This window comes from Leiobunum rupestre, chromosome 5 (assembly GCF_980474605.1).
Source record: "Leiobunum rupestre chromosome 5, qqLeiRupe1.1.hap1, whole genome shotgun sequence".
In the NCBI taxonomy this organism is placed as follows: Eukaryota; Metazoa; Arthropoda; class Arachnida; order Opiliones; family Sclerosomatidae; genus Leiobunum; species Leiobunum rupestre.
In genome coordinates, this window is record NC_143388.1 from 13597126 (window position 1) to 13669214 (window position 72089).

Here is a 72089-nt window from a genome sequence, read left to right on the forward strand (position 1 = left end):
TTGATTCCGACGTGTTGACTGCCACTACAGAAGGTGCGATAGGCTTAGTGCTACTTCCTAAACGAACCAAAGTTCTAAAATATAAATTTCACCACTTTTACTGTAAATAGAATTGCGTTAATTTTTTTTGGATAGAATAGAGTATGAAAATACGGTGGACTGTTTTGGCTAGAAATAGCACTAAGCCGCGTTCATACTATACACCCTGTAAACGTTTTAAAACGGTTTCGAAAGATCAAATTGTAAAATTTTGCCGTCGAACGTATTTATCGTAATCGTATTCATACAGTTGACACCGAAAATTTTCAATTTGATCTTTCGAAACCATTTTCAAACGTTTCCAAAGTGTCTAGTGTGAACGCGGCTTTAGAGAAATACGGCATTCTGTTTTGGCTAGAGATAGTGTCGGGAAAATACGCCATAATGTTTTGGCTAGAAATAGCGGCAGAAAAAAAGAGTAGCTGTTTTGGCTAAAAATAATGTCAGAAAAATACGAATAGCTTTTTTGTCTAGAAATAGCGTCAGAAAAAAAAGAGTAGCTGTTTTGGCTAAAAATAGTGTGAGAAAAATACTAGTAGCTCTTTTGTCTAGAAATAGTGTCAGAAAAAAAAGAGTAGCTGTTTTGGCTAAAAATAGTGTCAGGAAAATACGAATAGCTTTTTTGGCTAGAAATAGTGTCAGAAAAAAGAGTAGCTGTTTTGGCTAAAAATAGCAACATGAATATACTAATAGCTATGTTAGCTAGAAAAAGTGTCAGAAAAATACGAGTAGCTGTTTTGGCTAGAAATAGTGACAAGAATATACTAGTAGCTATTTTGCCTTGAAATAGGCACATGAATATACTAGTAGCTATTTTGGCTAGAAATAGTGTCAGAAAAATTCGGCGGACTGTTTTGGCTAGAAAAAACGTCAGAATCGATATTGTATCTTTTCAATATTTTGTCTCAATATTTGCCAACAGAAAAGCAAATACAAATGCGAGAACGAATGAAACGTCACGAGTTAATTAAGTGGAAACTACAAAAAGCCTTCACTAAAATGAAATATTAACAAACGCAAAACATTTGTTTTAGTAAAGCTGGCATTATAACAAAGCCTCGATCGTTGAATAACGAACGCTCATTGAAAGGCGGGTTCGTCCATCACAGAACCTTATCTAATATCAATCTCACGTATGTGTACTCCACGCGACGAAATAAAAAGAGCTTTCGTGACACCAACGAAGTTAGGCACCATTTGGAACCCGAGTCCTGAAACGACGCCAAAGTATAGGCGTTTTAACGAGCGCAAAGAGTACACGTTCGACCCTCAAACGCTCGGGCTTGAACTCGCGTTCGTTGCAAATAAACCTCTTTGGAAGTAAAATGTCCACGTCCAGCGAAACTCCACAACGTATTCGTTCTACACGTTTGTAAGTTTTATTATTAAGCGTCTCAATACTCTACGGACCGCTTATATGATACGTTGGCGAGTTTTATTGGGTGAAGAGAAAATAAAATTAATATTCATCCTTGGTGCACGGTATCGCGACTAGGTGCCATGGAAGGTCCCGAACGGTACAGTGTGTACTTGGCAATCGTTCTATCGCTTTTATCGAACCTTGACAGCGCATGCACTTGTCGGAAATTGTTTATTATAGGCAGACTTTGCTTCGCTCCTTTTGGGAATTTCGTATTCACGGTACGTTATTTTTCCACTAAAAGAACAAAGCTGCATTGGCCTAAAGTGTAAAACGCGGCAATAAAATTTTCACGTGTACACAGTCGGTTGGTAATTAACATAGTAACCTATTTGAACAACAGAATGGCATTTCTCTTCGTATGGTCAATACGGTTGCGGATTGTCGGCTATTTTGACGTTAAATTGCCATATTCATGTACTCACTTAATGAACTCTCAAGCTATAGACTCTTTTTGAAGTTGTACGTTGATCGGACAGAGCTTCCTTGACAAGTAGTTAAACATTATGGCGGTCACCACAATGAAAATTTATTGTAGTAGATTATGACGCTTATCAACTGACAAGGAAGCTTGCTTACATAATTTAATTCCAACCTGGACGTCAAGCACATTGGTAACATTAAAAGGTAAGTCTAAATATGTTCTAAAAATTTAGACGAGTTGCTTTGTGGGAATGGAGAAAACATTTGTTGGCTAAAGTCGAAAGTTTTCATGAACGAGTCTTAGTTTAAATCGAATAACTTACGTATACACATCCTTCTGATTGAACCAAAAGTAACTGAACACATTAATATTTTCCGGGTTTATTAATGTAAATCTGGAACCATATATTATGTAAGATGTTTTATATGTACTTTATAATGGCAAATTATTCACGAAGCTATATATAGGAGTTTTCAACTGCCGCTTACTCGTAGACGAACCAGTGTTGAAAGTCCCGCGAAACTAAAATTTCATTAAAACTTCATCCTTGATCATGGCGCTACCTGTCGTATTTTTACGAAAACTAAATAGTCAACCAATTAAAATTCATAAACATTTAGTTAGACACTAGTCGGACCCTTTATGAACCGGAACGTTATACATTTATATCACTAGTCGCAGAAGTATATAATATATATCTTAAGAGACAAGTATCCATCTACATACTGCTAATGTTATAGTCGCTTGAAGTATTACCTTCGCAGGTTCTCGCTGATATTTCAATATAAGTTTTGGAAGCAAAGAAAGTTTGAAAGAACTTCGTTATTATGGTGATTTTTTAAAACTATTTTATCGGGAAAATAAGATTAATAAGCCTGCCCTATAAATCGTGTAGAGGATACGTTTAGGAGTGTAAACGTAGCATTATTGCACACAATTTACACTCCTTGAAGTTCCCGCTACACGTTTTCCAGAAGTGGCTTAGTTTAACTATCAACTCAACATATCCACATGTGATAAAATACCCGAATAGGTAGAATAGTCCATAATGAAAATGGACAGAAAAGCTAAACCCTAAACAAATTTGAAGATATTAAAAAACTTACAAATATCTCGTACCATTAGATCTTCGAGTAAACATAAAGACGCGAATGTCGGACCATATAGATCTTCGAGTCAATAAACTAAATGAAACTAAATAAAATAGCCAGAAATGTGTTTAAAATTTTTTGCATTTTACATCGTCAGGCGGAGTAATACAAGTGTTAAATTATAAGCCACGATGCCTTTCAATATTCCCCAGCGGAAAATCGGTGAACTTGAAAACTGCCTGGAGGATACTTTTATATTATATCAGGTACAGGTTACAAATTGAGTGGGAAATTTTTGTAAATAATACGAAGAATTTCCTGACAAGGTATAACCAAAACTTGCAAACGAGCCCGCGTAAACACGTCGAGGAAGAAGCTTTTGGAAAATACCAATTGAGACAGGGTACACGCATCCCTTTTCAAATCCAAACAGATCAATTAATTTTCACCTAGTTACGCGGCCAATAAGCGAAATATGAAAATGCTCGTCGCCATTTTCTGTCAAGCGTGGAAAAGAATTCCTTTGTAAGAAACCGCTTACGTGCTCAAGCGTGGCAAAGCGATGAATCTTGCAACTATGACGTTTCGGAAAAAACCCGCGCACTATTTTAGTGTGGGGATAATACTAAGGACCGCTACTAAAGTATCAGATACTTACGGGAAGAATGTTCGAGGCACGAAAGAAAATTAATATTCTCAACGGAGCTTCGTAGCGAGGAGAGGTGATAGGGGCTTCGAACATGCTCGCAGTTTTGGATTCATATCAGACTTTTCCCATATACCAGAATCTATATAGACGCGAAGTTGTGGAAGGGAAAATATTACTCAATGTGCCCGACTGATTTACTAGTTGTAAGGTCGATGAATTTGAAAATCAACTAGTTACTTTTTCCCACAAACTATTCCCAATGTCCAGCTTCCACGTTGCTATGTATCGGAATTTTATAGCTAACGTAAATCTACTGTACAAATTACCAATTTATTACATTAAAATTACCAGCAAAATAGGCAGTTAGATTGACGTTAGAGCTAGATAATTAAGATGGTCGTTATACAGCTAAAGAATGAGAGTGTCGTTACAGCTAGAGAATGAAGATTGTCGTTACAGCTGGAGAATTAAGATTTTCGTTACAGCTAGAGAATGAAGATTGTCGTTACAGCTGGAGAATGAAGATTATCGTTATACAGCTAAAGAATGAAGAATGTCGTTACAGCTAGAGAATGAAGATTGTCGTTATACAGCTAGAGAATGAAGATTGTCGTTACAGCTAGAGAATGAAGATTGTCGTTATACAGCTAGAGAATGATGATTGTCGTTACAGCTAGAGAATGAAGATTGTCGTTATACAGCTAAAGAATGAAGATTGTCGTTACAGCTAGAGAATGAAGATTGTCGTTATACAGCTAGAGAATGAAGATTGTCGTTATATAGCTAGAGAATGAAGATTGTTGTTATACAGCTAGAGAATGAAGATTGTCGTTACAGCTAGAGAATGAAGATTGTCGTTACAGCTAGAGAATGAAGATTGTCGTTACAGCTAGAGAATGAAGATTGTCGTTACAGCTAGAGAATGAAGATTGTCGTTGCGGTTTGATAATGGAAGTCTGGATATAGCTAGATAATGGTATTATCGTTACAGTTAGATATGAGCAGAACAATGGTTCTGCAAATTTAACGAATTTTTTATCCTTCATAATCATTAATCGTACATTGGAAAAATCACCTAAGCCTTACCAATTAGATAGTAAGATTCAAAGTAGTTCGAGTTAAATCCATTGACCACCAATTACCTATAGGCTCATAAAATATAATATCAATCCCAAAATGGACGTCCTAGATGTGTCCAAGGTCGCTATCAAGGTCAGTTAAAATACACCGAAATACCCCTCAAATTGATTTCACTGCCCAATAATACTGATTCCATCCTACAATAATATTGTTGGTAGAACAAAAAAGATCTGCTAGACTCACGAAGGGGTGACATCACGGAGGAGTTATATCCCGCTAATATTAACGAGGCGAGGGTACAAGGTGGGATAAGGGGGGAGGGGTTAGGGGGTTGCAGATGGCAAAAACTATTCAGTTAGTACGTGAGCAGGAAAAAAGAGTGCGCGGTGTTACGGCGGCGCCTTTGTGAACACGCTCAACTTCCTTTTATTAGCCCGACCGCTCTCGGAAGGAAACGAGCGTACCCTTAACACGCTCAATAAGGAACCCTGAGAGGGGCTCTTTATAGATTCGACACTCCCCCCCCCCCCTGTCGTATTATTATTAGACGAAGCGTCGAAATTGCGGGTCGCGAATTCGAATTGGAACCGCCGTAATACTTATTAAGATTGCGATGAACGCGCGCGTTTATTTGTATTGCAATTTGTACCTTTTTACATAAGTGGTTTCTCTCTCTCGTCGATAGGGGGCGCTTCGGGTCTATTTCCCTCATTAAATACGCTCAGCAGAGAGAGAAGGGACACGAATCATTCATTCGAAAGCAATTGTAATGTACGCGAATGAAAAAGAAAGATCATTTGTCTAACTGTACTTGCGCGAGGACAATTACCGGCTGCGGCGAGGTTCCTTGTACGTGACGACTCGACGATATGTGTCTAGCGACTAACCGTCCATTACTTTATTTTTTTTTTATTGTAATATTAATTTTTTTATTACTATATATCCATATATTGATTACTTTTTCTTATTTTATTTCGTTTGGATTTTTGGCGATGATCGATTGTAGTTTTCGCCGTGATCGATTACGCTTATAAATTATGCAATAGGATGTGGGCCCCTTCAAAGAAAAGAAATAAATGTCTCTCTGTTCCGTCTTACTTGAGACAACATTTTCAATAATGGCCGTGAGATCGGACACGCTTATATATTTCTCCCAAAAAAAGAAATATTACAGCAAATTGTTTTAATATGTTTAAAACAGTTTAAAATTGTTCTTTCATTACGCTATCAGATTATAAATTAAAAGCCTAGGTTTTTTTCTGCCTGTACCCCTTTAAATTAACTTAGTGGAGCACAAATACCCTGGTGGTAGGCCAACCGCTGAACATGTTGGCCTAATTTAAAGGGGGACAGCCTGACAAGCAGAAGAAAACCTAGACCTTAAACTAAATAAAAACACGAATTATTGCGTAAGTTCAAAAAGACTTTTTTATTACATAATTAAAGTATTTATGTAATAAAATTAGTCGACTAGTTTCTTTTTAAACTTACGCAATAATTCGTGTTTTTATTTAGTTATTTTATAATGTTTTAATATGGTTTTATTTAATTTGCAACCCTATATAATTTTTTAAACCTAGATTCTGGTCTATTTAAATCGGCATACAGGAAAATGGAATCCTTAATTATCCTACAAATAGGATAAGTAGGTTTAACACTAGAAGCACGAGATAAAATACAAAATTGAGGGGCCCGAGACGAGATTAGAGGAAGGTCATAAGAGGGGCCCTAAACTAAAGCTTATGGGCCAGAGTTGAAACTAATCCGTCACTGTTCTCTTTGGGCACGCCAATTATGGTCTTATCATGGCCCAGGCCCGCTCTTGGCTAGCCGGTGATGTTATTAAATAGTGCGCATTCATTGGTTAATTCAGGTTAAATATATTTAATCACTTAATCTAAATTTGGTTGTGTTAGGTTAGTTTGGCTTGAATTCGAATAAGACCCGTTGAAACTTATAAAACTTGATTATGAAGCTCACATTTCCGCCGCTATAGAATTCGGCGCTGCGCGTAACTTTCACGCAACGGTGATGATAATTTTTATCGTGGTAATTGCTTGATAAGAAGACCAATTGAAAGTTGAAACGACTATTTTAAATAGAGACTTTGTTCTAGAGTTCCTTATGTTGAAATTTGAGACCCAACATGCATTTTAACTGGTATTTATCGCTATCAACATAAACAGGTAGTCATTCTGCCCACCAATCGTGAAGTAGTTGAATTACATGTGGTTTATTTAGGTTTCCAAAATTAGAACCGTTTGGTTAATTCAATTTAATTTACCTAATTTAGTGAATTACTACTGGTATTAAAATAAATGTAAATAAAAATATAAATCTGTTGTTATATAGGGTGTTTCAAAAGTATGCAAAAAGTTTAAGGAGTTTCAAGGGGTGAGTTGAGAAGTATGTCTGTTTCATACCCATTTTCCTACGATGAATTAAAAGAGCGCCAGAGAGATTCAAAGTGTGACCTACTAGCCCCTGGAAGTAGGCTGCAACAAGCGCAAGACCAAGCAGCAGGGACTTTAAATACTTTTTAAGTTTACTCTTTTTACGCTGGTTACCTCGATTTGTTTACAAAGTCATTTTTTACCTATCACAGGAACCCAAACCTTAATGTTCGCGTTTCCCCACTGCTTGGTTTTGCGATAGTTGCGGCCTACTTCCAGGGTCTAGTAGGCAACACTTTGAAGCTCTCTGGCGCTCTTTTAACGCATCGTAGGAAAATGGGGAAAAAACAGGCATAACCTTTTAAAACACCCTATATAATGACGTATTTAACACCGTGGGTTAGACATATATTCCCCAGTTCAAAGGTGTTTTAACAGTAACACCTTGACCAAAATATAGCAGCTCCAACAAAATTTATTTTCGCACGGTACAAAAAAACAATGTATAATTTGGCATTAAAACGCAAAGAAAAGGGGAGCGTTGAAGTACGGTGCATTATAAACAGCCTCAACACAAGGCGTCTCACTGGTAACTGAATAACATAGTAGCCAACAAATCTACATCAAATCTCTAACGCCAGGTCGTTAATCTGACCAGTCAAAAAAATACTCCAGACACGGATGGCTGGGAGCCTGCGCTAAAGAAAACAAAATGGACCGAAGCCCGGGAGGTCGGCACTGCCCACCGCTAAACCCGACTATAGTCGGTGCAGCCGGAAAGAGCGTCAGTCAACGGCACCGTCGACGTCGGGCGAACGCGCAAGGACGCAATAGATCTCATTTCGTGCCGCCATTCGAAGGCACGGTTTTATTTATATCTCAAGCTTTCCAAGTCGCCGCAGTCTGTATCGAAATATCGCGATGGAAAAAGTGAGCGGCGAAGCTAGGGCGTCGGGGAGCAGCGTCCTAAACTCCGCCCTGATCCCCGCGACCATTCCCAGACTGGCGAGCCAACCCAACTAGAAAGATCGAGGAGCGCGGGGTCGGAACTATAATATTCTAAAGAGAGGAGCTGCAAATACTCCCGCCGAAACTGGTATCCCCGCTACTAGCGTTGACGCGAAACTACGGTGGGGAAAAGCAGAAGGGAAAGGCTCTCTCCTCGGCTCCGCTACGAAGAGCAACGATCCCGTGCTGCCACCTATTGCGCGCCTGGACGCGAATCGAGACAGGCGCGCGAAGGTGGGCACACTGCGTAACTTCACCGACTATCGCGCCGAACAGCGGCACGTTTAAAAAAATACGCCCGTCGTATTTACATCATCGAAATATACCCGTACCTTCCGCGCTAAGCCTCGGCGAAACGCGTCTATTATAATTAATACTATTAACGCGTCTCCGAGGACATTAAGCCGGCGGACGCGGCTAATTTTATCCCTACGCGGGGTCGGAAGAAAAGAGTTTTTAGATTTTTACGGGAAAACAGATTGGGAAGACTAAATTTTATGGTTCGCGTAGAAGGCTAAGGAAAGAAATTGCTTTACTTCGCCGTTCTCATCCGGCGAAAGACAACTGACTATCGCGGACACACCATCGCAGCCGAGAGGAATCGATGCGCGCCGATCCGCGCTCTCCCATGCTGGTCTCGGTGTCAGGAGAATTGCTGCAAGAGGTCGGCATGAGCGGCCGATCCCCCGAAAGCCCGCCGACCGCCACCACCAATACCGTCTTGCGCCGCCCGCAGACCAGGGCCACCCATGGGACACCCAACAGGGCCACCGATTTCTCCATCGCCGCTATCATGTCCAAGGCGGGACCTCCGCTCAACCAAGACACCGTTCAACAAGCCGGAACCTCTCCGCCGTCCCAGACCGCCCTGGACGAACCTCCTTGTCCACCCTACAAACGCAATCCAGGTAGGAAGACCATTTTTTGCCGTTTTAAAGCGAGTTCATTTTGAGATTAGTTTCGCTTAATTTGTATAATTTAAAGTAGAGTTTGAAATCCATACGGTATAAAATTATTAACAAAAATCATAAAATCATTATCAAAAAAGGTTTAAAATTATTAACAAAAATGTATTAAATTATTATCAAAATGGTATTAAATCATTATCAAAAAGGTAATAAATTATTATCAAAAAGGTATTAAATTATTATCAAAATGGTATTAAAGTATTATCAAAAAGGTATTAAATTATTATCAAAGAGGTATTTCAATATGATCAAAAAGGTATTAAATTATTATCAAAGAGGTATTTCAATATGATCAAACATTTATAAAATTAATATCAAAAGGTTATACAAGGTTATATTATATATAAGTTTACTTTTTCAAAATTTATTATTAGTGGGTAGAAATAAAATATTTCGAAAACCATTTGTAAATATAGCAACAATGATATCAAACTGAAGGTAATTAATTAAATACTGTTAACTATAATGACTTACCAAGAATTTTAACAACTTAAGCATATTCCTAAATAGTGTTAAATGTAATTAATTACTATTATCATATTAGTAAAATTTATTGACTATGGTTAAAAATATAATAATATGAATTAAAACAAATGACTGTGACTGATACTACATGGTTCATAAGATATTTATTTGAATTTCAAAATCTGCAAAGCTTTCGAGTTTAGGACCTCTTCTCAAACTACTGTCTTTAAAAGATATCTTTACTATAGGGTACTTTCCTATGGTACTAAAGTCAATGGGGACATAGCTCTAGGCAGCATAAAGCCATTAACTCATTGTGAATATTTTTCTGGGCACATTTTGCGCAAGTATAACAAAAGGGTACCATTTTTAGCGGTACAGTGCCGTTTTTACAGCCAATTACGGCGAGTTCAAAGTCTCTAAGGGTAACTTGGTGATAAGGACAACATAGATACATTCAAATAATGCACATTTTCTAGGATGTCATACCCATTTAAAATGTTGACTACTATACAAATAATTAACAGTAATTTGTTAAAATATTTCGTCTAAATATTTTCACAGTAGTTCTTAGTAATGATAATTTTAAAAATTAAAAAATAATTTATTTATATAAATTAAATAATTATATTTATAGTCGGTATTATTTTTACAAATACGATAGAATGCTTTACACTGGGTCAAATATGGCAAAGAACAGTAAATGCTATTGAACCCTATTGGCTTTATGGAGGGCGCAGAGAGCCCGTAGCGCAGACAATGACCCCTTGACCTTTTAAGGGGGATTCGCAATTTATCTATATTGGATAAACTAAAAAGGCCAACCTGATCTTCTCATCGTAGATTTCACACCAAATTTATTTGCCACGAAAAGGGGAAACAAGTTCCGATAAAATAATTTGGATTTAGATTTTAAAACATGTTTTTCTTTTACACAACCTAAACTAAAATACCAAATTTTAAGGAAATGTCAAAAACTACGTTATCAAAGTTCTGGGATTAAGCGATTGAAACTTTAAAACGAAAACACTTTTTAAAATTGTTTAGATTGCTTTATAAACAACTATTTATCAATTTGAAATATATTGTAAAACTAATTCGCTAACCTATATTTATAAATTATTTTGTAGAATAAAAAAATATTATTTATTTATTTTATTTAAATATACAGTACCATAATCCCATTACATTATTATTTATATTAGACTTAAATTAAAATATATATTAGATTAAAATTAGGTTATTTAAAAGTGAAATATAATGAGATAGTTCACATATTCTGCATTAAAGAAATATTATGGTAAAGTTTCAATATAATATATTATTTAAAATAAATAAATAATAAATATTTTTCATTTGAATTTTTTTTCACATTTTATAGAATCTTTAATTAATACAGGTTATATTAATTAATCTACATTAAGATTAATGATATACATTTTATCTTAATTTCACCATTTTAACCCTTCTTTGTAGTTGATGTCCAATGACTAACAATTTATAATGATAATGGTTTTTATTTCTGGTAAATGATCTTTATTATCCTAAATATATACAGAAGAATAAAAAATCTTAAATAATTTGGTATTAATTTTTAATTGCTTTTCAAAGATGTTTAACATAAAATATAAATATTTAAATGAAATAGTTAAATAGTAAAAGGATTTTATAAAACATTTAATTTTAACTAAGTTACATAATAGTTTTATCAATTTTTTGGTGATTCTAACACAAGTGTTTCAGAATTTATTATGTTAATGATTTTTAGTATTGAAGATGCTTAAAACGCAAATGAAAAATATGAAACTCACATAAAAATATGAAACGCAAATGAAAAATATGAAACTCAAATGAAAAATATGAAACGCAAATATAATATGAAACGCAAATGAAAAATATGAAACTCAAATAAAAATATAAAACGCAGATGAAAAATATGAAACGCAAATAAAAATATGAAACGCACATGAAAATTTGAAGACCACATGAAAATATGAAACGCAAATAGAAACACAAAATACAAATAAGAATATGAAACGCACATTAAAATATGAAACGCAAATAAAAATATGAAACTCAAATAAAATTATGAAACGCAAATAAAATTACGAAACGCAAATAAAATTACGAAACGCAAATAAAATTACGAAACGCAAATAAAATTACGAAACGCAAATAAAATTATGAAACGCAAATAAAAATACGAAAGGCCAATAAATTTACCGCATAAGATAAAAACAATATTGATAAATTTGGTGTTAACCAGGGTACGCATCGGAAGATTCAATGGAATCTACGGATGACGTCGAGATCGTTGACATCGGCCGCCTCACGCCATCGTCCGAAGGATGCGCCGAGATCGGGTCGTCGGCCACGAGCGTGGCTGGAGACGGCAGCCCGCCGCCGACCGACCCGACGACCGCCTCCGACGCGGACGAAACTTCGTCGAGCCGGCCGGCCTCCGTCGACGAGACGAACACCGGGCCCTCCGCGGAGACCAAGTCGCCGGAGAAGCCGAGCCGTTCATCGGGAAAAAGCAAATCTGGCAGCGGGAAATCGTCGCACAACCCGTACGCCGCCGGACTCAAGCCGCGCTGCAATAGTTTGCTGCTCCAGCGCTCCGACTGCATGCTCGAAAACAAGGATCTTTGGGAGAAGTTTAACGAATTGGGTACCGAAATGATCATCACGAAATCTGGACGGTAAGTGTTTTTAGTTTTTACTTACAACACTCTTAAAGGGACACTGTAACGTTTGAATATTGATAATTTCCCACGCTTATCTCCGTAATTTTATTGGTCGGATATTGAAATTCGGGTCGGAATTTTCAAATGATTCCGTGGCCCTTTAAGATTAGGCTACACGAGAGTAGAAATCTAGAAAATCGAGATACGTTACTTTAGAAATTAATTCGATATAAGATAATGTTACCCTTTAAGATTAGGCTACGTGAAAGCGTAAATCTAGCAAATCAAAATAAGTTACTTTTTAATTAATTTTATAAATGATTTTGCTATACGAGATTAGAAATCTAGAAAATCGAGATACGTTACTTTTGAAAGAAATTCGATATAAGATTATGTTACCCTTTAAGATTGTACTACGTGAGAGCAAAAGTCTAGCAAATCGAGATACGTTACTTTTGAAAGAAATTCGATAAATTAATATTTTATACCTTCAACCATTTTAATTAAGACCATTCTTTTACTATACCTAAAATCCAACCAAAATATGGCACGATAATGGTACAAGATTCTGTCTTATATTAGAAATCGTTTTAAAACGATGTAATATTGGTTGGGATGTGAAGTCATGAGATCAAAGACCCAATTGTAGACGTTGAGGCAGCCGCAAACTAATTTTATTTGGGGCTCGTCTAGGGGTGGTAATCAAAAGGGCACCAACAATATTTATTGGCGCCACCACTTCTATATAAAAACATTGCTGAAATGCTCTAGTTCGAGAAATAATATTTCTTTTAAATAAATAAAAATTTGAAAAACGTGATGAATCATAATTCTCTACAAAACCCTAAATTTTGTGTTCTATTCGATAATTTTTTTAGTATAGTCACGTTCTTTAAAAACATATGCTTTATCTGTCATCGTTGAACCGGCTACACCTTCGCAACTGATAATATTTGGAAATATACGATTAAAGTCGATATCACGAATTTGGAAGAAAAACTTTTTTTTTTTAAATGTTACAAGTTAAAAAATAACTATCTTTATAAAAGCCTTATAGAATCAAACAGAGTTGCCACGTGTCAGGGAAATCAGGGAAAAGTCAGGGAATTTAAAAATTGCCCTAAAAAGTCAGGGAAAGGTCAGGAATTTTTAAGAATTTGTAAAAAGTCAGGGATAAGTCAGGGAATTCAGTTTTATTTTGACACTTTTTAAGGTAATTTTACTCTAGATCTATGGCAAATTCTGTTATTATTATTTAGATCCTTGAAAGTTTTTTAACGTTGAAATCACTTTTGTACTTAAATATAAGTTTATTAAATTTATTAACTTTTGATAAACGTGAAAGTTAAAAACTGTCTAATTTTGGCCTTAAAAATTTTCAGGGAATAGTCAGGGACTTTGAATCTGAGAATATTGTGGCAACCCTGTCAAAAGTAAACTAAACAGTTTTACTACGGAAATTTTCCACGCTAAAAGTACAACAAATTTTATATTTTAGTTTATTAAGATTAATTTATTTCTGATAAAAATTATGTTGTTAAACAACGACTTAACAATTTAAGATTCTGCTCGCCCAAGCTCGTGGGAAAAGATTAGTACAATATATTTTAAAGCCGGTGTTAAATTTAAAACTGCTCCGAAATGTGTTATATATTTTTGTAAATTAACAATATATTTTTTTTATCGTGAGTCAGAATGGATTGTATAACAATATAGAATCAAGAATATAATTATACCTATACTTTAAATTTAGGGAGCTCACGCGAAAACGCTCGAGCACATTTACGCTAAAATATCAAGACGCGCGTGGAACCTTTTAACAAGTTGAAAAAGACATAAATAGAGTTTATGCTAGCGTCAATTATATCATAAGCATTTCTCTTTTCTGACAGTAGATGGCGCGTGAGTGCTCTCTTTCACTGTATCGCTGGGGAAAAAGCGATACGTATGCCACACGTTTGGTGTAAATCACTTCATATGCTCAGTTCAAATATTTTTCCTCGTTTGACCCTTCGACCTTAAGGTCGTAACATATTGGATCATGCGTTAGAATACCGTACATTTAACACTCAAAATTTATATACCCTGGAATTGATATCGTGTTCGCAGTCAATTAATCCCCCAATACATTAAATCAGGGTTGATACAGTACTTGGAAAGGTCAGGAAATTTAATATGGGTCTAAAAATCAAGGAAATGTCAGGGAATTTAATTTCGGTCCCAAATAGGAAATATTTTGTTAAATAGGTTAAAAAAACACACACTTTTGGCACAAAATAAATCAGGGAAAATTTACCTGGAAAAATCAGGGGATTTGAATCTGAATGTGGCAATCCTGTTAGAGCTCCCACTAAATCTTTAGAAGAAAACCATAAATATACCCTTCACGAGAAATCATTTATAGAATCGGAAACTATAATGTGTATTGGGAAGAGTATATTCCTGTAATTAAAAATAATTACCATCCATAATTTAACGCCTTTACGGTGCATTGTAATTAGCCCCTATTAATATGGTTCCACAAATTGCGTTTTGTCACGATACTAATTAATTTCGAGCTCCAGCGAGCTTCGATCCCAAAACCAAAACTTTAGTTGAACATGTCACGCGCGACCGACAAATCTAACCGGACAAATTAATGCCAAAAGAGAAATCGACTCCCGAATTAACCAATTAAATTTCGCTATTAAACGCTGTTGGTCCAAATCTTAATTGAACCCCCGTCAACCACGTCTTGGGACAATTACTTTCGATACGAAATGTGAAAAGCGCGCTAAATTATAAAAACATTAGTCGAATCCATGACACGCAGCTCCTTCTGGTGTCGCCCCTTCGTACAACGCGACCTTTTGTGACTGGAGAGAAATAATATACGGGCCATCCTAGGAGATGAATTGGTACGCTTCCGGATCAGATGGAATCGAGGGTCAAGATTAACCAGTAGCGCGTTGATTGGCTGTAATTGGGTAGAGTCTACGCGTTTACGTTGGTGGGGTACTGTCCGGTAGTCTGGGCAAATGGCGCAGTTGATCCTTATGGTCGGGGTTCTACCGCTCGCGACACCCAGATTTGAATCGCTCTCTCTCTCCGGCGTCCGTCACATGAAAGAGCCAGGACACGCTCATTAGGACACATTAGACATGTTGCGGAGTGCCCACCCACTGAGATTATCATTAGGGTCACCGCGTTATGGGAAAAATTCGCGGTGACTTCGGGGTGGTCTAGAGATATACCGTGTCATCTTCTTGTATTTATTGCTCCAATATATAAAGCATTTAATTGAAAACAAGAACGAAATATTGTTTGAAAATTAATTTGAAAAATTGTGTAAAAATACAGCATGGATACAGATTATTTACGGACTCAGTTTCAATAAACCGGTGTTTAGATTGGTAAAACATAGGAGCAACAAACACAGCACCCCACGCAAAGAGAACGCAACCCGTCGAAAGTCGTACATTTTTCATTGGTTAGACGCTTTAGCGCCTGCTGCCGTCGGAAGGGGAAAATTCGGAAATTGTCTTCCCCCTTTCCGTGAAACGTTTAGCGTAAAGGCTCGTCCAATGAAATTTATACACAACACTGCGTTAGCGTGTTTACAGGCTATAGCTGCGTTCTCCTTGTGTTTGTTGCTAATAGGTAAAACACTATAGATTCAAGCTAATGCAAATAGGCGATAGCGTAAATTGCCAGGTATAAGGGTAAAATTTCTTTCGGGAAACATTTGAGCGCCATCAAACGGTAGAAACGTTTAAAAATGGTCACGTGGTTATAAAATTGCTTTAAAGTTTACAGTTGAAAGCGACTTCCAGCTTCATTACTTAAAATACGTTTTGAAATATTTATACTTTTTTAAAATTAAAGATTAATTTGTTAAACTTAATAGTGATGTTAAGTCTCTGACTAGAAAATTGTAAAAAAAATTAAACACGTTTCTAACTTTATCTTAGTGAAGCAGCCCCTATGTTTTGACCACGACCAACCCCGATCGCTTTAGCACGTTATAGAAGTTGGCAGTGCTATGACGAATTTCCGGGAACATTTTAACAAGTTAGCTAAGACCAAAACAATTTATGCTATCGCCTATTCCTATCACAACGGACAGAATTTAGTAACTAAACTACCTCTAGATTCATTGCTAGCAGACTATAGTTTCTAGATTCTCTAGAGCTTTGCTAATAGTTAATTTTAGAAATAACTTTTGGTCTGAGCCAACTTGTTAAAATGTTTCTCTTACGTCAGAAGACAGAGCTTTATTAGAAAGATCTTGGCACGCGCGATTTGCATGATCACTGTAAAATTCGAGGTATCTCGCGCTCGTAAACCTTTTGAAATCTAGACAGGGACGTAGAAGGAGAAATTTTAAAGCTAAGATCCTCCCCTTTAACAAAATCAACTATTAAATTAATAGTTCAGCAATTATTCTAGGGATGCCGCCACTTTTGCGACGTGCTAGACTTTTATCTAGTCAAATTTCAAGTCTCAAATTATTTTATTATTTTGTGAAATATAAACTTGAAACGAGTAAATTTAAAAATAGCTATAAAAATTTTAAAACCTTTTAAATCCATGGTATATAAATATTTAAAAATTGAGTCTCGTAGATAATATAACACTTTTAAGCGAGGGGTTAGTCACTCGTAAAATCTTTGTACACCTTAGAGCTGATTAATGATTTTCAAAAATAATTCGTTGATTTCCAGTGATTAATCATAACTCTCCGTGAATTCCAGTGATTTTCTTAAGTGATTTCCCGTGATTACCTCCGATTTGTACACCTGATTACTAAAGTGACTAACGCCTCGCTTCTTAGTAATAAAAAGTGTTATATTATCCATGAGACTCCTTTGTTAAAGATTTAATTTTTAAATAATTCTTATAGTCTAAACAATTTACAAATAATTGCATCTGGACTCGGAATCACTTTAAAAACCCTCAAGATTATTAATATTTCCAAAATAGGAACATTAAAGTCTGGTTTTCAATAGGTCAAAAACGCCACAACGGTGAGAGTGGACGCAAAAATATTGCATTAGGCCTAACGGAAATTTTTCGCGTCTACGTACACCGTCGTGGCGTTTTTGCCTAAATGAAAACCAGTCTTTATAGTTAAATCAATCCGCCGCGCGCACACTCTAATCTATAGTAAAACATCAAACTCACTTAAGCAACATTTTACATTCGTCTAAATTCTTGGTTAATTTCTTGTCTAATTCAACGTCGTCACGGCACATAAACCGTGGCGATTGCGGTTGGGTAACTTTCTACGGCACTCTCCCCTTCGGGACTATAGTCAGAGTGGAGGCGCTGTATAAGGGTTCGAAAGAGGTTGGGCCCGGCGGACGGTCAAAGAATAGACATTATCGTTAAAACGTAATACCAGTTCTTGATCACTGAGCTCCGGTGGCTCCCCCTATAATTTATGCCGGCGAACGTCTTCATATTTTTTTTTATTTCGAAACGTTTTTTTCTTTCACTCAAATTCCAGTAATTTGGCAATGGGGATGTTATAAAAATGCTTTTAAGTATTAAGTGATGCCGCAAATTACCGTGTTCAACATTCAGTTTCTCTTTTTGTCGCTTACAACCTCCTTTTTATCGCGCTGCTGCTCGACGGATTACCTTATCAAAAATGTGACTTCCAACGCGAGTTTCTGTCGATTTAATGAAGGTATTAGTGAGGTTAAATTCCAGACGTCACGAACGGGAACGTCTAGGCTTCCGCAACGCTTTGCAGACGTATGTTTCAAGCTAGTACTGAGTTTTACGTTACATATCTTGGTTTTCTTTGATGCCCAGGGAGCATAAATAAAGGGTGTTTCAAAAGGTTATGCAAATATTTGAAGGAGTTGTAGGGGGTGAGTTAGGAAGTGTGCCTGTTTTTCCCCCATTTTCCTACGATGAGTTAAAAGAGCACTAGAGAGCTTCAAAGTGTGACCTACTAGCGCCTGGAAGTAGGCTGCAACAAGCGCAAAACCAAGCAGCAGGGACTTTAAATACTGTTTAAGTTTCCTTTTTTACGCTGGTAACCTCGATTGGTTTACAAAGTCCTTTTTTAAATATCACACGAACCCAAACCCTAATGTTCGCGTTTCCCGGCTGCTTGGTTTTGCGCTGGTTGCAGCCAACTTCCAGGGGCTAGTAGGCCACACTTTGAAGCTCTCTGTCGCTCTTTCAACTCATCTCAGGAAAATGGGAAAAAACCAGGCATACTTCTCAACTCACCCCCTACAACTCCTTCAAATTTTTGCATAACCATTTGAAACACCCTGTATATATAGTTTTTTAAATTAGGGATAGCAATCGTGGGGGCAGAATTTTCATTTAAAATCTTTATTTCACACTCATCTACGTCCCTGTGTAGTACGATAGGAGATTTCCGCAAGTTAACACTGTGAGCTGCTTAGCATAATCTAATTTGAAGAAATTATCTTTTCCACTAAGCTTGCGGGAAAGTAGCGCAACACAGTAGGAACAGAAGCTTCTACAGACATTTTACCCTAAAAATAAATCAACAGCGTTCATAGCGGATAAATTGAAAAAAATCGATGATATACCATCGAACTAAATATTTTATACTCCCTTTAAAGGGAGTAGAACCCTTTAGGGTGCGCCATAGCTTCTCTTTTTTCTCGCTCATGGCGCTAGTCTAGAACGATAGTAGAAACACCCAATTCTTCTATTAGAGGAAGCGTGCCCGCCCTGAAAAGGTTTTATCACTTGAAACCTTTATTGTTTCATATTTAGTGTTAATTTTTTAAATGCACCCTTAATTAACAAATAAACAACAATATCCGAACTATAAATTAATTATTTTCATTATAGTTTGTACATTTATTCAAATACAATTTCTTAATAATGAGGTACATGGTTTTAGCACTACCACAGCGGGGATACTTATAGTGAGATAATTAGTCCAAACCATTGTAGTTCATACTACGTAAACACGTGGTTAGAAAATTGAGGGGAGGTAATTAGGTATTGCCCCAAATTCCTTTAAGAATATTTTGAAATTATCTCACGATAAAAATATTTTTTCCGTTGGCTAGTCGAATGACGTTTTGAGGCCTTTAATGTATAGATTAGAAATGGCGCCAACTTTCACTGCAAATCGGCATTCTATGTCTGTAGCAATAAACCCATTTTGGTATCTCTAAAGGGAGTGTCTACAACGTCTACATGTTGTGGGTTAATTTACTTGGGCAGTTAAGCGAACCATAAAAGTAAGATTTCAGAATTTTGGAACGTAGTTCATATTTTACAAAATTTAAAAGAACGCAAAATTATGTCACAAATAAAATTTGAAATGGAAAACTTGTTTCGATTTGAAATTTAAAACTACATATTCAGACTTACAAGGAGACGACCCGAGGTGATATTCACCGATTTGGTTCAAACTCGGGTATAGTGTACACCTCCATGTACCTTAAAACACCTGCAAGGGAAAAGTTGCAACGGGCTTTCGTTTTGCCATGGCAACCGAAAACGTTTTTGCCAACATGATTCGGAATTATTTCTATTGAAAATAAAATGGGAATCTGAAGTATTTTAAGGGTCCCCCAATTGAGCAAATTGCATTTAAACTTGATTAAATTAAATTTTTAAAATCAATTTAAATTGTTTTTTTAAAGTTTTTGAAATTTAAAAAAAAATCATTTTTTAAAAGGTTTTAAATCCTTCAGATTCCCATGTTATTTTCAATGAAAAAATTCCAAATCATGTTGTCAAAAACGTTTTCGGTTGCCAAGGCAAAACGAAAGCCCGTAGCAACTTTTGCCTCGCAGGCTTTTTTAAGGTACATGGAGGTGTACACTTTACCCGAGTTTGAACCCAATCGGTGATTATCACCTCGGGTCGTCTCCTTGTTAGTAGGCGGAACTAAAACCATAAGTATATAAGATACCTCTTACGAAAAAATATTCATTTACCTAGCTATCTTGCTAATGTTATTCGTCCAACGGCAGACCGGTTTCGTCCTATTTTAGACTCATCAGTAACGTGCGGGAAATTTGGCTCGCGACTATAACACCGAAAAGAGAAAATAAGCCTAAACATTAAAATTTTCAAAAAGAGTTGCGTAGCAACGGAAAGTCGAATAGGGGGAGAGTGGTGGAGAATTGACGGATTTTGAAATGACGTTTTAGCGCGCGACACTACAGGTACATGTCTTGGGCACACAGCCTTTTTTGCGTGCTTTTTTGACCATAACGTGTCGAGGTATTTTCACGCGCAAAATGAATTTTAAAAGCCGTCAATAGTATATACGAAATGTTAAGTTAATAAGAACCACCTATGGACTGCATTGTAAAGAGTGATAAATTACGCGAATAGGTGGAATATTCCATAATGAAAATAACTAAACCCTACCATTATGAAAATAACTAAACCCTAAACAAATTTCAAGAGCTAAAACTTAAAATAACTCGTAAACTATATTGCTAATTTTATTCGCTTGAAAAGCGTATCTTAACAGGCTTCCGTTTAAACAGTAATTTTAACATTTTACTTATTTAAGTGAATTGGATTATGTTTGTGGAAATTTGCGCTTAACTTAATCCGCGTCGATCCTGCAAAGATACACGTTTCATTTCCATGATACTTTTCTCGTAACGTAGGGTAAATCACAAAACAGGCCGAGTAGCGAACTTATTTTGCGCACCACGTTGACAAACCCAAAATAGACCAGACATCATCGACGTAAGCTACAACTCGCCTGTATAAAGATAAAATGCAAAACAACGAGTAAAATTCTCTAGCGATGGGTTTTACAGTTTTACACTCGTCAACCACGCAAATCTCACTAAATCAGTGTGCTAGATAGGGTTTTACGAAGCTCTACCGCTGCAAAAGCAAGGGTTACGTGGTGTATTATTAGCACGAGAAATAGAGAATACATTCTCGAAGAAACAGCGAAGAAAGAGCCTTTAAAAATGAGAGATGTCCGTCTTTAAATAGCGAACACGAAATTCGCGAACATCTTGCGACGAACATTTCGAGTCGTCGCCGCCGTATCGGGTAACCGACGCCGCTCGGGCCCGCAAATATATCGCGCGGAAGTACGCAATTCCATGTACCACTAATACAATAAATTCTCGTTTTTACCCTCGCGGTTTACTTCTGCAATCGCTTGTCTCAAAGAAGAAAGATAATTTATTGCCTTCTATATCGATACTTTGGTTTAGAGTCACTTGAAAAGGTTTGTAAAGCCTGATTTTTGAAAATGGTTCTATAATTTATATTTCCGTTAATTTCCCTCAATTGTACGGTGATGTCTATTAATAAGCACACCATTATTTGGTGATTTACATTAATATCACACAATATTTCGGTGATTTCCACTAATTTCACACAATCTTTTGGTGAGTTTAATTAATTTCCCACAACCTTTCGGTGATTTCCACTAATGTCATACAATTTTCCGGTGTGTTTAATTAATTTCCCACAACCGTTCGGTGATTTCAACTAATGTCACAAAATATTTCGGTGAGTTTAATTAAATTCCCACAACCGTTCGGTGATTTCTACTAATGTCATACAATTTTCCGGTGAGTTTAATTAATTTCCCACAACCTTTCGGTGATTTCAACTAATGTCACAAAATATTTCGGTGAGTTTAATTAAATTCCCACAACCGTTCGGTGATTTCTACTATTGTCATACAATTTTTCGGTGATTTTCAGTTATTCTTCAAAGGTTTTCAGTGATTTCCAATGTTACCTAAGATTTGAACACCTGATTGAGAGTGCTATAAGGATTCGAGATAGCTAATTTTATTTTAAGATAGGTGCTATTATGCTATAGAAAATGCAACATTTATTTCAGTTTATAAACTGCAATAAATGTTGTATTTATACAGATTAGGATTTAAAATAACTTCTAAGCACCACGCCACCGAAAGTATGCGCTTTTAAAAGTGGTTTCAAGCTAAAGCAGCTTGTGCATTGCAAGAAATACGAGTTGGGATACATTAGTAAATTTTTTTTATTTTATAGTTAAAATTCAAACCTTAAAAATCACTTATCTTTAATAATTACAAATTTGTAGTAAATTAAAAATTCATATAATTTTATATACCTCTTGAAAAACGTTTTAAAATATTTTTTTACTCGATATAATAAATTTAGTAAGCCACAAAAAATCTTTAAATAATATTTCGAACAACACGAAGTAAAGTTATTATCTTAAAATTTTTCAATACTAATTCACATAATTTGAAATTTACTATGCCCACAAATCAGCTCAATTTCTAACTTTATATTGATTATGGGAAAAAATTTAGCCGTAAATTATTATAAATAATATATCTGGGGGTTTAAATATTACGAAACACATTGAAATTACTATAGCTGTACGGAATTACCCGGTAATTTAGGAAAACGTCAAAATTTGCCGAGCTAAGTCTAAAACAACACAATTAGAGAGATTTATAATAGACAGAGCTTCCTATCTCAAGAATGATGCCAAATTAGTCGAGTAAGAAAAACAATAATAGTAACCTAAGGGCACCCGAGAGCGAGATAAGCTGACCGCCTTAGCAGCTACGGATGTCATGAAATATGAAGATGTTTAACAAGCAGAGGGAGCAGATTTATATCTTTTACGGCGCGCTCGTGACTCCTACATCCCCAGAAAGATTCTCCGTTCTTAACGAGAATCGGGTGCGCGTGGCAGTCCTGCATGAGACATTCGCCTTTTACCCAATTAAAACGGAACACCCGTGAGAATGAAAATATTCATTTTCTTCCCACACGAACGTTCCTAAAAACTTTCTGTTCTTGTATAGGAAAAAATACGCGCCAATAAAATAATAATTTCGCCCAAAAAAATTAATCCGGAAATTACGCTTTGTGAAGTGTTCATTTATTTACGGATAATTATACGGTTTTATAGTTAAATTATCGCTATCTTGCGGTAATTTCTATTGATTTTCTGAAATAATCGTGATTACCTACGATTTTTACACCTGACAATAGAATATTTTCCAAAAATCAGTCATTTCGAATTTTTTTTTAATTTCCATTGATTTTCCAAAGTGAGTTACAGTGATTACCTAAGATTTTTACACCTGATTACTTAAGTTATAATAATTTATTAGGTATTTGTGGTTACATAAGTCATCTTAGGTTATACGAAATACTAGGTATTGAAATGGTTTACTTTAATTATAAAATTAAGTGAATTATTAGTGAAAGTAAATACGGTCACAACTATTAAATACAAATATTTAAGAAAAATCAGCGATTGAAAATAAAATATTTAGAAGAATTGGAGGTTTTCAAATCTATTATATATAAATATGAGTGTTTGTATATATATATATAAATCTATAGTTCTCAACTTAGGTCGCCCACATTTGGTATACTATCTCATGATACCCTAACTGTAGTTTTCGACGGTTACGGTCGGCAAAACAACTTTAATTACTCGAATTAATTTAATAATTAGGTATACACACGAAAAAAGCCTAAATTATTGCAAATTGTTTTAAAAGCCTTCTTCTATAGACACTAGGCCGTATAGTAAAAGGCAAATTATTATGTAATCTACGTATAATTGGTTAAAATTGTCATTAACCAGTTGTTTATATTGGGTACGGTTCCATACGTGGAGATGGTTATGGCAGCATTCTATTTTCGTGTTGAATGTGTCGAAGTTTCGTCGCTGGCGGTTTTTCCTCGTAAATGTTGAAATATAATTTAAATAAAACACGCTTAAAATCAATTTCAATCAACCTGCTTGACACACTCCATTCGCCACTATACTGTCGCGCGGAATACACAATCACATTTCAATTTACTAACTTTGCAGAAATGATTTACAACCTAAAGAGGCGGGTTCTTCTCGTTAGCGCTGTCAGCTGTTCAACCATGCAACGGTATAATAACAATAATAAAATGTCCGACGCCCAAACAAGGCAGACACGAACTTTTCAATATTTACGAAAGCCCGCTTGAATAGCGGGGGGTAGAAAATGAGCCATGAAGGCGAAAAAAATCTATTGTTTGAATTGGCAACAAAAGCTCTCCAGCACCCTGTTGCTTCGGCACTGACTCTTGTGGCAATAATATCGCGAAGCCGGCAAATATTATTTTGTTTGGAGGCTCGAATTAATTCTCCCGTCGGAAAGGCGAAATCGTTAGTTGATTCATTTCCGACATGTGTGAAAAAGTTAACGCGCGAATTTATGCTCATGAGTTCGTTAAACATAAAGAGTTCACTCAAAGGTCTATTCATTTAAATTTGAATTAATTAATCAATTAATTATAGTTCACTCAAAAGTCTATTCATTTAAATTTGAATGAATGAATAAATTAATTATAGTTCACTCAAAAGTCTATTCATTTAAATTTGAATTAATGAGTCAATTAATTATAGTTCACTCAAAAGTATATTAATTTAAATTTGAATTAATGAATCAATTAATTATAGTTCCCTCAAAAGTCTATTCATTTAAATTTGAATTAATGAATCAATTATATTGTAGTCGACTCAAAAGTATTCATTAAAATTTGAATTAATGAATCAATTAATTATAGTTCACTCAAAAGTATATTCATTTAAATTTGAATTAATGAATCAATTATATTGTAGTCGACTCAAAAGTATTCATTAAAATTTGAATTAATGAATCAATTAATTATAGTTCACTCAAAAGTATATTCATTTAAATTTGAATTAATGAATCAATTACGTATAGTTCACTCAAATGTATATTAATTTAAATTTGAAACAATGGATTATAGTTCATTCCAAAGTCTATTCACTTAAATTTGAATTAATCAATTAATTATCGTTAACCCAAAACTATCAAAATTTAACTAATCAATTAATTATCGTTAACCCAAAACTATCAAAATTTAATTAATCAATTAATTCTAATTTACTCAAGTCTATTCATTACATTTGCATTAAACTATTAATAATAATAATTATCTAATTAATAATAATTCATTCAAACGTTTATTCATTCAAATTTGAATTAATAAATTAATTATTGTTCACTCAAATCCTTATAAAATTTTAATCGTTTACTCAAGTCTGTTCATTAGATTTCAATTAATCTATTATTAATAATTATTAACTAATTAATAATAATTCACTCAAACTATGTTCATTTAAATTCGAATTAATTATAATTCACTCAAAATTTGTTCATTTAAATTCGAATTAATAATAATTCACTCAAAATTTGTTCATTTAAATTCGAATTAATAATAATTCACTCAAAATTTGTTCATTTAAATTCGAATTAATTAAAATTAACTCAACATTTGTTCAATTAAATTTGAATCAATTAATAAGAATTAACTAAAAATTTGTGCATTTAAATTGAATCAATTAATAAGAATTCACTTAAAATTTGTTCATTTAAATTTGAATCAATTAATGTTAATACTAATTCACTAAAAATGTGTTCATTTCAATTTGAATTAATTATAGTTCACTCAAAATCGGTTCATTTAAATTTGAATTAATTAGTTATAGTTCACTCAAAATCTGTTCATTTAAAATCGAATTAATAAATTATAGTTCACTCAAAATCTGTTCATTTGAATTCGAATTATTTAATTATAGCTCACTTAAAATCGGTTCATTTAAATTTGAATTAATTAGTTATAGTTCACTCAAAATCTGTTCATTTAAATTTGAATTAATTAGTTATGGTTCACTCAAAATATGTTCATTTAAATTCGAATTAATTAATTATAGTTCACTCAAAAGTCTATTAAATTAAATTAAAAAAATTAAATGAATTATACTTTGTTCAATAGTCCGAGTTATTTAATTATTTATACTTTGCTCAATAATCTTAATTTAAATATCGATTATGCCTTTCTTGGGAGCCTGATTTAAATCTTATCAAATTTTTAAGAGACTCATTAGAGCAACGGTGAAATCCCCAAAAAATTCATTGAATATTCTGACAAGCATCCGCGCAAAATAAAATTGATAGGATCTATTTTAGCGCTAAATCCCTTTTCATAACATCACACGTCGACTTTTCAATCAAAACTATTATGAGCTCATCAAAATTTTGATAGGCGGGTACGGCTATACGTTCCAATATAAAAATCAAGAAATAAGAAATTCCCCCTGGGGCTCTTTTACAACAATCGCGGACCTCCACTGAAGCGAAAGAGAAACGGGTGAATATGAAAACATTAACAAATATAATTAAGTAATTATTTTAATCGTTTTTTTCTACTGCCATTAAAAGGCGCGAAACATCATTTTAATTCCATTTACGGAGTTCACGATACACGCTATAGAAGTCGAACAAGAACCATTTTTTGATATTTACGAATTTAAAGAAATTTATTCCCCCCTTTGAGGGGTATATTGTCGGACGCTTTGATGGTTTAAAATTAAACGAAAAAGCGTACGAAATCTCTAATAGGCGAAGTCGACGGATTTTTTTATAAAAAAAAGGAGCCAAGGGTAGAACAACTAGGACTTTTTTATTTTAACTAAAAAGCGGCGTAGGGAACTTAGGTCGTGTTTGGCCCGAGGGCTGAGAAAGGTGGTACAAGAGGGCAATTAATTTTTCGGCAACTTTCACAGAGCCGGGACAACCCCCCCTAACGTCATGGTCCCCCCCCCCCCGTCTCAAGGCGTACGTAGGCCACCGGCTAGGCGGCTAATATTGTTTTCGCTGAGAATCCGTATTAATTATAAGGCATGGCGTTAGAAAAAGGTGGGGCGAAATCATATACACACCGTAATCTGGTCATATATATTTCCTTACGATCCGGGCATGTCAAATTGGTTCGGACTCACTGCGGCTCTGTTCGCACCAGAAGTGTTTTAGGGTGGAAATGTGAATTTCAAATGCTGTTGTGTTTTTAGTCAAATTTATAATTCAAATTGCTATGTTTCATATTGGTCTTAAACTTGACTTAATTGTGCACGAGTGTTAAGTGATAAAGTTCATGGCTAACATTGTTAAGACTTAAATGTGTTCATGTTTATGATGTCTAGCATTTCTTAAGGTTGTTAAATGTACTCTTGTCTAACATTCTTAAGGTTGTTTTTGCTCGTGTCTAACATTTCTTAAGGTTGTTAAATGTGTTCATGTCTAACATTCTTAAGGTTGTTAAATTTGCTCGTGTCTAGCATTTCTTAAGGTTGTTAAATGTGTTCATGTCTAACATTCTTAAGGTTGTTAAATTTGCTCGTGTCTAGCATTTCTTAAGGTTGTTAAATGTGTTCATGTCTAACATTCTTAAGGTTGTTAAATTTGCTCGTGTCTAGCATTTCTTAAGGTTGTTAAATGTACTCTTGTCTAACATTTCTTAAGGTTGTTAAATGTACTCTTGTCTAACATTTCTTAAGGTTGTTAAATGTACTCTTCTCTAACATTTATTAAGGTTGTTAAATGTGTTCATGTCTAACATTCTTAAGGTTGTTAAATTTGCTCGTGTCTAACATTTCTTAAGGTTGTTAAATGTGTTCATGTCTAACATTCTTAAGGTTGTTAAATGTGTTCATGTCTAACATTCTTAAGGTTTTTAAACTTGCTCGTGTCTAGCATTTCTTAAGGTTGTTAAATGTGTTCATGTCTAACATTCTTAAGGTTGTTAAATTTGCTCGTGTCTAGCATTTCTTAAGGTTGTTAAATGTGTTCATGTCTAACATTCTTAAGGTTGTTAAACTTGCTCGTGTCTAGCATTTCTTAAGGTTGTTAAATGTGTTCATGTCTAACATTCTTAAGGTTGTTAAATTTGCTCTTGTCTAACATTTCTTAAGGTTGTTAAATGTGCTCGTGTCTAACATTTCTTAAGGTTGTTAAATGTGTTCGTGTACAACAGAGTTAAGGTTGCAAACAGCGTTTATTACTTACATTGTTAAGGTTGCAAACAGCGTCCATTTATAACTTTGTTAAGGTTGTAAACAGCGTCCATGTTTAATATTGTTAAGGTTGCAAACAGCGTTCATTCCTAAATGTGATTCCATTTTAAAACGTGTCATGCCTAAAAGTATGAAGTAAAACTGTTAAGATTGTATATGAATACCACCAGACTGATTTCCTTTATTTAAAACCACTAATTAATATTTCAGAACTAATTATCTTTTTTTTCGGTATAATGGCGAATAGTTTCAAAACAGCTATTCCTTTGCAAGGTTAGGCTAGTTTGATTGGGTGACAGACTAATCCCTCGTATGCGCGACATCGACGTGTTATAGATTAAAACATTCCTTTTGGGTGGTCTAATTAAAATTTTCTGTCAATGACTCGAGGGGACTTTACGTCGTTGCGTTGTTGAAATAACTCGCATGACGAAACCTTCGGCATATTTGCAAAGACATACTTCATCAGTACATTCTTCATATCGTAACAAATTTGTATAACACTTGTAAAAAATATTGACAACTTTCGACTTAAATCACATTTCACAACATTCGCCTTAAATCACATTTGACAACTCGCTTAAATCACATTGACGTGAACGTCGATTTCATAAGATTTGAAACTATTCGTCTGATCTAAACCACTGCCAATGTCTTTCATAAGGTTCTCACAAAAGTAGTGATCGAAATTGGCCGGGAACTACACGAACGCTTGTGAAACTTATTTACAATGGGTCTAAATGAGCGTTTTTTATTGAAAGTTTGTGAAAATAAATATTTAATTTAATTCTCAATTATTGTAAAAAGAAATATTTAATTTAATTCTCAATTATTGTAAAAATAAATATTTAATTTAATTCTCAATTATTGTAAAAAGAAATATTTAATTTAATTCTCAATTATAGTAAAAATAAATATTTAATTTAATTCTCAATTATTGTAAAAAGAAATATTTAATTTAATTCTCAATTATTGTAAAAAGAAATATTTAATTTAATTCTCAATTATTGTTAAAAGAAATATTTAATTTAATTCTCAATTATTGTTAAAAGAAATATTTAATTTAATTCTCAATTATTGTAAAAAGAAATATTTAATTTAATTATCAATTATTGTAAAAAGAAATATTTAATAGTCTTAACGACCCTTAACATTTCGTAATATTTAAAGATAATATTTCCACAATTTCGATTAAAATTTGTGATAAGAATTAGTATTTAGAATTTTTACAAATTAGTTTTCGACTTTTCGTTGTTTCTTAATTAACAAACGAAGAAATAATTGTTTAAATTATCTTTTTAAATATAGACGTATGTTCCCAACGCTCCGCGTATCATTTAACGGAGTGGACGCCGACAGTCGATACCTGGTTTTACTGGACATCGTCCCGGTGGACAACAAGCGCTACCGTTACGCCTACCACCGGTCATCGTGGCTAGTCGCGGGCAAGGCTGACCCTCCTTCGCCGGGCCGACTGTACATGCACCCGGACTCTCCTTTCACCGGGGAACAACTTCGTAAGCAGGTCGTCTCTTTCGAAAAGGTCAAGCTGACCAACAACGAGATGGACAAGCAAGGCCACGTAAGTTATACCCCATTAAACTCTTTAAATTAATGGAAAAATCAAACAGATGGTGACCCGATCGGAAATCATAAAAAACAAAAGAAGTAATAAAGTATTTTATAGGTGGTACTCGTGTCGCGGGTTCAATTACGAAATACCTTTGGCGGTATCTCTTCAATGTTAAAGAGGCAGGTGTACCCGCTGGTTGCTTTTAATCGAAAGATTGCGATTCAAACGAGGTGCAGCGAAATACTTTATTACATTTTTTATTATGGGAGGGAAACTTCGTGAATTGTGTCCGGATTGACTACAGTCGATCTGAGTTTAGCTAATGGAGGTAAAGAGTCAAGTTTAATGAATTTAGCCGAACCATCGATTAGAATTTTTAACAAGAAATACGTTCTATACTGAGGCACATTTCAAAGTCGTGACTAAGCGGGTAATGGGGTTTCTGTTGTGTTTGTGAAGCCCATCAAATCACGTTCTTATCTAGAAATTACCAACAAATGATTTAAATTCAACGAAGCTTCAAACCAAACACGCTTAGCTCTTTCGACTTTTAAAGAGGTTTAGACGAAACGTAAATTCATTTTTCATTTGCTTTTAGAATTAATCATTTTTACATCAGTTCATTTTGTACGTGTATTCGTTTATTGAATTTGCGGAAAAAGAGGTATTTAAGCGCAGTTAGGTTACCGTTTTACACATGAAAGGTTTAACTACGTACTGAGAATTTAAAGCCTACTTGACCATGATATTTTAGCAGTACGGTAAACAGAGTATTTAGAATAACTTAAGTCCTGGTGTCGCTTTTATTATTAAATTATAACCATTTGCGGTGCGATGGAGTTCTAAGTGACGCGAAAACCCGCGAAGGGTCTAACTGAAAACGCTGTTTACGACACATCTGTTTAGATTAGTGTTGTTAATTTTCCGGAAAAATAAAATGAGGAAACGTTTCCGCAAATCGGAAAAACAAAAAATTTAATCATAAATTAAATATTAAAGGTTTTTAATGTTTTTAACTATTTATCGATATAAAATGTTTAATATCAGTAAACATACTACAAAAAATTAATAGTGTTACATTGTTAATCAGCTTAAACTAGTCTAGAGGCTTAGTTTTACTTTTAGATTCGAAAAAATGAGGCGAAAATGCCGCTTTATTTAAATTTGCAAACAATATTAGTGCTCGGCATTCGATTAATTTTTATCCATGAATAAAATAGGCTCGGCGATATTTATTTAAATAACCAATAGTTGAATAAAACTTGTAAAATGTTTAAATAATCGAAAGTGAATAAGCCTATTATTTAAATAAAACATTTAAATAAATACCACTTTTATTCAAATAAATGCTTGGTTGCGTAAAAAACATAATTAAATAAGTTAAAATGATATTCTTTTTACCAACGTTTTTTAAATAAATCGGAAATTTGTGGATAATGAATAAACAATTCCGAACACTAAACAATATATTAGACTAATCATGGAATGGAAACTAATTTTATTTTTTTCGGAAAAATACGGAAAATTTTCCGACTTACAACACTAGTTTAGATGGTAGAAGTGAGAGTTGAAGGGCCAAACAGATGCGATTAAATTTCCCCCAAAATACGCGAAAATATTCTCCATTGTTCAACGCGAGAGACTCTTCAACGGCGGTCTCTTAAAAGTCAAGCTACCCGCTCTCTGACGGAACATTAAAAGTGTATTTGGCGCTAGTGTTCGTGCTAAGAACTTATTTCGTAGAGGAGTGGGAATTATTTCCGTCGCGAGGCGCTGGGAGGCACCACCTACGTAGTTTTTCGAATTGTAGAATCGGGTTTAGTTTATTCCGAGGAACGAGTTGCGGCTACCGTAATTCCGTTTTCTCGCCTTGACTGATGATTCGGTAGCACGCGAAGAGAAATCCAGAGAACCGAGACTCAACCTATACTTCGAATCGACCTAAGACGATGGTAAAGTCGGCGTTATTCCGAGAAGGACCAGGGTGTCCGCTGAATGCAACCAATCTCGATTGAAATTGCGTAAGAGTATGGGCACTGACGGGACGAAAAGAGGGGGAATTAAAGTTTGTCCCCGTAAAAAGCCGCTACTTATATTGAGAAGACCATTCTTTACGTTATAACGAAGAGCAATTTATAGCGAGAACGAGTTGGAAAGAGGGGGGTTGAATTTACCCCCGGGGGGGGGGGGGAACGAACAGAAAATAAGAGAGAGATTGCATGGATGGTAGGTTGAGTGAATTTAATTTCGACCTTCCTGAGGGATTACCGCTCTCAGTCTCACCTAGCTCCTGATTAAGTAAAGACGGCCAGCGGTACCATCAATCGCCTTAAAATAAAACATTACAGCAACCCCAACCGTCCACCCATTATTATTATTATTATCATTATTACAAGGCGGCATTCTCTTTTATTACATACCTGGGATTCACGGTTTATCGCTCTGTAGTCGCCGTCAATGGTCGAAGGATGTTTTCTCTATATATACTGCAATACTACAGGCGAAGAATGCGCTTAGCTATTGCATTAAAGTGTCCATTTTACATATGGAAATAAGACTTATTTTTACAATAGAAAGTTTAAGTCAAAAGTCGAAAATGTAGAGAGGAAACGTTTAGGAGTGTAGATGTAGCTTAGTTGTAGGGGCGGATTTGGGCATGGTCTTTATGTGCTGCAGCCCGGGGCCCCGTTCAATCAAAGGGCCCCGTTTGCGGCCAAAAAAATAAAAACAATTTAAATTAAAAGAACATAAATTTTTTCATTTACTCTGAAAAATGTATCTGATACCACCAAACTTGAGTTCATTGGAGATGCCGAAAACGGTGTTAGTCCAGGGCCCCCAAATAACGGTTCCCCTGCTTGGTTGCGTAGCATCTTAGAGAGTGTGGGCCAATCTGTCGTAATTTTAAAAATAAAGATTTTTTTTGTAACTTATCACTCCTTAAAGGGAATATAACCTCAGGTATTTGGTGTGGAACACCAACGTTCGCAGCTCTGGCCACTCTTGCCTTTGGATTTAGAAATATTGGGCGCCACTGTACAGGGTAATTTGAAAAATTGAAGGGGTCTTCCATAAAGATTGCTTTGCAGGTTATATTCCCTTTAAAGGCAATGTGAAGTATTTATGGGGAATCCCCTTTTTGTTAGCAGGTGATTTTCAGTTATAGAACATATTTCCATTAAGCTCGGTTTAAGAAAAATAGATGTTAATATCCATTTAGTAAGATTTAAAGGAAGTATGACCATAGCAGGTCAAGCTTCCGTCAACACTCACTCGTGGCGCTACAGTCTAGGACACAGTAGAAAGTTTACCATCCTGCTGCGAGGTGTAGATAAATATCATTGGATGATAGCAGCAGGATTTTGTACCACACACGTTCTAGACTGTCGCGCCACCAGTGAGTATTTACCTTGCTACTGATTATACATCTTTTAAGAGCCTATCAGCTATTGGGTAGGAAATATTTTCGCTTTTAGACTTAATACCTACTAAATATTTTCAATATTTACCACCTTGATAATTTTACATATGAGAGTTTCAATAATATTTGACACCTGGGCAGTTAGACGAAAAAGCAGATGAGGATAGTACTTTGACTTCATAACTCAGCGTTACCTTGGCTTAGGCTTCCCTTTGTTGTTGCAAGTACCATTATATTAGTTATTTTGAAAGCCGGATGATGGCGGTGTGGTTATTGAAACCCCCTTATTGATACATTAGCTTGAAATTACTCTTTACCAAAAAGGCTTAATTCTCATATGGTAGCGTTAAATTAACTATATCTTGAAATCACTCTTTATAAAAAGGCTTAATTCTCATATAGTAGTGTTAAATTAACGAAATCTTGAAATAACTCTTTACAAAAATGATTAATTCCCATATAGTAGTGTTAAATTAACGAAATATTGAATTACTCTTTACAAAAAGGCTTAATTATCATATAGTAGTGTTAAATTAACGAAATCGTGAATAACTTTTTACAAAAGGCTTAATTTTCATATAGTAGTGTTAAATTAACGAAATCTTGAAATTACTCTTTACCAAAAAAGGCTTAATTCTCAGATATTAGTGTAGTAGTATTATATTAAGGAAATCTTGAAATTACTCTTTACCAAAAAAGGTTTAATTATCATATAGTAGTGTTAAATTAACGAAATCTTGAAATTACTCTTTACCAAAAAAGGCTTAATTCTCAGATATTAGTGTAGTAGTATTATATTAAGGAAATCTTGAAATTACTCTTTACCAAATAGGGTTTAATTATCATATAGTAGTGTTAAATTAACGAAATCTTGAAATTACTCTTTACCAAGAAAGGCTTAATTATCATATATTAGTGTAATAGTATTATATTAAGGAAATCTTGAAATTACTCTTTACAAAAAAGGCTTACTTCTCATATAGTAGTGTGAAATGAACGAAATCTCTAATGAAATTTGTACCTGTCAGATTGTTCTGAATTCGATGCACCGCTACCAACCGCGCATCCACCTGGTGCGGCGGCCGCTGCACGCCCCGAACAGCCCCGTCACGGACCTGGAAAAAGAAGAATTCCGGACGTTTCTCTTCCCCGAAACAATTTTCACGGCAGTCACGGCTTATCAGAACCAATTGGTGAGATCATTTTTACACTATTTCAACCTCCTCCCTAACCTCCCCGGTGCCGGCTTCTCTTTGATATCGGCCCTCTTCGCAAATATGTTAGTGTTATTTTGATCACGGGCCAATTATTTACATCCCTGGTGGCGTTGGGGAAGTCGGTTAATACAAGCGCTCTATCGGGGGAAATGCCTGGTCGTCTTTACCCTCTCTGTACCTGCTTTATCTGGATAAGCGATCTGCTTAGTAAGCTTAGCATCATTGCTAATTTCCAGCCCTATTCGTTAAGGAACTCGTGGTTTTAAAATTAGAAATATTGAAATACATGATATGGAAGATTTAAGACTCTACTAATAAAAGTGTTTGGGTGGACAATTCTTTTTTCATCTATAAATATCCTTTTAGTTTTAAGTATTGATTGGAAATGGGTTAACCATGAACCTAGAATCTAAACTTCAAAATCTCAAAAAAGTATTGATTGGAAATGGGTTAACTATGTACCTAGAATCTAAATTTCAAAATCTCAAAAATGCAAGTGTTAAAACGAGAAAATCTGGAAATCATGGCAAATTTTTTTCATTTACAAAAATCGTACCAACAATCTAAATATGAAGTACATTTTACATATCGACCACATGGTCAGTTTTTAGGTTATGTTTACTACTTAACATTTCTAGAAAGTTATCACTTAAGCACTTCAAAATGCGTATCAAAAAAGTGTAAAATCACTCGTGTAATCACGGTTTTCTTCAAGCCTAAGGATTATATATCCAAGTTTTAGTTAGATTTACAAAAAAAAATGACAGTAAATATTTTTACGTATTTTTATATCAACAAACGATTGGTTTAACATTTTTCTAAACAAAGCTTTGAATTAATAAAAATTAAACACATCTTTAAAGGCCTAGGTTTTCTTCTGCCTGTCACCCTTTAAATTTACTTTCCTTCCAAAAAATACCCTAGTGGTAGGCCAACGTGTTCTGCTGTTGGCCTACCACCAGGGTATTTGTTTGGAAGGAAAGTAAATTTAAAGGGTGACAGGCAGAAGAAAACCTAGGCCATTAAAGATTCCTGTAATAACTTAAAATAATATAAGATAGCTTTACTTTTCTATTAGAAATAGAAACAAAAATTTTACCATGGAGGAAATCAGAATTTAGACTTGGTGTTCGTGATACGTTGGGATTGGACCAGGAATCAAAAATATCTATAGAAATCTATTAAATAAAAACATCAGGAGATCGTAAACCATACCATCCAAAAAAGGCCCTAGCTTAAATGACAAAATAGTGTCAACTTAAAAATCTATTCAAATTCACACCTGATATCGTTACGTAAGGATTTATGTAAGGGACCCGTATGTTGTTTGTTCAATTGCTTAACTACACCGCAACAAATTAAATATTGAACTAGGCGCCCTGTAAAACTCAAATTTTAACGGTTGTAACAAATCGGGCCGGGTTCAAAGTAGAGCGATTGTATTGCCCAACATCGTTCGACGACAAAGGCCCGTACCGGCCAAGGAGAGGAAAACACGGGACAAATCCCTGGAGCAAACAGACATCGCGGTTAGCATCAATCACGGGCACAGGCTGACGGTTAGGCCGACTAAGCCCAGCCACGATGCACCGAACCCGAATGAGATAGGCTCTTAGTATATACGGGAAGTTTTTTATACGCCATGTTTTTATAAAGATTAATTTCACCATACTTTTGAAATTTACCGTGAATTAATATAATAGCGAAAATTTCGTACTGGTCAAAATTTTAAAATCAGTTTTTTGCGCGTCTAAGATATCATCCCTAATTAGAAATAAGTAAAATTTTAGAATTGGATATATTTCTAGAGTGAAGAAAAATCAAATTTAAATTAAAAATTAACGTTTGCTTAGATTACCTGGCTTTACTTTAATTAGGTAAATTAAGTTTAAAATAATAAAAAAATTGAAAGGAACGTTTTGATTTAATTAAATTTAGTTTCTACCATTTTGTTAATTATTTAACTAATTAGAATGGTAAAATAAAATTATAGAATAAATAACTATAATTAAAATTTCCTAAGGCGGCATTTGTACGTAAATTAAGTTTAAAATAATTAAAAATGAAAAAAAAACACTTAGTGGTTGTTTAAATTAATGTTTTGGAAATTATTTGAAACTTAAATGATTATATTTATAAAGCGAATATTTTCTTAGCATAGCTCCTAATACTTATAAGAAAACGGGCGCATCTCTATAGTTAGCTCGCGTCAGTGGATATGCAAGATAACATGTTGTATTACTCGTGGATAGGAAAATGGTCCAACTTTAGATTTCGCCATTACAACAAACCCCTTGATTTGTCGCGACAGCTTTGATATGGAGTACAAGCGAGAAACGTACCACGAAATTCCCCCTTTTCAGTTTTTATATTCGCAAATGAAGTAGAACGAGAATTTTAGAAATAAGAACCGTTTTCTCTCTCTCGTTGGCTTCGACGTCGAAGGGATAATTCCAAGTGCTCGACTTTTTTCTTTTCAAAAGATTAGCGACGTGCAATCGCGACGTGTCTTTTTGGCGCTCTCGTTTATTCTTTTAGTGTTTGTGGCACGATAATTGCTATACCGAATAAAAGGATAAGATTAATTGACGACTTAAAATAGATCCTAGCGGTGTCTTTGTAGTTTACCGGTGTCTAGGTATATTTTGGGAGGCGCCAGGCGAGGAGGTTTTGCTTTATGAAATGTTTTCTCGTATTTCATCTAAAGCTAACCGCAAAGTCGCGAAGAATTTCAAATGACGGAATGATTCTGTTATTTTCATATTAAGTTACAAGTTTATGTTTGTCAGCTGTGTATATATTTTGGGTGAGAAACTATGATAGACATTTTACCAAGACAGCTTAGGTTTACTGAGGCCCGTGCAACTTGGGGGCCCCGGCTATGTAAGGGCCCGGAATTATCGCTTAACCAGGGCCTGGACCCCTCTCGGAAGCCCTGTTCATATTCGTTAGATTCGTCTAGTATCCATAATTGTAAAGTTCTGTGTTAACGATTTTCTTACATCTCTTCATTTTTATCTTCAAAATCTACACCTTCTTGGAATCTAGGAGCAACAAACACAAGCAGAACGCAGCTGCCTTTAAACACGCTAACGCAGTGTTGTGTACAAATTTCATTCGACGAGCCTTTACGCTGAGCGTTTTACGAGTGGGGGGAAGACAATTTCCGAATTCTCCCCTCAGACGGCGTCTAACCAATGAAAACTGTACGCAAGAAAATGCATGCCTTCTGAAGGGTTGCGTTCTCCTTGTGTGGGGTGTTGTGTTTGTTGCTCCTAGTTGGAATGGACAAAATTTCGAAATTTTTTCATATTTGCTTTAAATATATTTTTAGTTATACGGTAATTGAAACAATCCAAATTAGGCTTATTTAATGGTTCAAGGCGTTATTCATATATTCATATTACACATGTAACAGTACTAAATAAATAGTTCATTTCCGTAGATACCAGTATAGTCTTGGCATAATAACTTGTTGAGCTAAACGCGCTAAAACGTTGATTATTTCGAAACGCAAAATATTTTCTAAAATACGGAAATTTGAGTTTTGTGGGGCCCAAAACATCACAATTTATTTAATAATTTTTTTTTCAAACTGGCCATATTTTGAGAAATTGAACGTATACATTTAACGACCGAAAATGGAGTTTTAAATTGTCTTAGAAAACCGCCGCCAGAGTGACGCGCCATGTCGACTTAAGCCTTCAATTTGATTTATCCGCGTATCTTATAAATGACAGTAAAGGCTTACAGTAATTAAAGGCGTAGATTGAGGAAAAACGGGACGGATTATCCGATAACACCCTGTACACGCTACTAAATTTTCAGTATATTCAGCAACCCACGAAACGAGGGTAAAAAAAGTCCACTTTTGTTCGAAGAAGTACAACAAGAGCGAAAGCCTTGTTGACAACAGCGAGGTAACGCCCAGGAATTTCGCGCACACTGGCGCAAAAAGAATCAATAATTACGAGCTGTCTGTGCCGCGGCCAACGCTTCGTTTACTTAAAAACCCACTCTATAGTACTTAACGATAAAATTGGTTCTTGAGGGTCCCGCCAGAGGGCAAGAACGACTCTTATTGAACGATAGGGAAAAGTTTTAAAAAAAACCAACTTTTTCTTATTTTATTCGAATTTAATCTTTTCTACTTTTTCCCGCAGATAACGAAGTTGAAGATCGACAGCAATCCTTTCGCCAAAGGATTCCGCGATTCATCCAGGCTCACCGAAATAGAAAGGTAAGACGATAACCACTTTTCCACGCGCCCTTCTCCCGGTGTTACGACCTTTCCTCGCGCAACCCCCAAAGGGAATTCGTCATTTTGCACACCAATCAACTATTTGCCAGCTGCGATTCAATTTTTAGATTGAAAATACTTTTATCCAATTATATATATTGCTGGATTACCACGAACTAAGGAATACCTATTATTAAAAGTTTATAATACTTATCTTAAGATATAAGTACTGATTGGCCTAATTTTGCTTATGTTGCTCGTTCGAAATACATTATAAAATTATATATAAATATATATATAGTGTTGTAAGTCGGAAAATTTCCCGCTCGGAAAATTTTCCGGAAAATTACCGAGGCCTTTTTTCCGGAAAATTTTCCGTATTTTTCCGAAAAATATTAAAAACGTTTTCATTCCATGATTTGTCTAATATATTGTTTTCAAATTTAAATAAAGCGGCATTTTCACCTCAATTTTTCTAATCTAAAAGTAAAACTAAATCTACAGACTAGTTTAAACTGGTTGAAATGTAACACTATTAATGTTTTGTAGTATGTTTACTGGTATTAGTCATTTTAAATCGATAAAAAGTTTAAAACATTAAAAACCCTTGAAAAGTAATTTATGTTTAAATTTTTTATTTTTCTGATTTGCGGAAAATTTTCCGGAAAATTTTCTGGAAATTTTTCCGCATTTTATTTTTCCGGAAAATTAACAACCCTATATATATATATATATAAAATTTTTATATCAATGCGAAGTAAAATGTGTTATATCTCCAGGCGTAGAAAGCAAAGTTTTATTTATTTCTAGTTAGGGACCATGGATTTGTTGAGATGATTTTTACCAGGGTTGGCAGTTTTTTTATTTTTTTAATAAAAATCAAACAAATCCGATTTAAATATAAAAAAATCGAATGATTTATTCGATTTTTTTTATTTATTTAATTAATGGCTCTTTTAATTTATATAATTAACGGATATTTTATTTTATCAGTTAGGTAATTTTGAATTTAATGAAATCTTAATTCAATTAAATTTATTTCTGTGTTCAAATATTTTTATTATTATTCTATAATTTTCTGTGGTCAAAATATTTATTGGCCACTTTTGGTCAGACTGGCCACTAAATTCACTTTTGTCCAGGCCGGAATTTCCCACTATTTTCCACACTATTGTCCACCTGGCCTTTTCCGCCACTGTTAATGCTCAGTGAAATAATATATATTTCTAACTACAATTGTCATTAAATTTAAGGACTGAATAATTCGATTAATATTATATCATCCATCCCAAATTACGCACTGAGTACGGTGCATATATCAATAGAATTTTAATCTTTTTCATTTAATAGATAGATATTTTAATAGATCGATAGATATATATTTTAATAGTATTAATAATACTATAATAATATATTTTAATGACGGTTGTAATTAAATTTAAGCACTAATTATATCGACTGATACTATGTCATTCACCGCAAATTACCCACTGGGTAGGGTGCGTATAAAAAACGTTTAAAATCTTAGAAAGTCAAAGGCTTCTCGGAGACATAAGACAGCTATAACCCGAGACAGTTGCTAACATAACATATGTTTCTTTTTCATGGTTTTTCACCCTATCAAATAAGTTTCGGTAGCGCGTAAAAAAATGTCATTATGCAGAAGTGATACCACACACATACGCAAAGACAAGTCGGCACCATCAAAGAAGCGATAAAAATGACCACAAAAAGCTAGACATAATCCCGACGAAACGATTACGGTCTGCCATTAAGAATTAATGAAGCGCGCTGGAAAACGATAAACCTTTTACCGAAATGAATTAGGAAAAACTATTAAAAACATTACGTAACTTGTAACTAAACGTTCTTGGAGGAGACGGCCGTCCAAAGCAACATTGAATCTTTACCGTAGCGAATCTCCCCAACAGACAGTTCAAAGCTTCACCGAGTTTCAAATACGCAAATTTAACTACTCAACGGCGATAGTTACGTTCGCGAGGGATAGGGGGCGCTAAGTGACACGGCTGTCATAAAACATGGCTATATAACCGGATGTTTGCTTATCAGTTTTGGCGCTCAAAAGTCCGCTGGACGAATACCAGGGTTAGTTGATGCGTTAAAAACGTTGAAGGCGTCCCAGCCTATAGGATATTTCGTCATTTAGCTGTATAAACTAGCGCTTTTTTGTCTATAACGGTTGTGATTTAACAGGAGTCGAAGAAAGGGGGCGCTTTATAGTTGATGATGGCGGTAGGCGGTAAAGCCGAACACGAACGCTTGTCACGGGGCGCATTGGGGATTGAGCGGTGCAGGGATGAGAATAACCACGCCACCATCCCGCTGTCCCCTTCAGAAGCGAGGGTCCCGTTCCCATTAGGTCATAGACGCGGAACAATGGATGTCTCTTTGTTGGAGCCAAAGGATTTGATTAATAGTTTCCCCCACGAACACCCAAAGGCCACTTATAAGCCCGCGGGGATTACGATTGGCTTTCTTTTTTAATTATCGAAAGCGTTTAAACGCACTGGCCCTCCCCACACTCTTCTACTCAACTATCTGTACTTCCGGTTGATGGTTGATGTTAATCTCGGTTTACTGTGGGGGAAAAGATTCGCTGTTTTGCTATCGAAAAGGGGCTTGGATGCCTGTATTATGGCTACCGAATTTTTGGTAGTTTCTGTAACCGATATTCTGGTTTGAGTCTATTTGATCGATTCCCAAATGATAGAACGGGTCCCATTTGATCGAATGTCATTTGATCGAACGAAATTTGATCGAAAGCTACTGTAGGGTAAAACTACTAGTTTTTGGGAGTAAATCGAAAAGGCAACGGTGCATACGCGCCTACATCAACCTAACCTAACCTAACCTAACCTAACCTAACCTAACCTGACCCTATTTATATATATCAAAAACAACGGGCCGTTATCGTCGATGTCATAAAAAATTCCATCATATAGTGTATAAAGTAAAAATCTCTTCATCTTTGTGGCTTAATACAGTTAAAGCAATTAATTATTCCATCATTATTCCTTCTGCACTTAAGCAATGAATTATTCCATCATTATTCCTTCTGCACTTCATATTGACATTCGGTAAAATAAAAACATACCAACTGGTACTATAAATACTTTTGAATTCGATCAAATAGTATGCGATCGTTTGAAGGTTCGATCTTATGAAACAAATGACAAATGGGATTCTATCAAATGGAATTTCGATCAATTGCAACGTATAATGATCGACTGTCGATCACATATTTTTCGATCAAATGGACCAACACCGATATTCTAGTTATTGAAAATGAGAAGATTTTAAAAGAAATTATTTTAATTTTATAATATTTTAGGAAATATCACAATTGAAGTTTAAATTTTTTACTTAGTCTATAGACTTAGAAAAAAATCGACCTTTTTATAAAAACGTTTAGCTCCGATAATTTGTTTTTGCTTTTAGCTCCGTCCATTTTACTTCATTTTTAGCTCCGTCAATTTTATTTTGCTATTATAGCTCCGTCCCAGTGGGTTCCATTTTTTATTTTTTGAACCCATCAGAAGTTTTTGGTAATTTTTTTTTCCAGAAAGCTAGCTAGCAAGATATTGAGATTCCTACCCAAAATTTCCTGTGCTATGCTCCCTTTTAACACATTTCAGTAAAATTTTAAGGAATTTAAAAGTTAGTTAACCCCCAAATGATTGGGGAAAGTTTGAAATCGTTTTCCCCCTATGGTAGAGTTTGGGGGCCCCCTTTAAAATTTAAAGTTTTGATGTCCATTTAGTTTTTTTTGCGTTTAGCACCGTCCATTAAGTCCTTTTTTGCGTTTAGCTCCGTCCATTAAGTCCATTTATTTTTTGCGTTTAGCTCCGTCCATTTAGTTTTTTTGCATTTAGCTCCGTCCATTAGGTTTTTTATTGCGTTTAGCTCCGTCCATTTAGGTTTTTTTTGCATTTAGCTCCGTCCATTAGGTTTTTTATTGCGTTTAGCTCCGTCCATTTAGTTTTTGTGTGTTTAGCTCCGTCCATTAGTTTTTTTTGACGTTTAACACTCTTACGTTTTTCGCATTTATTTCCTCCGTTTAGGTTTTAGGATAATATATATTCAGTAGACGAAAATTCGTAGTTGGATTTTAAAGCAAGTATTATATTTTCTCATGTACAAAGATAATATTGATGAAAAATTAAGTTGAAATGAATTTAGGTCTAATATGGCAATGAAATGTACATATTTGACTAGGAAATGGTTGGTAAACATTTCCGGCACGGGCGGGCAGGGGGTGTAAGTGGCGATTGGTTCCATGCCCCCCAGTTTGGCGCAAATTCGTCGTCGGCGGGCTCTGGAATCATGCTTCATTTTCACCCCGTTACGCGTTACTGGAAACGACGCTTCCCTCATCCATCGCTCCTTCGAGAAACAAACCAGCCTTACATAGATTCTCCCGCTCTTTACCGCTCACCGGATCCTTCAGCCCACCAATCTCAGCCATCCCAACGTCGTTCTCTCCACTGCCCGATAAGGTACACCGTATTTTATCAGTACGTTCGACGCGGTACAGTATATAGAATTAACTCCGGGGCAGCGTTAGACTTAACTACAAAGTCATTGTAAACGCGACCAGCGTAAAGTAGTTGCGCGACTCAAAGATACTTCGTACCACTTGATTAACTAGAACCCACTTTAAAACAAAGCTATATTTAGAAACACCGCGATTTTTTGGGGGAACATTAATAAGGGGGTTCTTCCGTCGCTACTTGAGAGTTGGTACATTTTTGGTTGGAAGTTCTCATTAGACGGACGTTAAAAGTGGAGAGGGCACCCTTACTCTCCGCGGCCGCGATAGGGAGCTATTGAGTTACCCCGGGTCCGGATGGCTCACGGGAGGTCTGACATGGGCAATGACGGATTTCTGTCACTAGCCTCTTTCTAATGACCTCCGCGACCCCCACACTCTCTCTCTCTCTCTATCGCGCGCGCACTCTGGGGTGCTCTACACTCGCGAAGGGACCAGGGCGAAATTTCGGCGAAAAACATGTGCGTTATATTCATCATCTATCCATTAAAAAGTCGCCCTGGAAGTGAAAATTTGTACGCCGAGAGCGAGCGCAAAATAACACACTCGTTACAACATCCGATCGACGCGCGTGGGACGCGGGGCCTACTAATAATATCTCTTCATCACGCTACTAATAGAGGTTTTCAAAACTAATTGAACTGAAAAAAAAAACTATTATATAGGGTTAGTAATTGGTTGCCACTTACAAGCGAACGAAAAAAGGGTCTAATTTACAATGAAATACTTAATGTTTTGACTGAATCTTTCAAAATCGCCATACTTCAAGCGCGGATGGATACCATACAACCGCTCCCTCTTACGGATAATTAAGTCCCTTTAGTATTTAAACCAGATTTCTATTTTTTTTAATTTTCTTATGTTTACCCTTAATATTTGTTTTTGTTAACGTACAAAATGATTAAATTTCGAATTTTGAACAATGAAACATAACACAATTATTTTGAATTATTAAATTAATATTATTACTTCATGACGGTACAACATTTAACTATAAAGTATAATACAATCGCAAACATACGTAATTAAAATGATTGAATCATTGAATTCTAATCTTCAAAACATTATGGAATAATAAGAAAACATTTCATAATTCGACAAACTAATAGAATAATATTATAGACTTATGGTAGTACCTATTTTAATCAAATTTATTTATTATACATTTATAAATTTTTAACTAAAACTATATTTTAAAATGAAGTGAATAATCAACACAAAAGGACTAAAAAATAAACCCCATTCGGCGTATATAATTTAAATTAACGGAATCCACGATATCGATCGAACTTTCTTTTGAAAAATAAAATAAGGTCAGGGATAGCTCGTCCTTCAGTCTTTTGTATTTGTTTACATCATTATCATTACGCTAATTAGTGGCATGTTTATTGGTTTTCCAAACACACCGCCAGATGACAATTCGAGTGTCGAGGTTAACCATCCTTTCAACAAACTTCACAAACAAATTCCCCTTCATTTAGTTCCAAAGAAAACCGCGACGGGGCGCTTTTTAATTCTTGGAAGTTGAGGGTGGCGGAAAAAAAAATTCGGTGGCTTCGTTAAAACACGTTAATGACAAGCGACTAATTTCAATTAACCGAAATAATATTAACGATCAAGCTGATGTGGGCTCTTAATTGTCGGTAGCGTACGAGAGACACTTTTATAGTGATAAAACAATTACTCGTTCGTTTTGAATTTCAACTTCGTTATTTCAACTTCGTTATTTTTAATGGCAAAATAATTACAGAGCTCGGCGCTAATGGAAGCTCAATTAACATAAAATTCTACTCAATGTAAAAATAGAGTTTAAGGTACAACCCTCATTTTAAAACGGAATATTAAGATTTATCGCGTGCACTGTAGCTTAGGTTTCGATGTACGCATGACGGTGAACTATCCCATATTATTTAGAGATAATGAAATTTGTATCGAATTTTCAAGTGAATGGAAATTCTAATACTCGTAATCGATAACTAAAAATTGGCATAAAAAAGTCGTTAACTAGTTTAAGATAACTATCCATTGTAGAGCAAATGAATCTGTTCCATTGCGCCGAATCCCATTCGACCGAACCCAATCCCATTCGTCCGAAAAAGCCGCACTTTGGCGGATTTAGGGTTCGGTCTAGTGGGATTGTCCCATTCGACCGAAAAACCCGCTGTTCTCCGGGTTTAGGATTCGCTTTTATCCGTTTCAGCATCTGTCAGAACAGCATGCAGTGTTACCTAACCTAACCTAACAGACTTAAAAATATATTAAAACGCTTCCATAAAATATCAAAAGGAGTATAGAAAGAAAAACTATATTTTTTTTTGCAGTCGCTCAACTGTGAATATTGCGGCAGTCGATTAGAAAAATACAAAACCCGCCTTTGGGCTAATTTCATCAAAAACATTGGCGGAATTCGGTCTAATGGGAATTCGGTCGAATGGGATTCGGCGCAATGGGAAGATACCGAGCAAATACGCTGTTCCATGAGATACCCTCGCGCAGATTGTTTAGGGGAGCTGAAACGTCTCTGTATTTACGAATGCAAGCCTGTACCTTAAACTGCAATAAAATGATTACGTTACTTATTGCAATAATAATCATCTATAGCACCACCTTAGGCTCAGGTCAACTAAGGCACGCTCACACTTGAGCTTAAAACCCAGTTTAGGTCGGTTTGAATGCCAGTTTTGACCGCTGACGATAATTCCTGGTTCACACTTGCGAAATCGCTTCACCCCGGTTCGCTTATAGCCAAGGCTTAAACTCATTTCAAATTATGACCAGAATTTTTAAAATACTAAACTTTATCCCAAAACAATTAGTTAATCATGTTTACTATACATACAGTAATATTATTTGACATTATTTAGAATTTTAATCCCATTATTTTTGAAAATACGAGCAATATACTTCCCCGCCTTGTCGTTTTGAAAGCGATTTTAAGCAAACTGACTTGGACGAGTTGCTTCCTAAACCAACACGAAGCGATTTCTCACGCTGGATTTGAAAACTAGTTATCTAAAACGAAGCGATTTAGGGGTAAGTGTGAACCTGGCTCTAGCGACTTCTAATTCCATTAATTCAGCTGAACGGGTTACAATGCGTAGGAGGGTGGTGGCAAGCCGTTCGTGCCACGTAAGCCAACAGCTCCCTACACTTCCTATTAACGTTAACCTCAACAAGTTTTTATGGAAATTATAAACCAAAGAATTCGGGGAAAAACCCCTTTAACCAGTGGGGAGATAACTTGCACACTCAACCATTACCGGATTTACTATGTAAGGAAAGCATAATAACGCAAAACTCGCGTGTCCCGAAGCTGAGCTGATGTCCCGAGAATAATGATTTTACAACAACAAGCCTGATGTGTTTTTCTCTTAAACCGAATCAGTGAAAAATCCATTGATTTTATCAGTGGTGGCGGCCAATAGGCCTGTGCTTAGTAGGCCTAGTCAACTGCACTTAATGCGAAGGGTGTATCTTCCAGTTTGCATCCAGTGCCACAAGCTGGGCATTAGCAAAGGTTGAAGTCAGTTTTATCATTCTGTAATGAAGTTTTTGGAAGTGGTTGGTCGAGGTTTTTCAAATCTGACTCTTCGCTAAATGTAAAAGTAGGAATTAATATTTTGAAATTAGTCGTAAAAATAAAACATTTTCTATTTAATGGTACTAATATACGGTACCAACCTTGATTTACCGTATATCGAAATTACACGAAACAGTTAGATGTACCTAAAACAATCAAAATATCTAAATACATTTTTTTCCAATCAATTTCTTCCAAAAATCTGAATCATTTCAATCTTAATTCAAAATATTTAAAAAAACATATCCCATTAATATTCAAAAACTTTCATTTTATAAGTTTGACGATCGTGGAATGGCAGAGTTGAACTGACAAACACGAAATGAAATCGCCAAACCATGAAATATTTAAATTATGATATTTGTATACATTGTATAATTTTGGACAGTTTATAATCAGTTACTTTTACTTGTAGTTAAAAGTAGCAAATACAATTTATTTTCACTCTCATCCTATAAGGATCAGGGGCGTAGGAACGTTCTAGAAGTTGGAGGGGGCAAAGATAAACGAAAAGGGGTCTGGAGAATGGTTTTTAATTTTTAATGGAGTGTAGCTTCTCCGAATGCATGTTACCACTATGTAAATGGGCGGGAAAAGACTGAAATTTAAACACAGTTGAGGTTCTATAAACTGTATATGCTTTTAAAATGATAATTTTAGACTTTTGAAGATTTCAACTGACTTAAAGGTTGGAGGGGGCAATAACATTAGTTGCCCCTCCCAGCAAAATTCTAGGGAGGGGCATTGCCCCCCTGCCCCTCCCGGTTCCTACGCCCCTGATAAGGATATTTACTTTAAATTTAAACAGGGTTGGCAAAAACGTGAAAACAAAATAGTATTTACGAAAGGGAGAAAACCGGATTAAACCAGTGCTCGGCATTCGATTAATTTTTATCCATTAATAAAATAAGCTCGGCGATATTTAAATATTATTTATTTAAATAAGCAATAGTTCAATAAAACTTGTAAAATTTTTAAATAATCGAAAGTTAATAAGCCTATTATTTAAATAAAACAAGCAATTATTTAAATAAAACAAGCAATTATTTAAATAAAACAAGCAATTATTTAAATAAAACAAGCAATTATTTAAATAAAACAAGCAATTATTTAAATAAAACAAGCAATTATTTAAATAAATACCACTTTTATTCAAATAAATGCTTGGTTGCGTAAAAAACATAATTAAATAAGTTAAAATGATATTCTTTTTACCAACGTTTTTTTAAATAAATCGGAAAATTTGTGGGTAATGAACAAACAATTCCGAACACTAAACCAGATAACGTAGTATAAAATCATCAAATTAAAGGGTTTTAACCTGAGAAAAATCAGTGGTTATTATTCCCCCACCTCTGACAAAAATATCTCAAAACCAAATTTAAAAGCCAAAGTCTCAATTTAAAATGTCTCAAAACCACATTTAAAAGCCAAAGTCTCAATTTCAAATATCTCAAAACCACATTTAAAAGCCAAAGTCTCAATTTCAAATATCTCAAAACCACATTTAAAAGCCAAAGTCTCAATTTCAAATATATCAAAACCACATTTAAAAGCCAAAGTCTCAATTTCAAATATCTCAAAACCACATTTAAAAGCCAAAGTCTCAATTTAGAAAATATCTCAAAACCACATTTAAAAGCCAAAGTCTCAATTTAGAAAATATCTCAAAACCAAATTTAAAAGCCAAAGTCTCAATTTAAAATGTCTCAAAACCACATTTAAAAGCCAAAGTCTCAATTTCAAATATCTCAAAACCACATTTAAAAGCCAAAGTCTCAATTTCAAATATCTCAAAACCACATTTAAAAGCCAAAGTCTCAATTTAGAAAATATCTCAAAACCAAATTTAAAAGCCAAAGTCTCAATTTCAAATATCTCAAAACCACATTTAAAAGCCAAAGTCTCAATTTAAAATGTCTCAAAACCACATTTAAAAGCCAAAGTCTCAATTTCAAATATCTCAAAACCACATTTAAAAGCCAAAGTCTCAATTTCAAATATCTCAAAACCACATTTTAAAGCCAAAGTCTCAATTTCAAATATCTCAAAACCACATTTAAAAGCCAAAGTCTCAATTTAAAATGTCTCAAAACCACATTTAAAAGCCAAAGTTTCAATTTCAAATATCTCAAAACCACATTTAAAAGCCATTTGAAGTCTTAATTTCAAATATCTCAAAACCCCATTTAAAAGCCAAAGTCTCAATTTAAAATGTCTCAAAACCACATTTAAAAGCCAACGTTTCAATTTCAAATAACTTTATGGAAAAAAAACGTACAAGGCAAAAACTACCTATAGCAGCGATCAAAATGTTCAGGTTCGAATTTTAGTGCAGTTAATCGACGAAGAAGGCGAACCACAGGCGTTTGTAGAGTTGGGTGCGAACATGTTGGCAAAAGTGTTCTTTCACGCCATGTGGTATAAGAAAAGGCGGCAATAATTGATTCGCGTCCATTCATCACCTGTTTCGACACACCTTTGACCGTGCAATATACCTCGATTCGTAGGTTTGCAGCCGCCGCGTTTAAGTGGCGACCCCACGCGGGAAGAAATCTTCGACGCGCTACGATGAATTTTCGCCTAAACATCGTAAAATTAAAGAAGATGTACCAAAAACTTGAGATATTTGAATGCGCTAAAGAAGTCGAGCGTGACTAATATATTGGCGCTACGAAAAGACCACCCTTTGTAAAATTTCTCAAAAAAATTAATATTTACTCTGACAACTTTAAAAAAAATGAAGATGGATTATTCATAAAGAGCAATTATTATTAAAAAATATGGCGGTAAAACACCATTATCAGAATATAAAAAAACCTTCAAAAAAAGGTGGTGTATAAATATTTTTTCGCGCTTAGCTTAATTGATTAACTAGTTAGTCTTAAGGCGAAGCGTATTATCATTGTTATTATTTTATATATTTTTTAATCATATTTTAATAGGCGCGAATTTGGGCACACGCGATCAAAGAATACCGAGTAATAACACGCTGAATAAATTTAATGGCTTCTCTTCAGATCCTGGTTCGTGATAATTTCTCGAAAACACAATGAAACGCGCCTAAATTAGGACCTCTGTCGAATCGAGTAGTTGGAGAAGCGAAAAAAATTAATAGACAATTTATATAAAAATCTCGTTCCCGTTATGTAGAAAAAATAAGTTTTTTTCCTTCTAGAAAGGAGCAAATTTTTTACTAAAATTATTTAACGACGCGTTTTATATATTGACTATGAATCAACCACTTCTAAAAAGTAAAACGGGTTAGTGAATGTTATTGTTTGTTTACATAATGGTGGGCGTTGAAGATTTAGAATAATATTGGGCTGCTCAAAGTCGAATTCACAATAAATATCAGGTTATCCTCGAGGTTAGGAGATGAAACTGTAGATTCCGAAAATTCAAGTTTTGGATTCGAGTTACTAAAACACATTGCTATTTGGGTCCCGATATTTTGAAAATTTTTGCCCAAATTTTAGATAGCTTCTCCCATTACGTACCTGATGATATCAGATGGCATTTTTAATATCTATATCCAAAATTCAAACAATTCCGTAGACCTTTAATTACTCGGAATTATAAAATACCTCAATTTACATTAATAAAGGTAATTAATGTTAATATTAACATTAATAAAGGTAATTAATTTTAATATTAACATTAAGTTTAAGTTAAAAAATGTGAATAGAGAAAAAAATGTGAATTAATATTATTATATTTAAATATTGAACTAATCATCGGTTGTAAAAATGTTTTGAACATACAAACAGAACAATTCTGGGTTCGCAACCAGTGTTGGCCAAAAACAGGTTGGCTCTATTAATTCTTCCAACACGCATGTTGACTAAAACTATGAGTTGTTTAAAGAATAGTGGACTTGTAGATCAACGTATGCAAAAATACACAATTTTGTATAATTAATAGAAGAGTTAAATAAGTAGTAGACCAATAGACGCAAAAGTAATATAAACCTAAATTTAATGAAATTGTTTGAATACCACAAATAAAACAAGTTGAGTTTCAAACATGTTATTCTCATTTACCTCGGGAGAAAGCACATTCGTATTAATAAATCTATGATATTATAATATTGCTTCCAACGTTTAGTTAAATAAATATTGAACTGTTTAATTTTTTGTAACAGGGAAACCATGGAAACGTTAATGACAGACCACAATTTTATGCACAATCCGTTGAGGGCTCTGACAGAAGGGGACCGAGAAGACCCAGCCATCGCCTTCTTGCGTGAAAAAGGACTATTGTACGGACTGCCACCGAGACCGCCCGGAACTTCCGGTCTACCGCCGCATCTTCAGGCGGGACATCCTTCAATGTGGAAGTACCCACCGATTCCCAACGGATCTCTATCGCCCGCCGAACTGTATCACTTGGTCAGCTCGCAACCTAGCTGGTTGCCTCAACTCTACAGTCTGGGCGGGTCGCGGTCCAACCCGAGCCCCGTCCTGCTACCGCCTCATCTGTGGGCCCAATGGGCTGGTAACTTACCCGGGAACCCGTTCCCGTCGTCCGGTTCCGGAATACCAACGTCCTTGCCGGGTGGTTCCAGTACCAGTCCAGTGCTACCATTGTCGCCTAGCGTTGTACCAACGTCCGGGGCCGCCTTTTCGCCGGTACAAGGGTTTCAACGGTACATGCCATACACGTACGGTAAAAGAGAAGGTTCACCCAGCGGAGACGCTGGTGGAGTCAGGTAACGTACCCGCGGTACCGGTACCAACAACTGCGCGACTTTCTGTGATATATCAATCTACACAATACGAATCATCATTTTTGGTTCAAACGAACGGTAAATGAACGGACGTTTTTTTTAATTAAAATAGAAATACCTATAGAGACAAAATAATCTTTAACGAGTCAATCATTGTCTAAGCGGAAGTAGAAAAAATACAGAGCGTATTTCCGACGTCCGAAAAAAAAACTGATGAATCAAATTCTGTCAATTTACGATATAAAATACAAACGATAGATAACGAAATCCAGCTGCACTGGACAAAAAACGGATTTTAATTATTAAAAAAGAAATACCAAAGTTAATTTAAAAAATGATATAACGAGAAAAAATTACTATGTTTTTGTCGATTGAATACAAAATTATTTTACGTTCGTACATTTTTTTTTGTAAATATTACTCAGTTTCTTTGTAAAAGTCGTTTACTTATAAAAAAAAAATAATAAATTTTGAGAGAATGATAACTCCTGTGGTTTTTGTTATAAATTTTACCGTAGGTTTTTGAAGGAATATATATTTCTGTTCATTGCAAAAGGTGCGCAAATTGTTTACTATTCATGGCAAAAGGTGCGCCACGCTGCATTCGGCAGTTTTAAATTGTTTACTTACATATTTTTATTTGCGCGGAATATTTACAAATAAAATTTCAACAACACGAATCAATAAAATATATTTGTCTAAAGAAAAACCATTTAAAAATAATTCCGGGGTCTCTCTAAAACGAGTCGTAAGCCGCGCATTTACGTCGAATAAATTTTGCAGGGACGGTTTGGAGGGGGTAATAAAAGTATAATTTAGGAGTCGCGGGTTCCTTTTATTAAGGGTTCTTTGGATGTCGTTTACACCCATTGGGCCACCGCGGCACTCCCGATAGTCCCGACTCCCTGCATCCACCTTCTAGCGAAAACCCGTAACTTACGATAACGACCCTAGCTGTTGAACGGAGCCCGCAACATGCTAACAAATTCAGTCGGCACTCGTAAACAGGCAAAACGCCAGCCGTAATAAGAAAATAAAAGGTCGGAGAAAAAACAAAGTATAATTCAACCTGCACTCCATTGCCGCCATCTGGGGGACGGTGCTCTTCGAGAATTTATTTCGTCGTTTTAAATCTTCCCTTTATAAACGAAATGAGCGGCTACGAGGGAGAGAACAGCCTTGTGGCCACAGGGCGAGGCTAGATGTGACTCCTCGGGTTCACCCGACAAAAATTATAGCTATTTTCGAAGTTTTTGTAAGGTTAGGGAGATTGGAACGCCTCCTGGATGCAAGATGGTACCAAACGGCCGGCTAGCTAAACTGTCCGTGAAAATGAAAATAAAAAGCTTTTTTTTCCTGTCGTATTCCAAAGCGAGAGAATTAATTTATAGGGGTGATGATCATTTCAAAACAAGTTGGGTTGAGTTTCTAAGAGTGTAAATGCTTTTAGATTACGAAGGGGACGACTTATAACATCAGTTTTAAAATTAAATTAAAGGCTCTTTTTCATTAGGGAAAAAAGGAGTCTACGCTAAAAACCGTTAAGCTTAGTTTCTACTTGCGTTGGTCAAAATGTATTTTTCTTTACGTGCGTAAAACCATTTGTACGTCCCAAAGTTGAGTGATGCCCCGTTATGCGCGCTAGTGGAAACTAAGCATAATGCCTTAAGCTTAGTTTCCACTAACGTGAAGTCGTAATTTATTTATTTGCAAGCGAGAAAAACCTTTCTACGTCCAAAAAGTTGAAAAACGCCCGTTTACGTGCTAGTGGAAACCTTGAGCTTAGTTTCATTTAACTTGCGTCATAATTTATGGAAACTAAGCTTAGCTAAAACTACCGCGCGTCATAATGCATTTTTCCTTACGTGCGTAAAGCCCTTCCTACGTCACAAAATTAAGTAATACGTCGCTAGTGGAAACTAAGCATAAGACCTTAAGCTTAGTTTTATACTCACGTAAAACCCTTTGTCCGTCCCAAAGTTAAGTAATACGCCACTCGTGGAAACTAAGCGTAAGGCCTTAAGCTTAGTTTCCAATATCGCGAGTCATAATGTATTTATTTTTAAGTGCGAAAACCTTTAGACGTCCCAAAGTTGAAAAACACCCGTTTACGTGCTAGTGGAAACTAAGCATAAGACCTTTAGTTTCATTTAACTTGCGTCATAATTTATTTATCTTTACTCACGTAAAACCCTTTGAACGTCCCAAAGTTTAGTGACACGCCATTACACGCGCTAGTGGAATTTAAGCATAAGGCCCATAGCAATATTTTTGCGTCAACGCTCACCAACACGGCGTTTTTCCCTAGTAAAAAATCAGCCTTAAATCGCGTGAAATAAAGCCGAAAATTTAAAAAGACATTGCATCTGAAATTCACACATCGTAAAAAACCAGTAGAAAATTGCCAGACTTATTAACTATAATTCCCTGAAAAACACGAGTGGTGTAATAAGGATTTGGACGTGAGAGAGTGTGTGGGGTTGGGGGGGGGGGCATAGCATGAGCGAATTAGGTAACAATGAAAACGAGTGATATAACAATCAATCATCTGAGAAAAAACGAGAGACTGTCTGGAGATGTTAGAATGAGAAAGAGAAGTGATAGAGGGAAAAATCCACATATCCTTGAGGTGAGAGCCTCGAAAGCCAGATCGGGATACCGAGAAAAACACATTTGTCTGTAATAAAAAAAGAAAATGTCATTTTTCAAGTTATGGAAAAAACCGAAATTGAACGAAAGGGAAAGAAAAGGTTCGTGTTCGAGCCCTGGTAATTTTGGTTATCCTCAAAAGCGAAGAGACTGAAGGGGCCAGACGGGGGCCTTCTGATTCCCGAGGATAAGTCTCGGGAGTTTTAGGATCGTTAGACAGAATGGACCACCGATGATGGCGGATATCCACGAAGCCACAACGGGCCACACAACGAGATCACAGTCAACCTCGTGCCCTCAAAAATCATCGAGATTTTCTTATTGTATATAACAGGTCCCGATGTTGTAAATACGCCTAACTCGTTTTGTCTTCGAGAGCTCTTGATTGAGCTCAACAATTTCTTCGGTAATAGTTCAACGAGTCTCGAAAACTTTCCCGTACGGTCCTCGATAGCTACGCGGGACGATGACCATGAGGTCCGGTGATGGATCGCTGACCAGTTATCCCCGTTTTCCATATTTCGTTGGTTTTACTTCATCGCTTGGCGAATTTTCAAAACTAAGACGTATCAGCGAAGAGTTCAGTTAAGCGCCGGATAGCGGGTAAAGTCTGTCTCGGACTAAACGCTCGACTAATTCGTACGGTTCAATTTTTGGGAATTGATGGATGAATCTGTAGGAAGAAGGTGCGCGTGGCGGGAGGGCCCGGCCATATCGACTGGTTAGCGCTCGGCGGGTGACGCGGCCGTACCTGGACACGCTCGTACGAAGGGAGGCCACACGCTGGCACGGCTTGATGATGGTGATGACTCGTGATGGACGACTCCCTGGTTCGAGTTTGGCTTGCGCAAACGACATTTTTAGCATTGCACACTCGGGGATGGTAGACTTCATCACTTTTAAACATTTCCCCTTATTTCCATTTCAAACTGATATTAATGCAGTTGAAAGAAACGTTGCTGTTGATGTACCAGTACTTTAGGAGTTAAATGTTCCGTTTATGCTTAAGCTAAGGGGCTAACCACTTCCTAAAAGTCAGTACACCGATTACTGGCACCTATAGGAGCAACAAACACAGCACCCCACACAAGGTCAACGCAACCCGTCAAAAGTGTGGATTTTCTTGTGTACATTTTTCATTGGTTAGACGCCTTAGCGCCTGCTGCCATCGGAAGGGGAAAACGCTCAGCGTAAAGGCTCGTCCAATGAAATTTGTACACAACACTGCGTTAGCGTGTTTAAAGGCTAGCTGCGTTATCCTTGTGTTTGTTGCTCCTATACCTAGCTGGCACAAAAAACTAAGTACAACCTTTGGTAATGTTACATCTGTAATCAGTTAAGTAATCACTTTAGTACAGTCAAAGCTATACAGGCTAGTACATCAATAACAGTGAATGGTCAGACCGTCGAGTTAAACATTTAAAATTTAAAAGTTTCGTCGAATGTTTTCAAAAAATCTTATACTACCTCAAAAACTGAATAACTTTAGAAAATTCTTCATTTTCGTTCCTGAAAACCCGCTTCTATTCGTTTACACACTTGAACTGTTAGAAGCGATTCTGAAAGAAGTTAATGGCGAATTAGAAAATAAATTTTGAAGTATTATCGATTCAATTTTCCCAGCTGTTTTTGAGTTTGATGCTTTCAATTTTAAAACAGTTACTTTTTAAAAATTTCCCGCTTATCCGTCAAAGTTCTTTGGAACACGTACCACTTCCTACTTCTTATCTAATGGATTCGTTCTACAAGCGCGAAATTTTCCAAACTTAACTAAAGCAACAAAATATAAATTTGGTGCTAAAAACACGAAGGAACGATAGGGCGGATAGGTAATTGAGGAGAACGCGACAACAGAGCTCGCCCCACTTGTCGTGGACATGGTATTCGTTGAGAGCCGGATTCCAAACACAGAACTAGAAACTATGGCCTTAATAGATAGATACCGAGAGAGAGGTCGTCACAAGTTTCATGTTCCAACTAATTCTCAATAAAACAACAGTTTTTATATCAAGCCCCCTTCGCTGGAAGCGCACTCGAGTCCTGGGAATCTTTCCCCGCCCGATGCTTATCGCTTCGTACAAGTCGCAAACGCGATGAAATATTTCATTAGTCTTATGGATACCGTACGTGAAGGTCAACGCCAATGACCTTTTCATAAAAATATAAAAATTCCAAACGCCACCGTTTCGCGATTGACAAGGCAAAACTAGCAAGTTGGACGAGACAGTTAATACTTTGAAATACCACAATCGCACTATATTACATAGAGGCCATATTTTTAATAAAAGGAAAGTTTTGCTAATTTTAAATCAAGCCACTATACGAATTCTTGTAATGTAAAAGCGAAAGCTACTTTCCTTCCTTAATTAATTAGAGAATCACCCAGTAGCGTTGCCAGGATTTTGTTTCGGGGGGGGCACACCATTGAAAAAAAAAGTAAAAAAAATAAAATATTTGTACGTACGACCATACGTTTCGGGGGGGCATGTGCCCCCTGTGCCCCCCTGGCTACGCCACTGGAATCAGCACGAACGGCCATAGACAATTCGGAATCTGTTTATAGTAAAACTTTGAAAATTTCAAGTTCTTTCAAATCAAGCAAGTACGAAAACACATATTTTTTTGTCATTTTCAGAACCTTTTTTTTCTCAAGAAAGTAAAACGGCTGGAACTGTTCCCAAAATTGTACTTCCATCTAGTGAAATATGTTTGTCAGGGCGCATATTACCAATAAATCCATTACGAAATTTGGAATTGGTTTTATAACATAGCCAAAAACCGCCATAGGTTTTGGCTGAAACATTTATAACGAGAAACTGTGAAATCAAATATATGTATTTTATTGCGTGTTATCTTATATCCACCTAATGTGGCTCTTGGTAAAGAACGTAAATTATTGATAAAAACCCATTTTATAACAATGCATCATGCTTCATAGAACTCCCATAAGATTTTACTACAAATACTTTGTGAACACTGTCTCTAGTAATTATCTAATAATAAATACAATTGATTTTTATCCAATTTTGAAAGCCAGGGTTCCTTCATTTGCAAATTGAAAAGGATTTCAGAAATCGGAAACTGATTTTGAAATTTCAGAGCACAATTTTTGTGTTGATTTCTAGGTATTTAGGCTGATTTCGAGATTTTGGAACTGGTTTCGCCCAGATTTCTTGATTTTCAAACTGATTTCAAGATTTTTGAAATAATGTTTCTCTAGTGTGTACAGGACTTGTACGAATGTCGGACCCCTCGACTTACTTAGCGTGTAAATTTCCGAAGTAAAGCCATTCTAAAACGTGTAAGGATAACTCCAACACGTTTTCCTGGGGTTAATTAAATTGCCATTAAATTAAAATAATTCATGTTTTATTCCGTACCGTGGCTATGATTTCATTTGTACTGACATATTTTCAATTTTTGATGATATCATTTAATATAAATTGAATATTCTTTACAACCATCGTAATAAGGAAATAAAGCTATTTCCTAACTTGCTAACAGTATATGACCTTGGTGTTTTTATTCTGAAATGAACTGTAAATTAAAGAAAACCTTTATTAAAACCTACTACTATTAATTTAATGCTGAATAAACTGGCAATCAAAAGTATTTATGCTGACCAATAAAATTACGCTTCATAATATAATATACGTTCAAGAAGAATTAGCTAATGAAAATTACTTTACTAATAGCATAAGTAACAAAAAACAATAAGTAGTCAATTGGGAAAAATTGTCACTGAACTGAATTACAGACCTATTGCGCAACCATGTTTTAGTTATCTGCACAGAACCTCCTAGTGTCTAAATAGGCCTAAGGCGAAATATACTACTACCAAGGAGGATAACTTGCTAATCAGTTCAAGTCCAAATCGTAGCTTGGCGAGTATGTCAGTGTCGAAAATAGGTTCGATCAGGAAATTAGCGTTAAAATAATAGGAAGTGTCATACTTATTGCTATTATTTATTTATAATAGCTACAAAATGTTTTAGTCGAACTATCGACATGGTATGGAGTATCGATCCTTTAAAAAAAAATGCCTTATTCGTTAAAAAAATAAGAAAACAATGGTTGAAATCTTTAAATGAGAATACGAAAATTAAAATTAAATTCTTTTGGAAATCAATTTTTGATAAAAACCAGCTCCTAATCATAATGGAAAGTTTAAAATCGTCAAATCGCGGGGAAACAAAACGTCTAAGATGATGAATTTTATCAGTACTGTTCTATATGTCAAACCGAGTCTGCGTTACCAAGGTAAATGGCATTCTGTCAGAAGAAAAATACCAAGCCAATGGTGTAGCACAAGGTTCTGTTATCTCTCCACTTCTATTTAATTTATATATCAATGATATAACAAACATTATTAAAACAGGCCTTTTTTATACGCAGATGATACGTTGCTAATTTTGGGAGGTAAGGGTATTGACTATGTAATTAGTGAAGCTAACCAGATGCTAGAAAAAATAAACCAATGGCTCAAAAATCATAACTTAAGTTTGAACCTTGATAAAACAGAACATATCATTTTCAGTAACATAGGAAAAGACACTAGCACTAGCGAAAATTTGCATATAGATAATTATAATTTAAGAAGGGTACATAGCTACAAATATTTGGGAATATACTTTGAACAGCACCTAAACTGGAACGTGCAAACCAATCAGTTATGTAACTCATTAAGAAAAGTTTGTGGAATGGCCCACAAATGTAAAAATATCTTATCGCATAAAATTTTAAAAGAAATATATTACGCTCTATTCTATACAAAGATCAGCTATGGTTTCTGTATCTGGGGTAATACATCAAAAAACAATTTAAGCAGACTAACCACGCTTCAAAAAAGGATTATTCGATCGATAAATAACGTACCGTTCTTAACCCATACAAGGGAGCTATACTTAAACAACCAGATTCTAAACATTTTCCAGCTATATAACTTTTTAACCATCATATTTTTGTACAAAGATTTCCACGGTAATAATAAAATTTTAGTAAAAACAGAAAAATCTGTTAATACTAGATCAAAACGAATGTTTAAACTACCTAAATGTAACACCAGCAAGAAAATAACCTCAATATTATATAATGGTATCAAATTGTTTAATTCCATAATCATTAAAATCGATATACACGAAATCATCTATACTTTTAAAAAGAGACTTAAGCTATTTTTGATAGAACAAAAACCTACGGAGTAGGACTACCCTTGAAACTCTCTTACCGCTGTTTACTTTCTGTCTGTTTTATTATTTAGTGAGTAATTATATTTTTCCCTATTATTTTTTTGTAAATATAATATACTGATTTTTTTTGTTTTTATATAGTGTTAATTGTGTATATTTCCTTTTGTTAATTTGATCTAAATGTTTGATAACTGAATAAGCACCAAAGCAGGGCTTACGAGTCAGCCAATGACTTAGCCCTTACACCCCTGTAAAATGTACTAAAAAATATTTTCCTAATAAACTTGAACTTGAATTTGAATTTATTCGACTGAAAAGAATTTGACGTTCTAAGGTTTAAGAATTTCCCCAATAAAAGCCATTATTTTAAACTTTTACTAACAGGTATTTTTTCGGTGCTTTATCTCCAAGATTGTCAAATTTCCGCCGTCGTATCCGCGTCGAATTTATGGCTTCCATTTTATAAATACGCAAATTAAGATTACGAAACTTATAAGCGCGAAAGAAGTGGGATTTGATAGTGTAGGCAGCTAGATTAAAGACTTCAAACCGTCATCGGGTTATTAATGCCAAATCAAATATCTTATCTTCACTCTGTGAAATTATAGTTCATCCCACAGCGGTTCCTGCACCGAAGCCGTACCAAAGATACTAAGAATTCTTCGTGGAATTTCGCTATACGTTAGAGATATACCCTTCAACCAAGGTTAATGAGTAGAGTTGGAAATTTAAAAAAAAAATACTTTTCTGTATGGGTATGCGTTAGAGATACCGAACGATTAAGAATTTGCCGTAAATTCTGTACGTTGTCGGGAGGACTAATAGTTATTTTAAAAATTTTATCGAAAAGGAAAAAAAGGGATCCGAAGAAATCTCGAAATTCAAAATAACAAATCGAATAAGAGGAAAAATTAACTATACAGAATATCAAATCGTGAAACTTACTAGCTGGATCTGGTGAAATATTACTTTCTAAAATAAATTTGGCATAAACCTGTTTCGTCCAAAAAGGCTAAGAGCCATATCACGCCGACCAGGGAAAGAATTTTTCCAATAAAATTGCGCTTTAGAATAAAAAGAACATTTTGAAACAATACGAATAAGCTTTTAAACGATCCACCCCAGTAACATAATTTAAAACTAAAATTATATTAGGAACTTATTTGTTAAAGGGAGTATAACCTTTTCAGGAATTTGGGGCAATACTTAATTCCCTCCCCTCATTTTTCTAACCACAGGTTATACCAGAAGAAAATAGGGGGAAGTACGCTTCTAGTCAGCATTGGAAAGGCGTCACTTTTCACGAATTTTCGCGCCAGAACGGTTTGGCGGGAAATCGCGGATGAATACATCGTTTAAATAATAAATTTTTATCAAATTGAACAATCGTAACATATTGTCCTTTTCATTATCTGCTAAATGAGCTAAGGCGTCTTTACTCTCGTCGTTTATCGCCGTGTTGAAACAAAACAAAAGTTGAACTACTTTTTCATTTTGGTTAATTATGCGTAAAAAGGTGTTTTCGTGGGTCACACGACGCCTTCTACAGCTCAAAGCTACAGATACGTACTTCCCCTATTTTCTTCTGGTTATACGTATTGTGAAATACAGTGGTTTTTGAGGAATTATCCCACTTTAAGTATCCCCGCTTTGGTAGTGCTTTAATTTCTCATATCTACTAGAACACCTTTCGTGAATCTAAAACCACGTACCTCATTATTAAGAAATCATATTTGAATACATATCCAAACTATAATGAAAATAGTTAATTTATAGCTCGGATATTGTTGTTTATATGGTAATTAAGGGTGCATTTAAAACATTAACACTAAATATGAAACAATAAAGGTTTCAAGTGAGAAAACCTCTTCAGAGCACGCTTTCTCTAATAGAAGAATTGGGTGTTTCTACTATCGTTATAGACTAGCGCCATGAGCGAGAAAAGAGAGAAGCTATGGCGCACCCTACCAAACAAGGAGGGTTCTACACCCTTTAAGGAGGAGTTATTAATAACATATAAAAATTTTAATGTTTAATTTATGTTTGAAAGATATCGTTTAAATTTTAAGAAATATTCAAACGATTATGTTAACATTGGAATATGGGCTTGGAATTATGGATGCTTTAAGATACCCACAACCAGTGTTTCGAAATTTAATTTAAACATACTTAACAAAAAATAAATTGAATTAAAAAACATTTTTTTTAAAATAATCTTCCAATAATAAATAAACTGTACAGAAAAAAAGTTAAAAGAAAATTGCAGTTTTTAATATGTTTGTTTAAACCATGTTTGCTTAAACCTAACAAAACACTTTGGAACATACTTCCTCGATGAAATAATCTTTATAACAGATTCGATAAAATACGGGTGACGAACCTTCAGGAGTGACGTCGGCCTCAAAATTTCAATTGATTGTTGTTGAGAAGTATTGTGACGTGTAAACGTTGAAAAGGGTTCTTTCGTTAATAACAGCCCAAATATATGGTAACAAGTTTATTTCAAAAGGGAATTATGAAAAGTAAACAGCTGGATTGCAAAACGATGCGCTTTGTAGGCGAGCGGATGAATAAAATGATGACGGATTAAAACCGCGGGAAGCGGTCTAAAAAATACACACTATTCACCATCAATCACTGGCGAGACGTGTAAATTAACTGGCATATCGCCTGGATTGAAATATACGTGTATTACCTCTCAGTTCGAATTTTTTATTTTCTTTTAAACTGAAAGCCACTCACGCCCTCTAGTGGCTCTTTTGGCAGGCGTTAAGTAGTATTTCATATCGTCACATTACGCTCAGCTTATTGGCCACGGAATATTTGGTAGAGTTTTCAGTTGGAAAAATATCTAAAAAGTCGTCGACAGACTTCAGAAGGAAGTCAAGACCCCGAGACCGGAAACGGTTCCACGGATTCGGAGCTCGTTCGCGTCTACTACAAGCTCGAGGACGCATTTAGCTCGTATAGCGTCGGCGGCGGTGCGCTTCTCAAAGACGTCTCTTGTGTGTCCGTTTTCTGGTGGCTGGTTTCGACTTTCAGCCCGTCGGATTTCTTCTTGTGTGGCCCAGAATTCGAGACTAATTAAAGACGCAGAAACAAAATCTTTCTCGAAAACGAGTGAGAGAATCGCGTTTCCCCCTCTCCTGCGTGCCTGAAAACGCGACTGAAAGCGATCAACGTTTTAAATTCGACAATTTTCCTCATATCATGAGATAATTTTTAAACGATTCAAACTCCCCGTGTATTTAATCATTGAAAAAATTCCAACACTCAATAAAATCATTTTTTCTTTAAAAAGGAAATAAAATTATATATTATACAAGTCGAACAGTTTTAATTTTTATATTTACGCTAGTGATACCAATTCTCTACAATAGAGTTTACAATTTTAAAATTAATAGTTTATTAGTTATAAGAATTCCAACACTCAATAAAATCATTTTTTCTTTAAAAGGAAAATAAAATTATATATTATACAAGTAGAACATTTTAATTTTTATTTTTACGCTAGCGATACCAATTCTCTACAATAGAGTTTACAATTTTAAAATTAATAGTTTATTAGTTATAAGAATTTAAATAAAACCTAAGCCAAAGAAACTAGATTCATGCAAAACTATTTCATCTTTATATCTCCTTAGACCTCGGCATTTGGATAAGAAATATCCGATTTATTTGTTTTTAACCATAGCCGAAATTTTTTCCGAATAAAAAGTTATTTTTTGCATATTAATTCGTTTTATAACCGCGAATAATATCCATAAATAAACAGTTAACCGAAATTTTTATGAATAATTGAAATTTTGGTGGTTAATTTATCTGTTCCACCGAGTTCTAATCAACCAAAAGGCATCTAATTTATCTTAAACACTATATGAATGTTGAATTTATACATCAATGTAGTTTTTTGAATTTAGCTATTTAATTAAAGAACAGAAATCCATTTTTAGCTTAAACAAATCCTTTTTAATTTACCGTACGTTTTTTACCTCTAAAGATAAGTCTAGTCTCTATAAAAACTAAATATATGGGTATTTATCATAGGAACTATTTTTATGTACGTCAACAGACCCCAAAATTAATCTTAAAAAATATTTTACTTTAAAAATAACTCAGTTATTTTAAAAGCGTAAGGGAGGAAGCGACGAAGTGACACAAAAATATTTCAAAATACGAGATACCGGTTCCGTCGATCGAGTGGCAAAAAGTTGGTTTTAATTGCCATTAAAAAAATTACCAGTTTTATAGAGGCAAATAAAATTAGCATAATAAACTGAATACCGAATTGAATTTGGGAAATACAAGGTAGGCAGACCAGATAATGAATTCGGTAAAACGGAATCAGAAATAAAATATCTTCGACCGGTATTTCACGAATTTGCATAAGAATTAGCCAATGAATTAATTTCTTTGGTTTCGCCGTTATTGCTATTTCCCCCCAGGAAGCTACTTGATCATTATGACCCGCCACTAATTAAAGTGTTTTTCGCTCTCGATAATTAATTTTTTCCTCGACTATTTATTAATTTCGGTAGGAGCTTGAACAATGATAGGACAATAAAGAGTTAATGGCATTAAGTGTTGAAAACTAAATAAATTGCGGAAAATGAACTTGTTAAAAAGGTGGTTTCTCGGACTACAATGGAAGCCGACACAAACGAACAAAACCAGACTTTTAGAGAGGTTAAGCAAAGAATTCTAGAAGTTTGAACAACAACGTCGGGAGACACGTGAACGTTTTAGATGTTTCACTTTTCCCGTTTGTACTTCGGAGTCAAATATTTCACAACTTTAAGACGACGCCATATTTTCTGTCGAGCTAACGTGATACGTCGGTAATATATTTATAGTGTTTAAATTATAATACTCATAATTATAATTTACCAACTCTATAAATCGGTACAGAGTTTTTATTATTAGTTACTTATTATTGATCTAGCAACGTGCTTGTTAAAAAGCGTTAATATACTTGTTGAAATTGAAATACGCTTTGTAGATTAACTTTTAAGTTCCTTAAAATTCTACAGAAATGTATTACATGGCATGTAGAAATTTAAATTATGAATTTATGATGCGACTGATATTAAAACTTAATTACGTCAATCAGATCACACAGTATCATGAAAATTTACAACAAAGTATCATGAAAATTTACAACAAAGTATCATGAAAATTTACAACAAAGTATCATGGAAATTTACATATATATTTCACGCACGCTAAATTAACCTACTTAATTATTTTCCACGAGGTCGTAGTTTCCTATAGACTGGCGTGTTATAAACGTTAATCTCAAACCCATAAAAACGTGTAGATAGAACTTGTAAGAATGTAGATTATAAAAGTTTCTTAGCGCTGACTAAAATTTAGGCACCCCTTTACGAACAAGATACCCGGTTCTAGGTCTATTTATGTTCAAAATCGCGAGCACTCCGTCGCTTCAGGCGTATTCGCAGACATATAAACTAATAAATAAAATAAATAAATAAATAATCAGCCAGGTAGCCTAGGCTAATACCCTTGGTACCACCTTAGGCCTAAGTCATCAAGCGACTTTTGAAGCCATTAATTCAGGTGACCGGGTTACAATGCGTAGGAGGGTGGTGACAAACCCTGCATGCCACGCGTTCGAGCCAACAGCTCCGTACACTAACTGCATATCAATGATTTTAGTCAACAATACAACGAAAGACTACGAAGATGGAAACTTAGAATTTGCATACGTAGCACCAAATGGGATGGAGACGGTGCGTCTATAACTGTGTAACGTGGATTTGGGGTCAGATCATCATTTACGGGAAAGAGGGGGTTCCTAGGATGTCACTGGATTTCGTCACGTACGCATCCTTATTCCTTCTTTCGGAGTTCCGTCCTCGAAAAGCGCTTTCCAGGACGCGAAGCAAAGGCGGAGGCGAGAAGATAGTTTCTTTTCGCTTTGAGAGAAGTGTCGACATTTGCATGATGACAAGCGAAAGAGCGACTGAGGAAGCCGGGAAGTTGTCTACGAGCCCGAGTATCAGTGAGGCGTGGACCCCGGCTTCCAGCGCCAGACCAGAAGTTTACTTTTAATTGCCAAATTTTCTTCTTCCTTCGTGACTTCGAGCGAGTTTGTCTTCTCTAACGGCGTCGGAATTTTCATCACCACGCGACACCGAGAATTTCCACCGTGACCCGCGACTCGTCTCATTCGTCTTTTTACTGCGCTTAATTCGTTCACTGGATGAAACGTAAAGGCTTAATTAGATTTATTTATAATCATAAAACATAGACTACCTCAATCCGTTCTGCGAAATTGTCTTCGTACCGACTGCCGTTAAGGCGATGAAAACCGTTAACCCCGAAAGATTTACGGATTTAAGATTCTTTATTTTGGAGAATTTCTAATTGTTACGGTAAATCTGAATTTTAATTAACATCATCAATTAATACAATAATTATAGAGACAAACCCTTAACACCATTGCTTCCACATTTGATATCTAAAATTTCCCTTTTGCGATAATTTCATTAAACGAAAAAATCTCTTTTTTTTTCCTTTTTTGACTTGGAAATTCCCATTTTTTATCCCTCGCTATATTTTCGAGCTTTTAATACTAATTTTTATAAATATTTCCAAATATAAGGTTTTAGTCATTACAAAATTACTATACATTTGAATAATTTTGCCCAAATATATAAGTCGCAAATGGATATTTAGATCATGTCATTCATTACTATCAAAATGATCAGCATTTTAGGAACGTATTAAAAATATCTTTTTACACCGGTGAATCTTAAGATATCCAGGAATTAATATTCAATTAGAGTAGACTACAACAGGCAATGTTATCAGAAAAGCTTCAAATACATTTTCTCCCCGTGCAAAGAAAATTTTCCCCTCATTTTCCCCGCGAATAGCCGTTTTCCCTATTATATTGCTTTATTCCCTTTTAGCGTTTTGTAAGGTAGACAAATCCCGGAAAAAGGAAAAATTCCCCGCATGTGGAAGCACTGCTTAAAGCAGACAATACATCGCCATACTTCTATAAGATTCGCAATATTAGCTATTATTTAAATTCAAAATTCTTTTTGAATAGTTCATAATTTTTAAAGCGTCAAACATTGGTTATACGTGTTTATAGATAGCTAAGGTAATGTACATGAAGAAGGTATATTTCAAAATATGGCAATATTATAAATGGGATATTAACATAATTAGTGGGAATTCATTATTACATTGTACACAATGGTTTGTTTAAAAATGTTTTCGATTGTTGAGAAAGGTTTCCCCATTATATCTAAAAATTAGCGAAGCAACTAACTTTGCTTCTTCGCCAGATAACTGACAAAGCAATGCTATCTCTTTCCGAAAACTAAATCTTTTAGGAACCAAGATAGTCTCACATGCAAACTGGGAAAGTATAAACAAAGAAATTTTAAAATAGTCTATTAAAGTCATATATTTTACAAAATCCATAAAAAAATGTTAATACACAAATGTTTAAATGTTTGTTACATATAATTATCCTAGATTCCAAAAAGGTGACCTCGATAAAGCAAAACTATTCCTATATCTATTTATTACCGGAAACTCAAATGTCAAGGGTACTATTTTTTTGCAAGTAGATTAGAATTGCATTAAAACAAAGACTTCTTTTGTAAGCTTCCGCTAATTGGCGTAACATTTCGGCCGCGTTGTCTGATAAGAAAACCCATTTTCAAAAGTAGGTCTATAATATTTTTCTTATTCCTACACAAACAGCGCGTTTAACGCATCTAGCAGGTATAAAAAGTAATAATCTGTAACAATAAAATATAACGTTCTCGTGAAAAGTGTAAAAAAGCGCCATCTTCTCGAAAACAAAGGAAACAAAATGTAAGAAATTGGGGCGTGGAGTCGTAAAGCTTTCAGACCAATCAAAAAACGTTTTAAATTTTTAATGTTTTTTTCCTCCAAGCTTTGCGCAACTCAACATTTTCTTTCCACAGATATATCTACTTCGTCTCTGAGGGAGTCAAAATTCCACGTTATTAGAACTATTACCAAGTTTTGGAATCAAAATATAAAAGCAGAAAGTACATATCTGTAAGAGTCATTCCTACAAAACCGAGGTTCATCCGTACAGCGGGAATACGTGATAGCGAAAGAGCAAACGTGCTAGCCAACATTAGGATTTCACTCTGTACTTCGTTTTTTTTATCCAAGAACATTGAAGAGGATGAAAAAAATGACTTATCCACCATTTTCTACTCGCCTTATCATATTCTTGCTCTACAAATTGAATCTACAGAAACGCCAGAAAAACAAGGTGGTCAAGAACTTTTAATAGTTTCACCACGAGCAACAAAGAGCTTAATTATTTCAACTAAGTTTTCTCTAGAGAATCAGTCGCGTAATTTACGAAAACTGTTTTTCACGTGATGTCGTTGATGTAATTTCTTTTTTCACAGACAACAGAAGGAAATTTAAGACGCAGTACCTCAGTGGACCGAGTTACGTTCGAAATTTAATTTAAGTCGTTTAATGTTTCGATATTTAAGTCAATAAGCATCGCTTGATCACGCTCGCTTCGCTTCAGCAATTGATGGTCGACCCTGAACGATACAAAAATGCAAATCAGTCGATATCAACACCTAAAAAGACGATTCCTCGATTATCTATACATAGAAAGAATTTCGGTTAAGGTCATATACCGAAGTGCCGGGGCGTAGAAAACGGGTTTCAGTGTCAATGCCTTTTTTGGGAGTAGTTTTAACTGTAGTACATATTCATCTCTTGCTCGACATCTCTCTGAAAATTTACATAATCTGACCACTGAACATTCGAATTACCAACTACTACGTAAATCACCATCATCTTCTGTAATTTCATAACGTTTCGCGACATGAAAGAAATAGGGGGGAAGGTCTGAAAAAGCCGGCGCAAGAAATGGGGATTCAAATCTCGAGTAAAAAACTCACGTAGCTCCGTAAAAAGCGGCGCGAGGGGTTGGCAAAAAATGTACAAAAATATCCAGAAAAGCCATTTGAAAGTTGAGAACGTATACGATGATGGACGAGGCGGTCGTGCCCGAACGCTAACGTTTCATCCCCGCGCAGAGACGCGTCGGCCATTTTGGGGGAACCTGAGATAGCGGACGATCGTACGGGGAAGCCCGCCGCCGAGGCGCTCTAAAATTTAACATCAACGCCATTTCACTTTCAAATTATTTCATTTTTTAGAACGCAGTGAGTGAAGAAGGCTTCCCAGGCTTCGTCGTTTTTTCGTGGGGAGGAAACAGCCCCCCCAGCTCGTGCCATCTCTCCAGACGAGATCATCATTTGGAGCCACCCTCCCAAAAACTACGGTGCTTTCATTTTGGTAAAAGCCACCTTAAAACGGTGCGCAGTGTGCCTATAAAACTAAAAGTCGCGGCTTCGCCATTACCGAAAAGCAGACGACAGAAATGTTGCCGGATTTTTCGAGTTTTTGCGTCCCCTACAAACATACGGAACAAAATGGGTTAAGCCTTAAAATATGGATCCGATTGTGTACTATTGAAAATTAATATAGAACATTCATGAGTGGTAGAAATAATTGAGTTCAACATCGCTCTTATCAAGTTGAAAATAAATTATTTAATTAATTTATCTCTAAATATAATCACTTCATGATTTTCCTAATTGGGATGCGGATACATACAATAAAGTCATCAACTTCTACAAAACCGAAGCCTTTTAAAACGACCAGTCCATGACCAATTTAAGGCCAATCTAGGACCAGACTAAGATGTCTTTAACCAGTTTAAGTCCACTTTAGGACCAGATTAAGATGTCTTTTACCAGTTTAAGTCCACTTTAGGACCAGTTTAAGATAAATCTTTTACCAGTTTAAGTCAACTTTAAGGCCAGCTCAAGATTAGTCCTGGACCAATTTAAGTCCACTTTAGGACCAGTTTAAAATAAATCTTTTACCAGTTTAAGTCCACTTTAGGACCAATTTAAAATAAATCTTTTACCAGTTTAAGTCCACTTTAGGACCAGTTTAATATTAATCTTGGACCAATTTAAGTCCACTTTAGGACCAGTTTAAGATTACTCTTGGATCAATTTAAGACCACTTTAGGACCAGTTAAAGATTACTCTTGGATCAATTTAAGACCACTTTAGGACCAGTTTAAGATTACTCTTGGACCAATTTAAGACCACTTTAGGACCAGTTTAAGATTAGTCTTGGATCAATTTAAGACCACTTTAGGACCAGTTTAAGATTAGTCTTCGATTAATTTAAGACCACTTTAGGACCAGTTTAAGATTAGTCTTCGATTAATTTAAGACCACTTTAGGACCAGTTTAAGATTAGTCTTCGATTACTTTAAGACCACTTTAGGACCAGTTTAAGACAAATCGTGATTGATTTTAAAACTAGCGAAAAATAAAGCGATGTATTTCGCTAAACCTTTAACACAACCACAAGAATCAGATCGGATAGTTAAAATATAGAAGTTCAATCATCATGTGACGGTGTTTATTCATATCGAGAATTTACAAAACCATTTCAGTAAATACAAACTAATTGCGTAACATTATCATATTATATTTATTCAAAACCATTAATTAATTGGTTTAAATTAGCTAACTCAACGAATAACAAACGAAAGGTAACGAGTATTGGCATTACACGTGTATTCTATCTCCGATACAACGGATAACCTGAGTAGCCGAGTTATTGCTGGTCTAAAGCCAATATTTCCACGCGAATAGGCAATTACTCCATCTCTTTATTAGCTATTTCATAAACAGTAAGGGGATAGTGGTAATGGCTCGAGAGAGGTACCAGGGCGGTAACGAGTCGAGGCGGCGCGTGACCAGCGCTCCGTAATGTCCCCCTCAAAAACCCTCCAATTTTCGAAAGAACCCCTTTTTTTCCTCAGCTATTTGTTACCGGGAACGCAAGAAAGACCTTACAGCTCGGCGCGTCTCAATTTAATGGCCCTACCCTACGAAATTTTAAAATGGGGGAAAAAAGGATCACCCGGCATCGCACGCGCCAGGCATTAGGTTCAGAAAAACGGCTATATTCGCCCCCAAAACCACCACTGGCTTTAAGAGCGCCGTCAAACTACAAGTCGATTTTGGTATCCCTCCGCGGTAACAATCAACACACTGCCGTTTTTAGACTCACTGCATTATTTACCACCTAAGTTTAGGCCTAGATATACTTTATACGTGTTTGTGTAGTCCTTACTGGGCCCACACGAATAGCTTGCATTTTAAAGTATTTGCCAGTCTTTTAAATTATTCAAGACACTGCTACTCGGCTCGCGTAACGAAATACTGATCGCGAGTGCTGATAACAACTATCACCCGTACACGGTTTGAAAAACTGGAACGCCTACGTGAAACTATAGAGGAACTATGGTGAAACCGCGAGTGTCGAATTGAAAACATGATGTGGTATTGGAAAATAATAAATACGGATATGGAATATATGGCAAAATAAATACGGCTATATTATGTAGTCGCGTTTGTAGCATTCAATATAATTGGATTTTTAATATTCGCTTGAAACATAATAATAATTAATAATAAAAGAGTATTGTTCTAACCTTACGCTAGTATAATATAAACTAATAGAGACATAGAGACACGAAAATTATTGCGTAAGTAAAATATTTTATTTTAAACTAAAATTTTAGTTTGAAATAAAATATTTTACTTACGCATTAATTTTCATGGCTTTATGTTTTAGTTTATATAATTTAATAATCTTTTATTTAGTAAAAAGAGGTCTGTTAAGACTTAGTCCTGCCTGTCTCTCTATAAACCTTTTTTTTAGCTGAATAAAATAATCATTATTAATATAATTACATGTACTTTTGCAGGCTCCATTTCGTGATAAAAACTATTACATAGAAAAAGTATGGTTGATGAATAAATATTTTGTAATTTGTACATTTCACATCGTTAGACCTCCAAATTTAGTGCTTTAAACCGAAATCGGATATGTGATTTGTGATCCGACCATAACAGATTTTTGTAAGTCAGTTCAGATATTGGATTCGGGTTTTGACCTTATAGTTTGAAAGTCGGATAGAAGTTATCTTAATTTATCAGATCGGCTATCCAAGTACCTGTGGCCCTTTCGAATGAGCTCTAGAATATGGTTGTAATTGGGTTCAGACAATCGACCTTGACCTCTACATTTTTCGGCAATTTATCGACCAATTTTTTTTAAAATAAACCTTTTTTTTTATCTATAACTGCGATAGAACAAAACCCCAATTATAAAAAATATATAAAAACGGTTGTCGGTTCTGATATCTTTTAATGCACAGAGAACAGCTAAAATGTCTATCAGTAATCGTGAACTTTTAATTAGAAGTTACCGGATCAGATCAGATCTAATTTCTTATCAGATATCGAAATTAAACCTATAACTGTTTACGAGATTTGAAAGCAGATATCGAAGTCAGATGTAGAATAGGCTTTAAAATTTTAAGCACTATCCAAATTATACGAACCGATGTTAAATTATTTAATATTTGAAAAAGAGAAAACGTCCAAATTAAATGACGTAATATTTGAAGAGGAAATTTTCTAACCATAATAGAAACTGCAATGAAGTGAATATTTGAAAAAGAGAAAAGTTCTAATTGTACAAACTGATACTAAATGACGTAATATTTGAAAAATAGAAAACGTCCTTATTGTACAAATTGATACTAAATGACGTTCTATTTGAAAAAGAGAAAACTTCCTAATTGTACAAATTGATATTGAATGACGTAATATTTGAAAAAGAGAAAACGTCCAAATTAAATGACGTAATATTTGAAGAGGAAATTTTCTAATCATAATAGAAACTGCAATGAAGTGAATATTTGA

The 72089-nt window shown here is 35.2% G+C and overlaps 1 protein-coding gene across 1 annotated transcript; it reads left to right on the forward strand.

The window, feature by feature from the left end:
• Positions 1–8456: 8456 nt before the first annotated feature.
• Positions 8457–51861, forward strand: LOC149943593 (uncharacterized). The gene is made up of 6 exons (XM_090175420.1): positions 8457–9012; positions 11804–12239; positions 29382–29655; positions 34096–34260; positions 38448–38524; positions 50819–51861. The coding sequence occupies exons 1-6, from the start codon at positions 8709–8711 to the stop codon at positions 51387–51389; spliced, it is 1827 nt and encodes a 608-aa protein (XP_090031546.1). The 5' UTR covers positions 8457–8708; the 3' UTR covers positions 51390–51861.
• The last annotated feature ends 20228 nt before the right edge of the window (positions 51862–72089 follow it).

Bases quoted from the DNA above. Each gene is read 5' to 3' on its own strand.
- LOC149943593 (XM_090175420.1), top strand. From the start codon at position 8,709: ATGCGCGCCGATCCGCGCTCTCCCATGCTGGTCTCGGTGTCAGGAGAA. The intron at 9,013-11,803 runs GTAGGAAGACCA...GGTGTTAACCAG, and splicing joins ACCCTACAAACGCAATCCAG to GGTACGCATCGGAAGATTCA. The intron at 34,261-38,447 runs GTGAGATCATTT...TTTTTCCCGCAG, and splicing joins CGGCTTATCAGAACCAATTG to ATAACGAAGTTGAAGATCGA.